The sequence below is a fragment of the Typopeltis vanoorti genome, chromosome 8 (assembly GCF_054136105.1).
Source record: "Typopeltis vanoorti isolate ZY-2024b chromosome 8, IOZ_Tvanoo_1.0, whole genome shotgun sequence".
Classification (NCBI taxonomy): Eukaryota; Metazoa; Arthropoda; class Arachnida; order Uropygi; family Thelyphonidae; genus Typopeltis; species Typopeltis vanoorti.
In genome coordinates this window covers 57,299,691-57,371,779 of record NC_143556.1, presented here as the reverse complement: position 1 = coordinate 57,371,779, position 72,089 = coordinate 57,299,691, and the positions used below count along the sequence as shown (strand labels likewise).

The 72,089-nt window shown below is 33.9% G+C and overlaps 1 protein-coding gene across 1 annotated transcript; it reads right to left on the bottom strand.

Annotated features, from left to right (window-relative positions):
* Nucleotides 1–28,531: 28,531 nt before the first annotated feature.
* LOC150104015 (uncharacterized) lies at nucleotides 28,532–69,460 on the bottom strand. Its single transcript, XM_090396381.1, has 11 exons — nucleotides 69,148–69,460; nucleotides 64,263–64,501; nucleotides 58,609–58,723; nucleotides 55,783–55,876; nucleotides 43,270–43,435; nucleotides 37,882–37,961; nucleotides 36,782–36,904; nucleotides 36,549–36,669; nucleotides 34,210–34,396; nucleotides 30,199–30,341; nucleotides 28,532–28,792 (listed from the first exon to the last, which is right to left on the bottom strand). Exons 1-11 carry the CDS (start codon nucleotides 69,458–69,460, stop codon nucleotides 28,532–28,534), a joined length of 1,842 nt encoding a protein of 613 aa, XP_090252507.1.
* Between the last annotated feature and the right edge of the window lie 2,629 nt (nucleotides 69,461–72,089).

Here is a 72,089-nt window from a genome sequence, read left to right as displayed (position 1 = left end):
AAAGTTCAACGGAAAATTTGGTGGACGTCTCCATGGTCCAGAAGAGATCTGTACGTTTTTCATACTGTGGTAGAACTGGATTATGATCTGATATGTTGATGTCAAGATGTTTTATCTGAATTATCCTATTTATAAGGGAAGAAGAGATATAAATTATCAATACGAGTACCAATACCTTGATTCATGTACGTGTAAGACAGGAGATTAGGATTGCGAATCGTCCATATGTCTACTAGTTGAGCTTTGTCGAGACATATTTTGAACTGTGCATATCCCACTTTTCCACTCCTGGATGTCCTCCTATTTTGTCTAATGTGGGTCAATACGATTCCAGTATCCAGTTGCTATGAATTAGTGGGCACTGTATAAATATGGCTCCAATTCCTGGAAGAAGTTTCGTTCCATGGGATGGAACATAAACATTTATAAATCTAATCTTATTACACATCCACAGTATTTACAGTCTATTGTGAAGATTCTCCCTTTTGCATCCTTTTGGATATTACAGAATGATCCCAGGAGGGGGCCATTAATAAGAGCTACTACTTCAGTCCTGTTAAATCTTCCAAAGCTCCAATAAAAAAGACGTGGATATCTATCTGTTAAAGTTTTCATATATTTATATCTGCAGAAGTATGTTAAAGATACCAAGCTATTTTAAACCGGGATTTTACTCCATTTCCCAAGTAAGCAAACAGACAAATAAGTCAAGTTTGCGCCTGCACATAATGCAAATCTAAGTGACTCGTATTAGACCTCAATAAAGGTGGAAATCGGTCTGGGTAGTGGCCCCTTGTCTTTATTGCATAGCATCATACATCCCCTCAAGGAGATGGGCTTTACATTAAGGGTAAATATTAAGAATAGTGATCAGAGCTTATTGCGACTTTACCACGAGTTGCCTCGACTTGTACTACTTTACGGGTCACTTAGACTTGCATTACGTGCAGGCGCAAACTTGACTTATTTGTCTGTTCGCTTACTTGGGAAATGGAGTAAAATCCAGGTTTAAAATAGCTTTAACATATATTATACCCAAGGTCAACTACTTTCTACATCTGCAGAAGTATGTTTCTTTGAGAAATAAAATCCTGATATTATGGCGTAGCATAAGTTTCCATATAGTTTCTTGTTTAATTTGCTTGTAGAATCCTCGTACATTTAATAAGGCAATGCAGAAAGGAGATACTATGATTAATTAAGCGACACTGGTAAGACTTTAAATTCTAAATTTTGGATGAACCCGATGAGCTCTTCAATCTGTGGAGGAGCAATTGTGTAGTCTGCTTCTTGTAAACTGTTTCCCAGCTTTTTACTTTCCATTATTTCAATTTCATCCCTATCGTTTTTGATTTGAAAGCTAGTTATTTTCTTTTTGTGTAGGTGATAATCATAGAGAGAAAACTTTGAATCAGTAAACTTCATTATATTTTCTTTAATTGTATCTCTTGCGTTTCCTTTATAAGCATGATAAGATCAGTCCATAAATTCTTCTGAACCTGAAGAGTTTTCATCTGATGATCCACAGCCTTCTCCGTGTTTACATTTTTCATTACCTCTTTTTCTTTTAGATGTAGTTGCTTTTTTTAATTTTTTGTGTTTATCCTTTTTTTTAATGAATTCATCTTTATTTTGATGATCTTGTCTGCATATTAAGTTCTTTTAGTTGTCTTATTTCTTTCCTGTTTCTTCTCCAGTTTCTTATTTAGAACAGTTTCATGTTTTTGCATTTCGTTTTGCACCTGTTCAGTTGCTGTACTAGGTTCATTATTGGTAATTTCAACTGATGTTCCATCAACATTTGACTGGGAAAATGGTTTCTGCTGATCTGGAGTTTTTTCTAGTAATTTCTAGTTAATTTGGTCGCGCACGTTTTGTGATTATACCAAGTGTAGTTTGTTTAAAAACGCTGTCTTTACTAGATTGAATTGGAAGATCCGGGAACTCTTCATTGTGCCTCTCTGATATATACAGTGTTCTAATTGACTCTACTGGCGCTGCCACAGCGAAAATTCTAAAAGGACAGGGTATTAACACGTTGTTCAGAACTTTCGCATTTCTGACACGGTTTGAGACACTGGTTAGCGATATGTCCGATCTTCATGCAGTTCAAACAATTAGATTTGAGGCAGTTTCCACCCAAGTGATCATATGAACCACAAAGCAGGCACTACTTTTGTATTCCGTAATATATTACCATGACTCAGGTTGTACTGATGTTGACAAAATTAGGTACGGGTGTCTTCATATCCATCGTGAAGGTAACTTCACCAGAAATCAATTTAGATCTTTGCCTGATAAACCCTTTCTTACATTAATAATCTTACGCCATTTTGAAAATGTCTGTATAAGAATTGCATTACTGTTCTCTATATATTCCATCGGAAATATTTCGATTTTTATTGTTTTTATCTGGCTCCCGACCATGACAGTAATAACTGTGCTACCTTCGAAAGTAAAACCCTGTAATTGTTTGTCTCTCGTTTCCACATCTTTCACTACAATTAAATATTTCCCTTCGCCGTTAGAGAGTGAAAGAATAAATCTTATTTGCTCCGACTATCGCTTTTAAAATCTTAGTTACCAGTTTTGTTTCTTCACATCTGGGAATTTCAGTTCCTAGAGTTCTCACACTTAGGAATTGTACCACTCTCTCAGGTGGGGAAAAAGACTATAACCTCTGCGTTTGTAAGAGAGACAGAAAAAAAAAACTTTCAGTCGCAAGATCAAGAATCAAATAATCCAAACAATCCTACAGAAATAATTCTACACCACCAGCAAACGCTTTATTTGAACTACTGTCAAATGGCAACCGTGATATCGCCAAAAATAATCCGTAATGCAGATATTAATTGCACTACCATCAATTTTAATATTTATTTTAATAAAGCTCTCTGGGTACCCTGTAACCACTAAAAACCGCGTCCCCTGGGTGGCGGATAGGGGAGCCAACCATGTGTGTGTGTGTGTGTGTGTGTGTGTGTGTGTGTGTGTGTGTGTGTGTGTGTGTGTGTGTGTGTGTGTGTGTGTGTGCGCGCACGCGCGCGCGTGCGTGCGTGCGTGTGTGTATATGGTGGGATGGTCCGAATATACTGAATAAGGACTCGTGGACCAACAGGACCATAAGGGGCAATCATCCTGATTGTAAGGGAAGTGGCACTCCCATGGACCCCCTAGTTGGATCTATCCTCTCCTTCTACTACTTTGAGGAAGATACATTTACTTTAATCTTTCTTATAAGGCCTTATCAGCCAACTCTTCTTATTTTATGACCCCTCGAGGGCCATGGGGACTTTTAATTTCTGGGCATCCAACTATGCCCTCTCTATAAACCTTACTTAATTCTTCTATAATCTACTCTTTTCCCCTTCAATATACCCTATTCCTCCTATTTGTTTAAATTCGGAAGAGGGCTAGTTCAGAAGCCTTAAGGTAGCAGCCCTACCACTGAACTATTCCATCGTCAGGCTAGTCCCCTGACAGGAAGAACATAATTCTACTAGTGAGCTGACACAAAAAGATAATAGGATTGAATCTATAGGAAACGACCCTGGAATGGAAAAGGTAAAACAAAAATGGAAACGACAAAATACAATACACATAGCAAACTGAAATGTAAGAGGAATAGCATATAAAGAAATAGAATTAGACCAATTATTAAATGAAAGAAATTTTAAAATAGCAGTAATCACTGAAACAAAAAAGAAATTAAAAGGAACTATAACAACCGAAACTTTTAATGGAATATACTATGGAGTCGACAGAGACCAAAGAGCACAAACAGGAGTTATGATATGGATTCATAACTCCCTTTCAAAACAGTTAAAACATTATAAATTATGGAATGAAAGAATAATAGAAGCTAGAATAAAAATAGATATAAGCTATTTAACGAAATTGGTTTATATGCCCCAGAGGAAGGAAGATAACAAGATAATATTGATTTTTATAATCAGCTACAAGACATATAATAAAATAAATAAAAATGATTGCGTAATTTTAGCACGAGACTTAAATGCACGAATTGGAAACACTAAAAGTAATAATAATATAGGAATACATGGAGAACATACTCTAAACAGAAATGGTAAAAAATGGATTGACTTTGTAGTTTATAATAACCTAAAAATAATGACTTCCTTCTATAAACATAAACACATATAGAAATATACTTGGGCAGCAAGAAGATGGAAATCAATATTATATTAGTGTATATTAAATGAAAAGACATCAAAAATTTCGCTAGATATTAGAGTTCACAGAGGATATGAAATAAGCAGTGACCATTTGATAACATTTGATAACATTTAGAAGTGGTAACAACAGCTCACAAATTGACTACATTTTGACTAGAAGAAAACATCTTAAGGTTGTGACAAATTGTAAGGTAATTCCAACAGATCAAGTAGCACAACAACACCGACTGCTGTGCGCAGACTTTAAATTAAGATCGAAGATAAGAACTTCTGGTTGCCATGGGATGAAGACAATTAAGTGGTTTCGCTTAAAAGAAGAGAGTGTGAGGAATCGTTTTAGGGAGAGAGTGTTAGAGAGGATTTCGGATGGACTGGAAAGTGTACAAGATTGGTGGAAACATAATTCAAAAGTAATCCTGAGCTGTGCAATCGAGGTGCTTGGTGAGACATCTGGAAAGATTAGAGAGCAGAAGGAGGGTTGGTGGTGGAATAATGATGTACAAGTGGCAGTGACAGCTAAGAGGAAGGCAAAGCAGAAGTGGGATGAGTCAAGAGTGGAAGAGAACAGAGAGGTGAACAGAGAGAGAAAGCAAGAAGCCAAGAGAGTTGTGGCACAGGCGAAGACCATGGCATATCAAGATCTGTATGATCAATTAGAAACAAAGGAAGGACAGAGAAAAATTTACCAACTAGCGAAATGTAGAAATAAAGCAGCTAAGGACATCTTACATGTGAGGCAGATCAAAGATGCTGAAGGAAGAGAATTATGGAGGGATGTGGACATAAGAAACAGATGGAAAATATACTTTGAGGGACTTCTGAATGAGGAAAATGCAAGGACTCACAGAGGAGATGGGCAGCCTTCTGAGGGGATGGTGCAGAACATCAGTAGAATGGAAGTGACGGAGGCCATGAAGAGGATGAAGAATGGAAAAGCGGTGGGCCCCGACAGAATTCCAGTGGAGGCATGGAAGGCACTGGGGGAAGAGGGAATTGACCTGCTGTGGGACCGGTTCATGAAAGTTTGCCAACAGGAAAATATACCCGAGGAATGGAGGGAGAGTACTCTTGTTCCCATCTACAAGGGTAAAGGGGATGCACAAGACTGTAAAAATTACAGAGGAATAAAGTTGATGTCCCACACAATGAAGATCCTAGAAAGGGTTCTTGATGGTAGATTGAGGGAGGAGGTGGAGATTGCAAAGGAAAATTTGGCTTCATGCCTGGTAGATCAACAACAGATGCTATCTTTGGGTTACGACAGATGATGGAAAAATATCGAGAGAAACAAAGGGAGCTACATCTGGTATTTATTGATCTGGAGAAAGCATACGATAGAGTGCCAAGGCAAGAAGTCTGGAGGTGTCTGAGGGAGAAGAAGGTGCCAGAGAAATATGTCAGGTTGGTGCAGCAAATGTACAGAAATGTGAAGACAAGTGTTCGGACCTGTTTGGGACAGACAGAAAGTTTTCAAGTAACAGTTGGCTTGCATCAAGGGTCAGCATTAAGTCCGTTTCTGTTTAATATTGTGATGGAGGTGGTAACAGAGGAGGTGAGAGAAGATGCACCTTGGACAATGTTGTATGCAGATGACATCTTGCTGTGTGTAGATTCAAGAGAAGAAGCGGAAACTAAACTGGAAAGATGGAGAAAAGTACTGGAAGAGAGAGGTATGAGACTGAGCAGAAGTAAGACAGAGTATATGTGTTGCGCAGTGGGCGGTGGCCAGGAGACAGACCTGGAGCTGGAAGGAAATGTCATCAGGAAGGTGAGAGACTTTAGATACTTAGGTTCGACAGTGGAAGAAGATGGAGGAGGTGAGAAGGAAGTGGGATGCAGGATACAAGCAGGTTGGAGGAACTGGAGGGAGATGGCTGGAGTGTTATGTGATAAGAGGGTGCCGATCAATCTGAAAGGCAAAATTTATAGGACAGTAGTGAGGCCAGCTATGACATATGCTATAGAAACTGTGGCCCTGAGGAAAAATAACATTAGCAGGATGGAAGTAGCAGAGATGAGAATGCTTAGGTGGATGTGCGGTGTGACCAGAAAGGATCATCTGAGAAATGACTATGTCAGGGGAACAGTGAAAGTTACGAACTTAGGAGCGAAAATACAGGAGGCAAGGTTGAGATGGTTTGGTCATGTGATGAGGAGGGAGGACGAATATGTGGGAAGAAGGGTCATGCAGATGGATGTGCAAGGAAGGCGGAAGCGTGGGCGGCCAAAGAAGAGATGGAGGGAGCTGGTAGAAGAGGACTTGAAGATGAAGAACTTGGATGTGGTGACAGCCCAAGACAGGAAGGTGTGGAGGAGACTCATAAGAAACAGAGACCCCACTTAAGTGGGAGAAGCTGCAGAAGAAGAAGAAGAAGAAGAGGAGTGACCACTTCATTGTTAAAATAAAATTAAGATTACCTAAATGGCTACAAGTAACAAGAACAGAAAGAAAAATTGAAACATTTGTTTATAAAACTAGACTATTGAATGACACAAATGTACAATGGCTATATGAACAAAGAATTAACCAATATATAGATAAAATAAAACAAAATGAAGAAACAGAAATGGAATGGTTTAATATAAAAACGATACTAAATGCAGCAGCAAACGAAAGCTTAGGAAAGACCAAAAAATTCAATAAAAGGAAAAAAAATGACGATCTGGGATGATACAATCAAAGAAATAATCAAAAAGAAAAAAGAAGCCTGTCACAAATGGATAAGCAGTAAAATATTAGAAGATGAAATAGAATATAAAAGAATAAGAGCCATAGCTAAAAGAGAAGTCAGAAAAAGACATAGCAAATCAAGGAACACATTTGTTTCTAATTTAGAACATGATTTATATAAAATAAAACTCAATGTATATAAGATTTTGAAACACTTAAATGCAGATACCAAAGAAAACATAAAATTAAACACTAAATTGAAATTAGAAGAATTTCTAAATCACTACACAGAATCGTGGACAGACAAATATTTTAATAAAGACAACTAGCAAACAATTAACGAAAATGAAAAGGAAATAAATAAAATACTTATTTTTAAACATTAAATTCATAATATAAAAACTAGAGGCCGCTGAAAATTTTGTGAGGCTTCCCGCTTCCATTTGAAATACATTGTTCTTTCCTTAGAATATAAAACTAACAAGAACTCCTGCATTCCATAAAATTCACGTATGTAAGAGTACCATTTCTTTGCTTGACGTATATACACACCTAACAAACCTGGATAATATTCTGTCCACCTGCTGAAGGAACATGGATAAGAAGTGTAGTTTGACCGTCATGTCAATTAGAAGGGGTAATAATCCTTCGCGCTGAAAAGAACACTTAACTACATTACTTGGATTACTTAACTAGATAACGTAATAGCTACGTTCAGTTGTAATTGTACTGTTCAGTTTTAAGCAAAAGACAAAGGCGAAGAATCGTTGATAAAATACCATTGGATATGAATTTTTGATATTAAAATCTCACAATCGGAAACCTCGAGTAATGCAGTTGCAATTAACATCATCTGTTTTTCACAAAAAAAAAAAAAAATCGTTCCTAAATTTGAAATGTGCGACCCATATGATTTTATTTTGCAAGGAAAGAAAGCAAAATGTCATATTTATTTGAATAAATGTTATTTAAAAAATAATAATATTTGATATAATATATTCAATGCAAACGAATGTTTTGATTATTTATTTTTGCACATATGAAATTCGTTTTTATTTGGGAAGAGACAAATAAAAACGCAGAATGTAGAATTCTACATTTTTATTAGGTCAAAGGAATCAACATAACTTAGCGAGTTTTGTTGTAAAAAGTGCCGCATTTGAAGAAATATTAGCGGCATAATAATAAAATAACAAAATTCATAATGCTTCAGAATAACTTGATAAATTTGATAATATCAAAACAAGATGAGACACATCTGTAGAAATCTATTATTATTATTATTATTATTAGGGTCCTTTTAATTATGAACTATATAATGATATATTAAATAAATTTATATTTTTGTGTTTTTAAATAAATAAACTAGTTTCATTTTGTCACAGGTGGTTTTCGCTTCTGAACTACCTGGACTAATGTTCTTATCAATATTACTAATTTCCAATCTTCTTCTCTGGGAATTTTCTCTTACTAAATGTTTGACTTGTGTTGACCAATCACTCACTTAGCAGTTTAATCCAGAGATTAAATATATGGTCAGTTTAATCCATAACGTTCTCAAGAATATTTCACCCTGTGATTTCTCAGAATCCTGTTAGGAAAGAACAGATCACTGAGTATTGAACGTGCTATCATTCTGAAACACGTTTCTGAAACAACAGAAGATTTTTTTGGTGTGCTGCCGCAATTTCTATTAATTAGTGGGTAACAGCAGTTTCTAAGTCACATAAACAGAGCATCTGATTTTCAAGTTTAGTATTATTTATAAATTAAACTGATTTTTCAGTTCATTTTTTGTGCATCAAGATTCTAGTTATATTAGGGTAAAATGTCGAGTAAAAAAGTCGCTGTTAGCGAGCATAGCAAGTTATCGTTACTATTGATTGCCTCTACGTTTTAACTAAAGCTGGAATTATTAAGCTTATTACTGCAACTTAAAAAATCCAAATCTGGAGTTGAATAAATCTTAATAATTGTGCGATAAAGTTGGAACTGATTTAATCCTATATATATATATATTATGTTTTTTATGTGACTCTCAGGCCTGACCTGAGATTCACATAAGTAAGTAAGTTGGTCTCTCACAAGGCGACAAAATTTACCTTTCACCTAAAGTTGGATGGTTGTAAAGCAGATAGGTTAACAATTCTGTCAACCAGGGAGGCATACTATACATGTTACCGTTTTAAATATAAAACGTTTCAGTCACATGTTACTAATACATGTGACTGAAACGTTTTATATTTATATTTAGATCCATGTTTTAATTACATAAATATGACGATTGTTGTTACAATTTTTATTACCGTAAATTCAAAATTTTTATTTTTCGTGAGAATATCTGAAATTTACAGTTCATGAAGTTCCTATTATTACCTTGGTTAGCAAACTTAAATTGATTGCATTTGAATTCTTTTCTTTTCTTTCTTTAAAAAAAATTATCCTTATACTAAATTATTATCATCATCATAGTTATCAAGGATTTAGGCCTAGCATGGCCTGTTCCGGCCATAGAAGTCATCGTTGAAACGTTTAAGAGGACGTCCTGGTTTTCGTTTTCCTAATCGTTTGTACTTTAAGGCTTGTTTTGGTAATCTTTCTGTTTTCATTCTTTGAACGTGTTCCATCCATTTATGTTTATATTTTTTAATTTTTTCTATTACTGATTCTTGGTTTAATTCTTTCATTATTTCTTCGTTTCTTTTGTGATCAAATAGGGTATACTTTGCAGTTTTTCTCATAAACTTCATTTCTGCTGTTGATAATCTTTGTTAGTCTTTTTGTTTTATTGTCCAGATTTCGTTTCCATATATTAAGACCGGTAGGGCTAATGTATTGTATACTTTTAGCCTGGTTTGTTTTTGAACTAGATTTGGTTTAAATATAGAGTTAATTACACCTGTTATTTTTAAATATTTTGCAATTTTTACGTTTATATCTTTTTCATTTTCATATGTGATCATACATCCTAGGTAGTTAAAAGAATTCACTTGTTCTAAGATCTTGTTATCTATTACTATTTTAGTTCTTGCTGGATCATATCCTTTAAAGTCCATAGATTTTGATTTTTCTGTTGATATTATAATACCATAATCTTTGGATATCTCATTTAGATCTAAAATAGCTTTCTGTAAGTTATCAAGTTATCTTCAGAATTTGTAATTATTATTTGGTCGTCGGCAAAAAGGAAAGTGTTTGAGTTGACTGTAGGAGAAAGTTTAATTCCTTGATGTAAATTTTTATTCCATTTTATTATGATTTCATTTAAGTAAATATTAAAAAAGAGTTGAGAGGGAACATTCCTATCGGACCCCTTCGGTTATCTCTCTTTTATATAATAGCTCGTGATTTAATCTTATTTGTATTTGATTATTGTCTTTCTTTTAATATGTTAAATAATATGTTTCGTTTAACTTTGCCAAATGCTTTTTCAAAGTCAATAAAAATAAATGCAATATGTGTGTCTAAATTGTATTTTCTTCTTTCCTCTATTATTAATTTTAGGCAAAAGCCCTGGTCTATACATGATCGTCCTTTTATAAATCCATTCTATACTTCTAAAATAAAGTTTTCGGAATATTTCGTTAGTTTGCTATTTAAGATTCTGCTATATATTTTGTAACAGGAATTCAGTATACTGATACCTCTATAGTTTTTAGCCATCTCTATTACCATTTTTAAAGATAGGAATCACAATTGCTTTTTTTCCATTCTACTGGGGGGAGGGGATACCAGTTCAATAAATTTTATTTAAAAATAACAAGAGTCTTTCTTTGAATCTAGTTCCTGCGTATTTATATAGTTCTGAACCCAGCTTATCTTCTCCAGGTGATTTTCCGTTTCTTGTTTCTTTCAGGCTGATTTCTAATTCTTCTTTATTTATTTCCTTCTCATTTTAGTTAAATGTTTGCTAGTTGTCTTTTTTAAAATATTTTCTGTACACAGTTCCGTGTAGTAATTTAGAAATTCTTCTAATTTCAATTCGGTGTTTAATTTTATGTTTTCTTTGGTATATGCATTTAGGTGTTTCAAAATCTTATATACATTGAGTCTTATTTTTTATAAATCATGTTCTAAATTAGAAACAAACTTGTTCCATTATTCTCTATGTCTTTTTCTGACTTCTCTTTTATGTATGGCTCTTATTCTTTTATATTCTATTTAATCTTCTAATCTTTTACTTCTTAACCATTTGTGATAGGCGTCTTTTTTCTTTTTGATTATTTCTTTGTGTGTATCATCCCAGAACTTCAGTTTTTTCCTTTTATTGAATTTTTTGGTCTTTCCTAAGCTTTCATTTGCTGCTGCAGTTAGTATTCTTTTTATATTAAGCCATTCCATTTCTATTTCTTCATTTTGTTTTCTTTTATCTAGATATTGGTTAATTCTTTGTTCCTATAGCCATTGTACATTTATGTCATTCAATAGTCTAGTTTTATAAACAAATGTTTCAATTTTTCTTTTTGTTCTTGTTATTTGTAGCCATTTAGGTGGTAATCTTAATTTTCTTTTAACAACGAAGTGGTCACTGCTTATTTCATATCCTTCGTGAACTCTAACATCTAGTGCAAATTTTGAGGTCTTTTCATTTATTATAAAGTAATCTAATATTGATTTCCATCCTCTTGCTGCCCAAATATATTTCTGTATGTGTCTATGTTTATAGAAGGAATTCATTATTTTTAGAGTATTATAAACTAAAAGTCAATCCATTTTTTACCATTTCTGTTTAGAGTATGTTCTCCATGTATTTTCCTATATTGTTATTACTTTTAGTGTTTCCAATTCTTGTATTTAAGTCTTGTGCTAAAATTACGTAATCATTTTTATTTATTTTATTATATATGTCTTGTAGCTGATTATAAAAATCAATATTATCTTGTTCTCTTCCTTCTTCTGGGGCATATAAACCAATTATCGTTAAATAGCTTCTATCTATTTTTATTCTAGCTTCTATTATTCTTTCATTCCATTCATTTCATTCTTTCATTCCAATGTTTTAACTGTTTTGAAAGGGAGTTATGAATCCAAATGATGACTCCTGCTTGTGCTCTTTGGTCTCTGTCGACTCCACAGTATATCCCATTAAAAGTTTCGGTTGTTATAGTTCCTTTTAATTTCTTTTTTGTTTCAGTGATTACTGCTATTTTAAAATTTCTTTCATTTAATAACTGGTCTAATTGTATTTCTTTATATGCTATTCCTCTTACATTTCAGTTTGCTATGTGTATTATATTTTGTCGTTTCCATTTTTGTTTTACCTTTTCCATTCCAGGGTCGTTTTCCATAGATTCAATGCGATTATCTTTTTCTGTAAGCTAACAAATGGAATTATGTTTTCAATTATAAATTATTTCCATACCTTTTAATATTTTTTCGGTATTCAGAATTTTTGTAGCAACTATGATGTTTGTCAACGAAGCTTGTGAAACAAAATCAATGTTCTCAAAATCAGCAATCAATACTGCAATTGAAATCTTTCGCAGAAGGATTTTGGATATATTTGGATATAAAGAAATTAAAGACGAATTATTTGAACTATCCATTTCTTCTCATGAAAAACGTATTTCTAAATTAGAGAGTTCATCATTAGCTGAACATTTTGAGAAACCAGAAACAGCAATTTTAACAGTTGTGTGGGACAAAAGTTTACAACAAATAAATGCTAGTAGTAAATCACTACAAGATCCCGATATGGATTTGTTTTTAGCTAATCATTTGTTATAGTATTTAGTTGGTTTTATTTTAGATATAAGAAATAGTTTTGCCGCTGTAAATGAAGAAGCGAATTTATTAACAGATGATATAAAATTTAAAGATGAAAAGGAAAGAGTTAAAAAAAACGAAAAAAAATGGGTGAAGAAGGTTCACAATCTAACAATGAGATTATATTACATGGGAAAGAAAATTTCGCTGTGAACACTTTTAATGTCATTTGTGATAAGCTAATTTTGGAAATTAATGAAAGAACAAAAAGGTATTTCGGCATATTAGATATGTTTGAAATTTTCTGAAGAAAGGTATAGATCGAGACAAGTACAAGACTAGCTATTATAGCTATTATTAATAAAAATTTTACAAACTTATCTGAGTGATATTAATCCAGAAAAATTTACTAATGAAGTTAAGCAATTTTTTAATAATGATAAAGGAAGGAAATTCTTCAATTAAAATTATGTACAAATTTATAAACGATGGGTTAACGTCTACTTTTCCGAACGTAGAAACAATTTTAAAAATGTTTTTGACGATTCCTATTTCAAATGCAAGCTGAACGCTCATTCCCAGTGTTGAAACGAATAAAAATATTATTTAAGAAGCAACTTGCACCAAAATAAAACAAGTTACCTCTCATTATGCATTGAATCAGATATAATGGACTCCATTAATTACGATGACATTACATATATATTTGCGAACAGAAGCCAGAAAAAAAATATTAGTTATTAATTTTTTTTATTTAAATTTGAACTGATTTAATTTTATACTTTTTTAAAATGCAAATATATGTATACCATTGTATTGTGTTATTAAAAATAGTTATTACGGAAATGTTGACTTTTATTTTCAATAAACTAAAAAAAATATTTTTTTTAGTTTATTGAAATTTTTTAGCTTATTTTTTAGCTTATGAGGCCTCAAAAATAAGCTAAAATTATTTAGCTTATTTTTGAGGCCTCATAATGATGTTGCGCCTCGGGCCTCCAAAAGTATAAATGCAGCGCTGATCTCCACACATGGTTCGGCGTGGCCACTGATTCTCAAGTAGGGTAGGAAATGTCCTATGAAATATATAATTAGATTGCCAGGTGTGTGGTTTGATGCCAATGCTCTCCGTATAGTTTGAGCGGTGTTGGTGAGGTAGCAGTATTTGAGGCAGGGCAAGCCCTCCTTGCGTGGGGGCAGATGGAGAAAAACCCCGCGTACCTCATGTTTCTTGTGGTTCCAGAAAAAGTCGATGAGTTGTCTGTAAATAGCGTTGTCTTGTGTGTCTGTGATGTTTGTTAGGTTGATTGTGTGTAGCAGCATGGGTTTTAGAATTGTTTTTATGGCTGTTGCTCTACCGTTGAAAATGATAAGTAGTTCGGTTTAAAGTGGGTGAGCTTCTCGCGACATGAATCTATTATTTTTTGCGTTGGTAGCGAGGAAGGGAATCCGTAATATCATTAATGGAGGTTAATGATTAACGAATTTTCCGAAAATTTTGATTTTTGTTTTGTCGGGATTTGTGGGAAAGTTGTAGGGTTGCCACTTCTGACCAGATCAAGATCAAAATAAGATAAGGAATCGTGACGTGATTGGTTGTTCATTTGATGACGTCATTCTGAGCTTGACGTCATGAGATTGGAATGTTAGGAATTTCCCTGGGGATATATGTGTTAGTGACGTCAGTTCTTGTGTTTTGGTTCGCGTATGGAATTATGGGTGATGGTAGAGATAAGGATTCGTGTCGAGATTGGTGGGACGCTTCTGACCAGATCAAGATCAAGATAAGATAAGATAAGGAATCATGACGTGGGTGTATGTTGTTATGAGATGTAGATAAGTGATGTCATTTGTTAGTTGTAAATAAGTGACGTTATTGTTTTGAATGGAAAGGATGATATTAGTGGATAAGGAATCGTGTCGTGATTGGTGGGACACTTCTGACAAGGTCAAGATCAAGGTAAGATAAGGAATCGTGACATGAATGTTTGTTGTTATGAGATGTAAATAAGTGACGTTATTGTTTTGAATGGAAAAGAGAGATATATTAGTGCATAAGGAATCGTGTCGTGATTGATGGAACACTTCTGACAAGATCAAGATCAAGATAAGATAAGGAATCATGACGTAAATGTTTGTTGTTATCCGATGAAGCTAACGGACGTCATTTGTTATTTGTAAATAAGTGAGTGGGTGATAGTTAGAGATAAGAATCGTGATGTAATGTGTTTGGAAATTTCTGGGGAACATATGTCTCTCTGTGATATCACATGGTGTTTTGGTTTGGCTATGGAATTGTGGGAGATGTTTTTGAGATAAGATATCTTGGAATTTTTCCAGGTTGACACATATCCGTCATTGTCGTCATGTTTGTTTGTCTATAGATGGGTGTACTAATTTCAAATACATTATGGGGTATTTCTTTCCTGTTAAAGGGTAGGAATTCTTAGAGTAGAGTAGAGTCGTGATGGCGGCCATGTTTAGGATTTTCTGAATAATTTAATTATATGCTAATGTCATTCAAATATACAGTTTTTTTTCTTCTATAAATGGCTGTACTAATTTTCCAATACATTTTGGGGTATTTCTTTCCTGTTAAAGGGCGGGAATTCTTAGAGAAAGTCGTGATGGCGGCGGTGTTTCGAGGTTTTCTGAATAATTTAATTATATGCTAATATCACTCAAACACAAACTTTTATTCCTTCTATAGATGGCTGTACTAATTTTCCAATACATTTAGGGGTATTTCTTTCCTGTTAAAGGGTGGGAATTCTTAGAATAGAGTAGAGTCTAGTGGCGGCTGTGTTTCGAGCTTTTCTGAATAATTTAATTATATGCTGGTGTCTCTACGGTATTTTAAAATAAATAAATCAAAATAAACGGACAGTTAAATGGATTAAAAAACCTTTTGTGTGTATTCTAGAAATTCTAGTGATAATTTAAAATTACTTACAGCTTTCCAGAATGGGCTCTTCTTCTTCTTCTTCTTCTTCTTCGTCTATGATCTCTTATGCTTTTAAGCGTCGAGATTTTGCCAAAGAGATTTCCATGCCGTCCTGTCGAAGGTTTGTTGTTTTGCTTCTTTCCAATTAATTCCCTTCTTTTCCAATTTTTCTTTAATTTCCTTTTGCCAACCTTTCCTGTGTCTGCCTATGTTTCTTTTTTCTATTTTCTGGCTTTCGTATACAGTTTTTGCTATTCTTCCATTCGATTGAGATGTCCAAACCATCTCATTTGGGCTTGTGTTATGAATTGATTCAGAGGCAGCTTGAAGGATGTCTCTTATGGTTTGATTTCTTATTCGGTCTAGTCTTGTTTTTTGTGCCAGTTTCCTGAGATATTTCATTTCAATTGTTTGTAGTTTATTTGTGTTTCCTGTTGTTAAACACCAAGACTCACATCTGTATGTTAATGTTGGTAGAAACACTGAACGGTACACTGCCATTTTGGTATTTTGGCTGAATTCTTTCTTATCTAGGAGTGGGCCTTTCATTGCATAGAATAGCTTTGTTCCCCCTCTTATCCTGTTGTTAATTTCTGTGTCTAGTCTACCATCTTCTTGTATATATGATCCAAGTATTTAAAGGAGTGGATTTATTCCAGTTGGTGATTCTCTATTTTTATTGTGTGTTTTTGTTGATTTCTAGATATGATCATTGTTTTAGTTTTATTTATATTTATGATCATATTCCTTTTCTTTGTTTCTTCATGCCAAATGTTGATATTGTACTGCAGATCTTCAGCTGTATTTGCTAGAATACTACATCATCTGCAAAAGCGATATGTGAAATCCTAGTTTCTTTCAGTTTCCTGTATCCTAAGTGGAACTTTTTTGTTTTTGTTTGGCATGCCTTTAAAATTTCATCCATTACTACGATGAAGAGAAGAGGGCTGAGGATACAGCCTTGCCTCACTCCTACATTTGTTTCAAATTCTTTTGATCTATTATTACAAGTTCTTACATAATTTCTATTACTTTTGTAGAGGCTTTGTATGGCTGCTATTAAGTTATCTTGTATCTTGTTTTTCTTTAATGTTTGCCATATTAAGTGTCTGGGAACTCGGTCAAAGGCCTTTTCAAAATCTATAAAAACATGAATGTAGTTCTTTTCCATATTCCAATGTTTTCTCTGATATTTGTCTAAGACTGAAGATAAGATCCTGTGTGCTTCTATTTTTTAGAAAGCCATATCGCATTTCATCCAGCATGTCTTCTATTTGATTCCTAAGCCTTGCTTCTAAAATGTGGGTATATAATTTTCCTGGAACGCTTAAAAGCGAAATTCCTCTATGGTTTTTCACATTTGCGGTTGTCTCCTTTCTTAAATATGGGGATTATTATAGCTACTTCTCAGTCTTTGGGAATAATTTTCTTTTTCCATACAACATTGAATAGGTGTAAAAGCCATTTATGGCTTTCATTCCTAAATTCTTTACCATTTCTGGTGTTATTTGGTCATGGCCTGCTGATTTGCCTAGTTTTATTCTATTTATTTGCTGCTAACAGTTCATTTGCATGAATTTCTTCACTCTGATCTTCTATTTTGCTTGTGTGTCTTGCGCTTTTTCCATGTCCTGCATCTTCCAATAATTCTTTAAAGTACTGTTTCCATCTTTCCATGATGTCTTCGGAATTTGTGAGTAACTTTCCATCCTTATTTTTGATAAACTTTATGGGACATTCTTTCCCTGACCTCATTCTTCTTAAAACATTATAGAAGAGTTTTTGGTTTCCTTTAAACTTTTGTTCTAAAGTATGTCCGAAGCCTTCCCAGCATTTTATTTTCTCTGCTTTCACTAAGGTTTTAACTTTATTTCTTTGGTTGTTGTATAGTTCTCTATCAACCTGCAGCTTTGATATTATATATCTCTTCCATAATTGCTTTTTCTTTTTAATTTCTTCTTTTCGTTCTTCAGTCCACCAGGGTGTTTTATGTTTCTTCTGTTTATTATTTAATGATACACCACAAATTTCTTTACTTGTTTCTAGAAGAAGTGTTTTGAACCTGTACCATAGGTTTCCTACATCTTGGTCTTCATATATCTCTTTTTCTACTTCTTTCATTTTCTCTTCTATTTTATTTTTATACTCAATGGCTGTTTCTTCTTTCTTTAGTTTCTAGTTCTTTATCTTAACATTTATTTCCTTGCTACTTTTTCTATATTTTTCAACATTTATTTTATGGATTGTTTCCAATACTAATAAGTAGTGGTCACTGCCTATTTCAGGACCTCTGTAGACTCTTACATTTTTTGTATACTTCCAGTACGATCTGCTTATGATGGCGTAGTCGATTATAGATTTTTCTTTTCTATTGGGCTCTTCCCTGGTAAACTTATGGATTTCTTTATGCTTGAACATAGTATTCGCTATCACTAAATTATTTGTAAGGCAAAGATTTATTATTCTTTCTCCATTATTATTCCGGGTTATTTCTCCTTGTGATCCCAACACTTGTTTCGTTTCTTCATCTACTTGATTCCCTACCCAGCCATTAAGGTCTTCTAGAAGTATGATATGCCCTTGAACTTCTTCAATTGTTTTTTGTAAGAGTTCGAAGAATTCATCTTTAATTTCTTTATTGGCATTATCGTTTGGGCCATATACAACAATTACAGTGAATACTTGGTTGTCTGATTTAAAATCTATAGTGATTGTCAACAACCTTTCGTTTATTAGTTGCCATTTAGTAATATATTCTTTGAGATCTGGTTTAATTATGCAAGCTACCCCTTGTTTTCCCCATTCTCTTGGGTTTACTCCTGAATAGAAAAGTATATAATATTCTATACCCTATATACCCATCTTTCATTTTCTGGCAACCTTGACCTTTCTTTTTTGTTTCTGTGACTGCTAGCAAATCCAATCTTGATTTTTTAAATTCATCAATTAATTTGTTTTCTTTTCCATGTAGACTTTTAATGTTCCATGTTCCATATCTCATGTACCTTTTTCCACGCTTTGTCGTTAACCATTTAGGCAGTTCGGCTATCTCTTTGTTATTTCTTTTAATGAGTGAAATTTTAAGGTGTGCAGGGGATTAGCCTTCAGCACCCGAGTCTGGTGGTGGGGCTGCCACCTTCGAGGCCCCCAGACCGGCCTATGAGGGAAGTGCTATCCTGTTGGTCTGCGGGAGGTATTTTATTTCCCTCCTATCCTTCATAGTAACCTATGACGAGCATTCCCCGATCCGCCACCAGGGGACGCGCCCGTTGGGGGTTACAGGTGTCCCCACACGGGATGGGCTCTTCTAAATACGAATATTCCAAAATAGTTGAATTTTATATCCACACCACAACACAAACACAAAAACCACAAATAACGAAATTTCTGTAAATACTGTAACCTGAAAGAGTTGAGCACTTTGTCCTTTAGATTTCAGCCCATAGATGCTATCCCCCCAGAGAAGGTAACTACAAATCGCGGTTTTCTTTAAATGGGTATTTCATGAAGATGACATGAGTCACATTTGTAAATTGAGGTATTGTTCAAAAGGTATCATTTTCCCAAGTTTGAATATTTCTTAAATACTTACATATGACTAATTGATTAGCATTCACATGATTGTGATGACACATATCCTAAAATTATTCGTTCTTCATTCCCGTGGAAAATTATTGCTGTAGTAAATTATTTATTTTTTTAAAACCAATATTGACTATTAACTTTACCTGAGATTCCTTGTGCTCTTAACCTATTCCTGTAACTGAAATTTATTTATTTTATTTATTTTTTTCTTTAGCATTAGTAATTTTAAGTAACGGATATGCGATAAACAAGGTTTTGAACTCACCGTTGCATTTTTTTTAGAAATTTCTTTTGCCACCACAACAAATAAATAGTTATTTCTCATTATTTCAAACGAATATTAGGTCTGTAATATATACTTTATTAATTTCTATGTTACCTTTTATTTGACTGTAATATTATTAAAAATGGCTCTGTAAAATAGCCAAATTCTTACAGTATTGTAACTTTTCAGGTGAAATCTTCTTCACTAAAATTTTGGCTATTAATTTAATACCCGATTATTCCTCTTGCTTCCAAGAGTTGAATATTTCAAATGAATATTAGCTCTGTAATATATACTTTGTTAATTTCTATGTTACCGTTTATTTGACTGCAATATTATTAACAAATGGCCAAATTTGTTAATAATATTACAGTTAATATTTTAAAAGTAAAATAGCCAAATTCTTACAGTATTGTAACTTTTCAGGTGAAATCTTCTCCACTAAAATTCTGGCTATTAATTTAATACCTGATTATTCCTTTTGGTTCCAAGAGTTGACAGTTTCATGAAATATTTGAAGGGTTGCATAAAGAAATAAGTCTTTTAATTCACTGAGTCAAAAAAAAAGTCTCTGGTTACTTTGTGGCATGAAATTTCACAAGGAAAAAAACGTTATGGTCTTACTTAAATTTGTATAACACATCAATGACACCCAATTCGTTCATTTAAATTTACACATTTTATTTGAATGAAATATTATTTACAAATTGTATTTACTGAATCTAACATACAGAAAATAAATAATTTGAAAATTACATCAAAGATTCTTTCCTATGCTTGTGGAATTGCCATCATGTGGTTTTTGACAATGTGATTCTCATCTGAAAGTTAATTTTTCATTTGGTGATCGTTGGGAATTTATTACTGTAGTAAAATTAAAGGTTGCATATTTATTTTTCTATGTTACCTTTTTTTTTGTCTGCGCGGTTAGCCTAGTGGCTGTGCGCTTCACAACCATATGCCTGGGGAAGGAGTGTCTTAGGTTTGATTCCCGTCAGTGACGTGAGGAGCTGAAGGATCTTCCTCAGCCATAGCCAAGTTAGCCAGTCTTGGGCATGGACAGCAGGGTTTTTCCTCAATTTATTCTGGGGTTTTTCATCCCACAAAGCAGGCAAACTGGCCTTGAGAACTTAACACTACAGGCCATAGGATATACCGGGGCATAGGGCTGACCACCTTCTCCTGTAAATGGATTGAAGTCTGATGATTGATCAATGAACCCGCAACACCGCAAGGTAAAAGAGGGTATAAAGAAGATGATGAATATTTATTTTTTTGAAACCAATACATATACTTCTGAGAATTATTAAAAGCACAGAATCTTTCATTATGTTTCCAAAAGCATTTAAAAGCACACGTTATGTTTTCACGTTTTGGGCATCCAATTTCATTTAAATCAAGAACAGGCCTCCCTATTAACCTCGTTAATGTTTTTGATTTTTCTCTTCCTTTGGCGAGTAATATTTGATATTTGCTTGTTGATTCTATCATCCAATTGCTTAGTTTGTCCAGAGATAGTGGACCAATTTCCCACTTCAGCTGATGGTTATATTTTATTAACCAAGAATTCTATTTTTTAACTCTTTCAGGTAATTCTTTCTAACTACAAGGTGATTTTGTCAATGCATATCTTAAAATAATTCCATCAGAAATACAAATTTCTTTAGGAAATAAATTTGAACTCTTATTCAAATCAAATTGGCAATCAATTATCCTAATGATAACTGAAAATTCGTATTTTTCACCCACTGTCGATTTTTCATAATCGTTTTCCTTCATTCTTCTTCTTCTTCTTAGATTACTTCATATGACACCACAAATAAATATTTATTATTATTATTATTATTTCACTGATTATTAGCTCTGATCGTATATTTTATGTTAACTTTCTGTTACAAAATTCTAAACAATTAGAACTTTTCACAAAGAAACTTTCAAAGAATTTGTGGCTCACCCATTATTTTTAAATTACCAAACACAAAACAGCAGCTGCAGTGGATGAACCATTACCTGAAATCCAAAGTCACTCGACTCTATGGTATTTTCTTATAGTACTCTTTACACTTACCATGCCCTACCATTCGTTCAAAAATCAACCTTTTGTGCAGATGACTCAACGACATGTTTTCACATGCTGCTGGATATACTGTTGGTGTGTTTTTATCTTACTTTGTGTGGGAAAAGGTAAAATTTGTATATGTGTTATGTGGAGAGTACAATCATTTTTTCTATACCAAACTTTAGGAGTTTAAGTCACGTTTTTGGATTAATTATTTACTATATCTCTGTAAAACAGCCAAACTCTAACAGTTCGGATTTTCGATTATGAGAACGAATTGTTTTCAGATAACTCAAACAAAAGCAGACAATTCTAACAAGAGCCTGTGAGAGTCAGAAGTGACGTCCTTATAAGGACTGGCTTAAAGGGGCGAAGCAAGAATGCTTTTTATCTTCCCCGTTATCTGTAGAGGACAGTGTATGGATAAGGTGTTATTGAGCTATTAAAGCTCTGATCATGGCAGGAGGGTAACAGCAATAGCCGAGCCTCAGTTAGAACTTCATTGGCTACAGGCAATGCTGTAGTCATATTGATATATACAGAAGTCATATTGATATATACAAGTAACAAAAATGTGTTTTAATGTATTGTTAATATACTTTGGATTACGATTAGATATGGAGGTATTTTTCATTAAGTTATATTAAACATTAAAGATACTAAGAACTTATATATTTGGTTTAATCCTCTATCTGGTCTCCAGCCCTTAAAATAGTTAAGGCGCAAACTTTGTTGCTTACACTTGGGTAAAGGATTAAACGAAGTACTGTATACAATTTCTTAGTATCTTTAATTTATAGTATAACCAAATGGAAAAACTTCCAACAAAATTATCACCTTACTGGAGGCCTCATGGAATGTAGATACTAAATCTCGTGGACAACATTGCCCAAACAAAAAATTATTTTATAGTTTCCAAGTTTTTTTTATTATCCTGAAGTAAACGTTACTAAGTTTATTTGTAAATGAGATGACATAGATGGTCAAAATATTATCGATGCCTCTAGCGGATGTAGCAGTATGCATATTCCTTAAACTTGGAAGAAATTAAGTTTGGATCCAGTCAAAGATGGAGAAAAATTTTCGGTTCCTTTTTCTGCAAGACATTCATTCTGTTTCAGTTGATCTGGGCTCTCTCTCTCTCTCTCTCTCTCTCTCTCTCTCTCTCACACACACACACACACACACACACACACACACACACACACACACACACACACACACACACACACACACACACACACACACACACACACACACACACACACACACTAGGTAATAAACTGAACATCAAGGCGAAAATAGAGAAAGACATTATATACGTTTAGTGACCATAACTGACTTTCTTTACCTAGCCTCAATGCACACTATATGATATATTATCACTTAGCTATAAAACATAGTTGTGTTGGAAACAATCGCATTATGGAATTGTCACAGTAGAAAACTAAGGCGTAATTGTTCCACCATCTGTACGCAAATAATTATGCCAATTGAAAAGAATAATAATAAAAAGCTTTGTTATTCCACTAATTTCTTGGAAATTGCAGGCTTCTTGGTTCCCCATCCTTTAGTATATAGATAGTTTGATACAACCCGATCTCTAGCGCCATGCGCAAGGATGACAAGAATTCAGCAGACATCCTAATATGTAATATATGTCTGCAATATTGTTGATATCTTTCTGAGTTTCATTGCTGGATATTCGGGTTTTTCCTTCGAGGAAAAAAAAAAGAAGCTATTCGCCGCTGACTAAGATCAACTAATGGGTGACAGGGATTCACTCCTGTAAATATTCTGTGTTATGGAACTTTTCCCGACCTTGGGCAGGTATATTCCTGTTGACAGCATACACTTGAAATGTTTAATCTGGAAGCAAGCTGTAGCCCGTAATAAACGGAATCGAAGAAGATGGTTATGGAAGATGCATTCTTTCAATTTAGAAATGATGAAAATTGAAACAAAAGAGATCATATTTGGCTAATACTTAAGGCATGAAAGTAATTTGAACTGGACCTACCTTTCTGCACCGTAGTCTTAAGAGAAGTTATCTCCGAAGATCAACTTTCGCCTTCATATGACTTCTCCTTATAGGTTTAGGAGAGTACATAGTAAACACGCTCATAAATGATATCCGTAATAGATTTATCTACACTAAGAATAAATTGTTATCACGTTGCATATCAGAGCAATGCAAGGCAGCATTCATATTCATTAGACAAAACCCACCAAATATTGGTTCACCCATAAAATAACTTATATTTACTAAAGTTAAATATGCATCTGTTATATGGAAAAGGAATGTCTCAAAATCAGTAACGCGCCTCGTCCCGACACTCCAGTCAAGTATTAGGGAATTAGTATACTTTCGTTTCCCAACTATATTTGTGTTTCATCATAACTTTGACATACATTAAATGCTTCAGTTTTAAAAGTATGTCATGTTACCTAACAAATATCTAATTAAGTGACCTTTACTTGTAATGAAGTTGATTCAGAAACATGATGCGAAACAAGAAACCGATTCCTATTTTAGTAACATGAAAGCATTATTTATTCAAGATGATCCTCTAAGTTTTTTTAATCTTCACGAGAAATTGCAACTTCAAAAATTACAAAAATGGATTTGGAATAAAGTACTTACATTTCAAATATATACAATTCTAATCCTATATCCACGTAGATGAATGTTTTCTTGATTTTTATCTACAGTACGTAAGTAGTAATTACTATTATTTGATTTCCTCCATAAAAATAAAATCGCCTTCCGCTGTATAAGTTCTTGCAAAAGTTGAATATACTCAATAGGACTTATGAAACTGTTCTTTAAATATATGCTTAACTAACCTATCGATCTTACAAACAGATTTCTGAAGGAATACTGAATAAAATAAAAGAAAACGTTTAAAAGAATTTTATAGTTAAGTAATTTATATGAAATAAGTACAAGGTTTGTATGGGATTTACTACGAGTAGTTTAGTTGAATAATAAATAACCAGACTTTAACTTGTATACGTTTTTTTATTCATACTAGATGCATTTCCTTGACACGTATATGTTATCACGGGATGAACCTCTTCTATGCTAGCAATCGCCTACATGGCTAACAGAATCCTCAGGACGTTGCTTAACATAAGTAATAAAACAGAGAAAAATATATTCGTTTTCCAACAGCCGGTATCTATAAATTAACAATACTGGAATGATAGTTTAATCACAAATATCAAATATCTCTACACATTTGTGAAAACTGTGTAGGCGATTGCTAGCATAGAAGAGGTTCATCCCGTGATAACATATACTTATGAAAGCAGAAATTAATTATAAAGGCAAGGATCTGTCATACGTTTGCAATGCGCCAGAAAAATAGCCAAATATTAAAGACAATCAACCTTTCTCTAAAAACGTTCCATTTTATAAACATCTGGGTGTATACAAGATTCCGTGGAAAGATGTACGTAGAGCAAACTAGGAGAAATTTCGAAATCTGCAACAAAGAACATATAAGCGAAGTTGAAAACAAAAGGGGAGAAAAAACTCGGACTTGCAGAGCACATATGATGTATACATCCCCAAAGAACATCCCAAGGGCGAATTGTCAAGCATCATACATACCCTACTTAGAAGAGCATTCCTTTCACAGGTTGTTCAAGGAGTCATCCGAGGGTTATTCGCTCAAACGACACACTAAATATAAATCAAGGAATGATCCTTCACGACATCTCAAGTCATTAATTAATATGCGTAACATTAAAGACCTCTCGTATGCCAGCAATCGCATACTGAGTTTACACAACAATGTAGGGAGACTGTACGTAACATGCCTAATGATACACGTGATTAAACTAGAAAGGAAATAATAAATAATTTCTATCAAAAATAGTGGAAAATTATTTTTTGATAGAAAAGGTTTAAATTCACATAACCGAAGCAGTTGTTAGTTTATGAATTAGTTATGCGTCTGCTTTGCATGTTGTAGGAACCTAGCACTGCCATCTACTGGTTAAATGTTAGTCTTGTCATATGACTTACTGCTTGACAGCCATGTTTCTTAGATCTCTGCCTTATTAAAATGTATAATGGTGGATATGAGGATCTTGTCTTATGTCAAAGGAAGCAAAGCAGAAAATTATTGTGAATCTCGTTTTAACGTGCAGCGGAAAAGGGTTCACAGCAAGCGATATTCATAATGAATTATTTATTTCACCACATAAATTAATTGAATATAGAAAATGTTTTTGTTTATTTTCATGTTATAATAAAGAATCGAGTTCGAAATGTTGTAAGTGAAAAATTCAAAAATTATATTAGTAAAACGAAGTTGTTTAAAACACAAAAATACATAATAGTTTTCCTCTACTCCTTGAAAATAACAGAAAACTAAATTCGGTATTATATATGTTAATTTAGTATACTAATATATTTTAGTGCAAAAGTGATCTTACAAATAATAATTAAAATAATTTATTTTATGATATATATTCAAATAACTGTTCTTATTATATTAATATTAACATCAGAGCTTTCTTAAGACATCTGGCTTATATATTTTATAGTGACATAATTTCCCTTACTTCTTATTTATATTTTGGTCTTATTAATACTTGCGGGATGCTAAGCAGTACCAACAGAGTTGTCCTCGTACCATAACTTGTAATGATTATTTTTGGTTAAATACGGCCAATCTTAGACTTACGACCATTTGTACTTTCCATTCCACCAACACGCCAACAGAATACTACCTCACTCTTACAGCCTGTCGACTAGAGCTGTATTCAAATCATTATTTAAGAAATACTTTACCCAGGCTATTGCTGTTTCCGTCAAAATCAAAATTGATTCGCATGGACACCTTGTGAATTCTTATTCAGCTAGAGAGGTACTACTTATTTATTTTATAAATCCCATATACAAGAGGTAAGAGATAAGAGAACCTACAGCACATCAGCGCCATGTGCGAAGGGGAGGATAAGGTTCAGAAAAAAATACATTTGTTGATATTTTTTTGAAGAGTTGGAGGTTGAATTTCGTGGGGAACACATCATAGTAAAGGCCTTTATAAAGAGCAGAAGTTGATAGTGTGATAGAGGAAGAAACAAAGTATGTTCGGGGTATTTTGCAAGTGTACAGAAAGAGGATTCTGAGTAGGTAATGGACCTAACAGAATGAAGAAATGATATTTGCCAGTTTAGTGGTGCAATAGTCATGAAGTAATGCGTCTATGAGGGAAAAAGTTATATTTAAAGGTCATATTTAACTTTACGTGCTATAACAGTGGTGCTTCTTGGGATGTGTGTGTGTGTGTGTGTGTGTGTGTGTGTGTGTGTGTGTGTGTGTGTGTGTGTGTGTGTGTGTGTGTGTGTGTGTGTGTGTGTGTGTGTGTCCGGTGGCCTTTGCAAAGGACCAGAAGTCATGAATTCCATTCCATTATTCATTTATTATTTTGATTAATTATTATATTGTTTACTTATTAGTATTAATTACTACTAATTACTAGTTATATTTGATTAATGCAGTTGGTCAATTTCATAAAATACTGAAGTTAGTAATACACAATGTTATTGTGTATGATTGCACATCCTACACATCATTTAGGAAATGGTTCGTCAAATACGTGAGGAGATTCTGAAATATCGCCATGAATATACAGTAAATGTCGATCCTATACAACAAAATTTCGAACGACAACATCATCAGTTAGACAGTGAAGTGGAACAGCTTAAGAAATTCTTTGAGCAAAATATCCGTCCCCTGTTGGAATAATATCTCATTTTCTAAAACTTTTCTCCAATAATCATGGTGTCTTTATGTTACTTGACCAAATGCAATTCCTGTAACGACCTTCGGGAAAGATTTTACTCAACTACTGTTACAAATACTAAATGCTTTTCAAAAATCATTTAATTTTTTCCCCATTTGTAGGTGAAAGAACCATTTTGGAATCAAATTTTGGAAAGAAATTTTAGAATAAATAATTTTTGGAGAATATCGAATTAAAAAAGTTAAAATAAACAGGGCAAAAAAACGATGCCTAACTTTCTTTCATAGTTATAATTAATTTAAAAAGTATTTCTAATAAATAAAATTATGTAAAATTATAAAAGTAATAACTTTATAAATTATATCTGAATAGCTCTTACTAACAAAATAATAATTTATTTTTCTAAACACATCTGTTAAAATTAATAATTATTTGAAATATAATGTTTACAGGAAGGCGGTTATACGTTCAACCGGTGTGGTGGCCGGGATAAGAATAGCCCCAAAATGTATCTCACGCATGTTGTACGAGGCGACTAAAATGGGTTCTTTGGGAGGGTTACCCTTCCAAAGTACCCATTTTAACGGATGACAATGCTGTAGCCAGTGAAGTTCTGACTGAGGCGCGGCTATTGCTGTTCCCTTCCTGCCATGATCGGGATCTTCAATAGCTCAATAACACCTTATCCCTACACTGTCCTCTACAGATAACGGGGAAGATGAAAAACATTCTTGCTTCGCCCCTTTAAGGCAGTCCTGATAAGTTTGTACGTTCATGAATATTATTGTTGAAAAGTCACGAATATTAAATCCCTGAAAATACTGCTGATCTTATTTTTTTTTTCAAGGGCATGCATGTTCACTGGATATCTTTTTGGTTGGAAATTTTGGCAGCCATAGCAATTAGATAAGAATTTATTTAACTATTTCAGTAGTTTTCGGTAATTTAATCAACAACGTTATTTCAAATTTAATATCCGTTTAAATAAAGGAGACATTCAAAAGATGAGCAGAGCTATAGATTTGACTTCCCTCTTCACATATATTTCACAATTAAAATAAGATAATTATTTTTATTCAAAAATAAAAAAAGAGAAGAAAACAGGTCACTGATCTGTATCTTTTCAAATCTAGTATAGTGAGAAACTGACAAAAATTCACTAATGCATTATTTTGTACAATAATATAAATAGTTTCAGACCCGGTTATTATTGTATTTTCGAAGGCACTATGAATTCTTTTCACCTCTTTGAGTAGCGCGAAGCTTATTTACAAGAATATTTCATAGGTATTATAAAAACGCATCAAATTACTGCAGCAATGTTCTCTTAGGTCATTACGTTACTACGAGTTTAACTTAGTTTCAGTTGTATCGACGCACACTGTATAAGGCTCAACATTTTTGCTGCTAGTAATATCTTTAAATGTTCCATTCATTTGCTCGAATCCGTTTTCTTCACATTTCTTCATAGATTCTAATCCAGCTATTTTCTTTGAAGGAGTGAACATGACCTTTTCTAAGGCCATAAATGGTGATTCAAATGAAAGGGTTCCCAGATATGATATCCCTAAAGAGACCATAAGATGACCGAAAAACAGATATATCTAGGAGGGAAAAAAATGAGACAAATGTGAAAACGTTATAAGGAATCAATCATCTTTATAAAATGAAATTTATTTAACAAATTTTTTTCAGAGCATTATTTATTTTTTTATTTTTGAAAAAAAAAAAAAATTCTCATTAAGAATTAACAGTATTTTAAACAGAAAGCGATAAAAATGGATGGATGACAAAAATTCAGTTTCCCAAAATGTCCTATAGTATTAAAAGATACTGCAAAAAATCCTCTAAATGCGTAAGGCATATATTCATCTCTAAGCATGTAGTTGAAATACATCGTGGACTGTAGCAATTTTATGTCGGAATTAAATTAAATGTGTTAGTTTAATCCAATAACTGATTACTTTTTCACTAAAATTATATTTCGTTACGGCCAGTCTGCAGTGGCCTAAATGTATCCTAAAAATGCTTCCCGGAAAATATGTATTATAATTCATTTTAACTTAGTCCTTGATCAGCTTTATGTTAGTCATTCAAGTACTTGTCCTCGTAATTCACCATCAGTGGTGGCAATTTATTATTTATTAAACATAATTTTGTCATGCTGTGTCATCAGATTAAGATAAATAAAACGTGAAAACAGCATATTTATGTAATTATGATGCAAAACATTTAAAAATTATATATATAAAAAAGAAACAAATGAAACAAACAGTTCAAAGAATATTTATCTCAGAAAAATCTATCTTAAATATTTAGCAACACAAGATATAAATAAAAAAATAATCCCTTAAAACATATTTTTTTATTTTTTTATTAATGTCTTCATTAATTCAACCCACGAAAAGTGTTTCGTAAACCCATAGTACACACATTCCGATGGGAAGGGCGCTTTCACATTCATTACTCATCTAAAAATAATCACAAACAACACAAGGTGGGATTGGAACTTGTACTGCGTTATTTGGATAGCAGATACGCTAACGACTTAGTCAATCAAGGCAACCAAACAGGATTAACTGTTAAACAAAATATTTTAACTGGTTTGTTAAAAAAAAAAAAACGATCATTCAATACTTCCTTCACTAAAACGAGTTCTAAAGTTAGTATGAAATACTCCTGGTTCAACAGACGGTTGTGGAATGGTTTTCAGTGCACTAAATAAATTCACTTCGCGATATTTGAACTTCCATTCTCTAACATCTCGAATAATAAGTACTTTTTATTATAATTGCATTTTATGTTTACGTTGTTTACAATTTGTACCCACCCTTCCACAAAAACATAATTTTTACCCTATAATGGTTTCATCTCTCTCTCTCTCTCTCTCTCTCTCTCTCTCTCTCTCTCTCTCTCTCTCTCTCTCTCTCTCTCTCTCTCTCTCTCTAAGATCAGTTAGTGGATATTTAATTATATTTTCTTTAAAAAAATCACCACACCCAATACTTACGTAGATGAAGTGATGAGTATAAAGTTTCTCATGGGTGAATGCCGCTCTCGTAAATTGCACTGGCAGAGAAAATAAATAAATTAAAAAGGTCAGACGTCCCAAAGGAATAAAAACTTTCCAACTCAGAAGAGAATTTACAACTCCTGAAAGAGAAACATACAATAGATAATATTCTAATAATATTATAATATTATAATTATCAAAGTTAATTCTGTTTATTCTTATAAAAAGAACTAGTGGAAAATATAATCTAAGTAGTATGAAGTGATCTTTCTTTTATCGTTCGATAATTTAAATTAGGGTGATCACTATTAAGAATGTTTATTTGCTGATAATATCCAATTTGTTTTCTCTTTCTGATGTATTATATTATAAACTATTTATTTAACTACAAAATTCATATAAATAGAAAATCATACATGATATTTTTATCGTAATTCTACACACGAGAGATTGCTAAGTGTATTATCCTTGTGCAACGGATGGGGTTGAAAAGTAGAGATGTAAAAAAGAAACTTGTTACAACTGAATTTAGAGAAACAAACAATTGTTTTATTATTGAAAGTACCGCAAATTATCAGTGGTTAGTTGCTATGAATGTTTTTAACAAATTTAGAGGTGTGTAGGGAGAAATATTATCAATAGCAAATTGTGATGATCTGGAAACACATTTGTAAGAAAGTCAACAGAAACTGAGCACAACAGCAAAACCCTTCATCAACCTAACCATTTAGATGCACATAGTTGCAATAACTAAATGTCAGAACAGTGTTGAATAGCTAAAGAGGCTGGCTTGTGATTTGTTTAGGACTACCTGTTGTTCCAGGAAAAAACGTAGGGCCCTCAAACGAAAGAGAAAAACACGCTAATTTCTGGGTTGCTGAGGAAGTGCAAGTGGTTGACGAATGGTTTGGAGAATAATAATACACAATTAGGATTTTAAAAGTAGATATTTCAAGAGATGTCTTTCTTTGATAACAGAACAAGGTATGTAAAATGATAAAGAGAAGCGTAATGAAATTTCATTAGACTAAACATCATCTGAGAATGATCATGACCATAAAGAGTGAAAAGAACAGATAAAACAGAACTCATCATCGAACTATAGCTTACATAAGAAAACTAACTGCACACTTTAGGTTGACTCTGAAGGGGGGAAAAAGGGGTCGTCCTGCGGCGGCAACCTGTGAAGTGGTCTTAATCATCCCTGCAAATTACCCTGTCACAAGGCCTAATAATTAGACTGTCATTAGACATTTCCGTACTGCATGGCAATCGGGCTAAAGTAAACAGGACCCATTGACGGCTTTTTTTAAGCGCATCCATAGCACAATTGGAAGAACGACGGTACTTTGGGCCCTTCGATTGGAAAAGGCCTGAGTTCGATTTCCGTCGTGACGGGAGGAATCTTTATATGGACTTTTTCAATTGAAGGTGAGTTAGCCGAAGAAAAAAACCTGCTACCTCCGTATCAGGTAGCAGGTTTATTTCTCCTGGAAACTCTGATTTTTCATCCGCACATAGATAAATAAGCCCTTCAGAACATACGCAATTTACAGACAAAAGAGACTTGTTGTGGTGGTGGGCTGTAAATGGTGCTGATGTAGTTAATTGGTAGTAGAGGTTCGGTAGTGGTGGAGACGGAGAGTTGTACATTAGGTGTCCTCCCGCGATGAGTCTTCGGACTCCTTGGAGGTGTCAAGAATAATAATAATAAGAAGAAGAAGAATAAGAAAGATGGGTCACGTAGCGATTTACAATGACGGAATCCATACCGATGATTAGTTTTAGTTTAGATGGTATAGGTAGCGTAGAATTTCATTGTTAATGAATATTACTTTGCAAGTAGTTGAAGTAAAGCAACAGTACTGCAAAGATGGTGAAGATTTCCAGCATTCTAAGAACTTCACTGATTCATTGAATTCTACTGGATTTTTCCTACATAAAGACATTGGCTATTATGGAGTAGGCAAATTGGTAGAAAACGGGATTCAATAATTCTAGTACATCAAAAACAAGAGGATGAGTTCCATATGATTCACGGGAGACGTTTTGTTATCTCCATTGAAGAATATTCTTTTGATCTCTTTCTGGCAACAAGTCAAAAACAGATAACAAGATCGAGCGTTTCGAGTTTAGAATGTTTGGAATATACTTGACAGGGTCATTAATGTTTTGATTCTTAAACGTTTCCGTAATGAGGTGAGTGCTAATTTTAGACCACGAGACTGAAAACAACAATCTCAAAAAAGGAAATGATACCTAGAAATGAGGAAGTTGGCGATCATTATAATATCAGGAGCAAGGGGACATGGCGACAATTGATTGTGATCTAAATGGCTCTGGGAGAGCAACTCTCTTTCTCTCCAATATAGTAACTATATTTGGGACAAAGTCACTCATATAGTCACTAGGATTATGTTGCAGCCTATATTGGCTGCAAGGTATAAGATCACTGATGATAGCAAATACTCAGTAACCCTTCCTGAGAAATCATGTGTCAGAAAAGTAAAGTAAATTTGCTATTAGAAAATTTAAATGGTTAAAATCATTTTAAAGAAAATAGTCAAAAAGTTAAAAATGGTGTGCGCATTAAAAGTAATAAAGAAAACAAAAGAGCTTAACAGAATAAAAAAAAAAAAAATCAGCTAACGCCTTTTTATTCCCGTATATACGGGAGTAGGCGAGGCCATTTAGCCCTATCTAACTTTTGGAGACTGAGTGGGCAGTTCAATATCCACTGGTACCCAATCAGAGACAGATGGCCCAAGGCTATCACTAATTAAGTGATAGCTTAACAGAATAAAGCTAATCAAAATTAGATGATTATAGCTTGTACATGAACTGAAGGGGATATCTGTAGGATTCAAAAATTCGAATTTTGAAAAGAATAAAGTAAAAGAAGGTATAATTAGGAAAAGCGATATAAATAATGATTAAAGAAGGTAGTATTTCAGTTTCTGTTAAGAAAATACTTAATTTTATTTCGTTTTACATCCTGGAGAGAAAGAGATATCACTAATGATTTAACTAAAGCCATGCATTCTGAAATGGGTCTGGACGTATATGGAAGTTTTCAGTTTGGTATATAAAATCTAAATCATTTTGTTTGCTCCATGATATAAAAAGTAATCGACAGAAGGAAAAATTTCCTTTAATGGTTTTTTGTAAATTTTTTGGGAAAGGAGCAATACTAGCTATTGCATTATTACTCATGCCCATACCACATTATACGAACAAAATCGTGTGGAAGATGCAACTCGAAGCAATATCAAAGATATTGCTGATCTGATTTCTTCTATAATCATTTACAATATCATTCATGTCTGTATTTCAGGAAAGTATCTTTGTGACAACATGACATTATATTTTTCTGAAAATAAATGATAGATATTTTGGTAAACAATTGCGATATCCCAAACTCGTTCAGAATGCTCTTCAAAAATTGGCTGGCAGATTCTATTTTCATTTCACAAGAAAATCACAATCCATAAATTGGCTTAATCTCCACGTTTTCTAAAGAATCATATTTTGAGTTCTTATCAAATGTGTTGGCGACTTAGAAATCAATAATATTTGGTTAAGGACTCTGAATATTTTTAGCACAGATAAAGATAAGCTTCTCCTTTGGAAGAATGAAACTTTTTTTGAGAAAGAAGGAAATAAGGAATGTTATACGAGTTTTCCCTTTCATCAATTCTGTTCCATTCTTTCAAAGGAAAGAAACATTATTTTTCCTAATATTTCGTTTCCTTCTTTAAAATAGAAATTTTATATGAAACGTAACATAACATGTTGATAATCGAACTGATTTTCCATATGATGTGATATTATATGCATTACGTAAGTGTCCAAGAAAGAAATTCGGTGTAATTCTAGAAAATATTACACATAATGTTATAATCTAGACGATAAAACAGAGTAATAAAACAAAAGCATCATTAATGCAGTTATTTTATTACTCTGTTTAAATTAAAACGGAGAACTGTTTAGATTAAAAGCACTTCTAACCTCCATATCCAGTTTGACAAGCAATGATCACCCAGGCCATACAAGCTGTCCAAACAAGCTTGTATGTAGCTGCATAGAGGGAAGCGACTTCTAGGGATGGAAGATTTCCTCTGTTCCATTCCAGGATTCCCAACACTATAGTGACACCCATAGTGATACTTGCAATCCAGGCAACGAGGACAGTTAACTAGAAGAGCAGATTTTCATTAATTTGACACATATTTAGTAATTTATTTCAAGTTTCATTAATTACTATGTAACTAGAAAAAACTATTGATATCTCATGCTCGCGAATCTTATGATTTTCCTGATTACAGCCAAGCTGGATTGTCTTTATTCAGAAGAAGTAAGCACCATGAAAAAATGATGTCGTTTTGCCTCTTTACAGACCTTTGATAAGACCACACTTGGACTATTTTGCGCAGATCTGGTCTTCTTTTTCCGTTGTGATTTTGATAATGGAGAGAGTGCAAAGGAGACTGATTCCTTTTCAATCTCCACTATATCAAATGATATATCAAATTATATCACTATATCAAATGATATAAGTATTGTGGAATACTGATTACGAAGACAGATTGAAAATTTATAGACTGCAGACACTAGCAAACAGCAGAAAGAGGGGTGATATAACTGAGACTTACCAACTTTTGAAAAGATAATACAGGATTCCAGTCGATGGAATTTTTTAATTTATGGAGGGTGGGGAAAGGACAAAAGGGTATCCTTGGAAGTTTTGAATGAATACCGCTAAGAAGGTGATGAGGACTAGATTTTTTTCACATAGGGCGGTGCGTGAATGGAATGGATTGCCATTGAATGTTTTAAATGCAAGCATGAATGGATTCAAGAATAAGTATGATATCTGGTGCGTGTAGTATGTGGTCTCCCTCGATGAGTTCCTGACTCCCTGAAGGTCTCTTTTAATAATAATAATAATAATAATAATAATAATAATAATAATAATAATAATAATAATAATAATAATAATAATAATATAGAGATACTGAGGACAAAATTAACTTGAACAAGACGTGGCAATGGCTACAATATGGATATATTAAAAACGAAAACAGGATTTATTCTAGCAGCTCAAGAACAGGCATTACAAACTAATGCAACGAAAGCAAAAATTTTGAACATCAATAATAACAGAAAATGCAGATTATGAGATCAGAAAGATGAACATCTAATCAATGCCTGCAGTAAGATAGCTCAAACTGACTATAAATACCGCCATGATCAAGTGGCTAAAATAATTCATTGCCATGTAGCAAAAAATATGGCTTTCTTACATCTGATGACTGGTGGCAACCTAAAATAGAGACAGTATTAGAAAATGAAACAGCAAAAAAAAGTCACGAAACAGCATTTGGAACAAAATAGACCCTGACATCACAATTATCGAACATCGACAGGTTCGGATTATCGATGTCGCAGTGATAATATTAACAACAAAGAACTGGAACAAAATACTAAATATCGAGATCCGGCAATAGAAGTTGGCAGGCTGTGGCTTAAACACGCCAAAGTCATCCCAATAGTTATCGGTGCACTTGGTGCAATTTCAAAGAAGCTATCCAACTATTTACAGCAATTAAACATCAACGAAGTGACTCCCATATGACCTAGAAAAACAGCATTACTTGGAACAGTCCATATTTTACGACGCTACCTGACGAACTATTCTTAGATTCTTGGGTAGATTCTGAATTTTTCTATATCACCAGTCAAATTGTTGTTTAAATAATATTTGTTGTTTATATAATGTTGTTTAAATCTGTTTTGACTGTGTATCAGTTATGTGAATAAATAATAATAATCATAATAATAATAATAATAATATTTTAGTATGCCACGTAATCGATCGAATTGGACTATAACAAGGAAACAAAGTCCTCTCTAACCTTCCAACACAGTTAGAGAAAGTCCATTCCTTAGAAAATAACGACTTAATCAAGAAGAACATGCTTGCCTGGAGAGGCTAAAAATCAAATCTAAAAGTCTGTTTCCACTACTTCGATTTCACCAAATTATAAAGTAGAGAAATTTTGGTACCCAATTAGAAGCAAGCAGTTGATGGAAAGGAAATTATTTGTTTCAAAAAAATAAATAAATAAATAAATAATAATAATAATAATAATAATAAATAATAATAAATAAAATAAAATAAAATAAATAATATAAAATAAAAATAAATAAATAATTAAATAAAAGTTCTATATTTTATCTTAATAATCTTAAACATATATGTGATATGTGTAAACATATTTATTAATATATTAACATAGGAACATTGTTTAAGGATTTGAAATGCTGACTGCAAAATTTAAACTAACTTTACTAAAGGTGGCTTTCGATCGTGTGGCGAGAAAATAGCCAGTAGCTATACCCACGCAGTAAGAGGCGATATGAGTGTAGGGCATGAAATGCATATGAGTGAGGATGTATTCCATGCTTCTGAAAAACAAACAAAAAAAAACACTTGAAATTTAGACAACCCTAATTAACATCCATCAAGTATTATATAAATATATATTTTTTATTTATATGCACCAGAAATAATACTTACATGGGATCAGGAAACACTGTTAATCCTGTAGGAGGAAGTCTATACACGTAATTCTGGACGTATGTTCCGATGACAGATAACACCATGAATAAGAAGTTCACAAAAAGGGTGATTTTTGGCCATCTGGAAACAGAATTTTTATTAGAGTTATTTAATTCCAATGTGGGGGTGACCTAATTGCCAGCTACGTTGCATTTTAAAATATATGAAATATTAGCTTACATTGTTGATTTTCAAATTTCTTATACAGAGATAATTCCACACTCCTGTCATAAACTTTAAACGTATTCTGCATCTCAAAGCTAACTAAAATACCCAAATAAACATACCACTGGAACCCTAATATTTCTGACATTTAGTCATACGTCACACTGACGTATGACTTTAGATGAGACATCTCAAGGGAGTCAGTTAGAGAATTGGGTGGTAGGCACTATTAATTTGGATCTAATATTAAAATGCACACAGTATTTTATCAAGGGATCTTCTATGATTGTCGAATCCCTTGCTATGAACGTTCACTTGTCTTCATCTCCATCCTTGTGAGCATGGTAGTTTATTCACCACGAAATGACGGTGGGAGGGTCAAGATCCTTCATAAAAAGTGGCTCCACCCTTATATAGTGTCTAACGATATAAGGGTGGAGCGGATTTAAGCACATGACATAATCATTGTTGATTAGTAGCTTCGATAATGATGCTCTCGAGACCAACCGTTTCTCCCATTGTATGCTTTTCACAGACGAAGTAATGTTCACTCGAGGTGATATTTTCAATTATCGCAACCACACGGGCAATTAAAATCTGCATGCAGTTATTCAGTGAAGATACCAGAGCAATTCTCCATCAATGTATGGTCAAGTATCTTGGAACACAGACTGATAGAGCCTTTTCGTGTTACAAATTTTCGCCATGAAATTATTTTATCTTTATTACAGGCACTCGAAAAATATATTTAAGCGATAATCATTGCTGTAAAGCATATCATGTATGAACCTGTATTCAATTACAAAAATCGAAGACATTTAGAGCATCAATGCCTATTAATCATTATAGTATAGCATATGAGTTATGTACTATTAATGGAGTAAACTACTCACCTAGGAAGAGGGATTAGGGCAACTAGAAATAAGATGTATAATTGCATATCTACAGCCAAGTACCAAGTATGGAGTAAGCACTAGAAAACAAAAAAGAAAATAATAAAATATGTATCAACAACTAAACATGTGATGGGCAAAGGAGAAGTATTTATTTCAATGCTATTATTCAATATTTCCAGAAAACCAATCTAACACCAAAGTCATCTGTCACACAAAAGGGAAGAAGTGGACAGTCAAAATCTACTGTGGATGGGACTCGCTGGATGGTAATCCTCGCTCTCGTTGTTTGTTTTGTTTCCATGAAGATTCGGTTTAATTTAACCATGCAATTGAAACATCGAAATACATGAACTTGGTATATTTCAAATAAGATGACAACAAACTGCATATACAGAGTTAAAAAAACTATAGGATTCTCCACTGAAAATATGGGGAATCATATTTAAGATAATCCAGAATGTCACTATTTAATATCAGAATGTTAAATACGTGTAAAAGAATTTAAATGTCTTTGAATTAGTTAGCTCAAACCATATTTACTGAGCTCTGCTTCACCTAGGATTGATAACTTTGTTAACCAAAGAGACACAATAGAATTGTATATAAAATCTCTCATCAAAGTAAACGCTTTGGATTGCATTCCTTAGAATTGTTACTAATTCTAAGGAATTCAATCACCATTCCAAGATAAAATATATTATGTATAGGTCAATTTCATCTATTTACCAGTCAGTTTGTATTTCGTGGGAGGAAACACTCTGGATTAAGGGGAAAAAATAAAGAAACGAATACCTAATCTTTCCTTTATCTTCTAAAAACATTTAGCGAACCTTACTGAGCTCTGCTTCACCTAGGGTTGATAGCTTTGTTAATCAAAGAGACACAATAGAATTAGTTTAAATTACTATATACCGAGAATGAAAAAACAACAACGTTTAATATTAAGATAGAACTAGTTTCGTTGAATGATTCAACTTCTTCAGGTATTACAGGCAAAGAATTATACAAAACATGAGATAGACATGATAAAATTACATCAACAGATCTAGTATAAAACACAGTAGTAGTACATTTAAAAACAGGAATGCTACCTTGAGTTTCAAATAAAGTTGACTTTGTGCGTGAGCTGCCACGAGTGCGCCAATACTAAACAGTGGCAATGTGTGCGTCAGAGAGATTGAAACTAAGGCTGTTATTAATATGTGATGAATCTAGTGAAAATTCTCTGGATTCGATGATCTTTCTTTCGAGTTCATCATAACACACAGGGATATTAGAAGCTTGAGGCCAGTCTACGAGGTGTTGGCGGCCTTCATCTGAGTTAATAGAGAAGAGAACGTGGCTAAAGAGAGCTCTGGCTCTGGTCCTATTGTAGGAAATGTCTCTCAGGTTTTCTTTCTATACGTAAAAAAGGATGAATTTAGTTTGGCTTTCCACAATCACACAAAATCTTGTAGACTCTTGGATACTGAGTAGGGAGATGTTTCACTTATGTACTAGATCTTTCTTTTATACTAGATCTGTTGATGTATTTTATCATGTCTCTGTCATATATATCAAGGATTTACTCCTAGCGTAGATATAAATCAAGGATTTAGTCCTAGCGTAGCCTGTTCCGGCCTTAGAAGTCATCGTTGGATCGTTTAACAGGACGTCCTGGTTTTCTTTTTCCTAATGGCTCGTACTTTAAGGCTTGTTTTTGGTAATCTTTCTATTGTATATATTATATATATATATATATATATATATATATATGATTTTACAAATAATTGAACTAAGCATCAACATTTTAGTACACATATCGGCCACTGAATCAGAAATCTTCATATCGATGTACGTGAACGTCAGTTAGCTATACTTGATCACGTGGTGTCACTACGTGTTCTAGGCGATTATTTAAGACTGTTGCTGCTGGTGAGTAATCGTCAATCGGGCTGACCACAATGGAAAAACAAATGATCTGTGTTCGAAAAAGGCCTTGTTGTGGGTGCCCGTTTGGCTGGAACGAAGATTTTCAAAACAGCAGAGCTGAGTTTCTCAAAACGTGAGATATTCCACGTGTTTAATTAGAGGAAAAATAACCCGCATTTCTCCTCTAAGAGGAGTAACTGTGGTCCTAAGATAGTCTGTTAGGAACGAGATCACTGTCATCTGATAAGACTTGTACAGTAAAACAGAACTTCCTGTGTACCGCAATGACCGAAGCATTCAATGAAAGTTGTTCCCAACCCATATCTCACTGAACTATGTGCAGGGAATTGAAGACGATCGCTACTGGCAGTCGCATGGATATACGGAAAATAAAAGTTTCTAATTTAGTGGCCGCTATGTACAGTTCTCCAGCATTGCAAATTCCGTGATATTTTTTCCAAATTCATCACCTTCGAAACCATTAAAGCAGACGAGCTAAAATAATATATTACAAAACAAAAAAAATTCTTCTAAATATGAACGAATTTATAAGACTAAAACGTATCTTAGCACATCATTTGCACTCCTTTAAAACTTCTTTATGTTGTGCTAATTGAATAAACTTTAGATACTAATACTCAACTCAAAAGTATCTAATGTGTCCAGAACAAAGCTAAATTAATTAGAATATTTGGAGCATTAAAGTTAGAAGAGCAAAAATTATCCAAATGTAAATTTCACCTCTATCCTGATGAATTCAGAATAGAGGTAAAATTATAATGAATTCAGTTACCATCTTTTGAATGTTGAAAACGATATTCTTAGTAAAGATTTTAATTTTGTTGTATAAAAAATATTTATTCCAAAGGAAGTGTCACTTGCAAAAAAAAAAATCGCTATGATTACAAGAACTAGAACTCGTTATGAACAAAAGGGATATATTCAGTTATTTTGGTAAATGAGGGAGGAAAACTGAACTTTTTCTGGGGGAAAGAAGGTTATCGCACAAGTGATCAGCAGAATCAAGCAAATGTTTCTTAAATTCCTTAACCTTCGATGGGCTTCGAAGGTCATTTGAAATGAATGGTTTACGGACTCGTGGGTTTCATAGAAGAGGGATAAGTAAACGATAATTGAGAACTTAAGTGGGCTTAATAAGAAGATTTCCTTTCTTTTAAACGGAGTATTCTTCAAGGAAGACAAAAATCGAAGTTTAGCAAAACTTACTTTTTCCGTGAACACGATTCTAATAATGATTATAACATTTAATGCATTACATTAGATGATTATAAGGAAAAGAAAATCGAGAATAAATATACCGTGGAAATGAAGACTGTGCCGAGATTACAGAGGTCTCCTCTTTCGAAACAAAGAACTCTGGATGTTCACTGTAAGGAAGTCTTATTTCCAAGGATTTTCTTCTTATTTTTTTTATATAAATCAGGTTGATGGTACGTCAAGTAATTCGCAGAATCTCAGTTAATATGTTATTAACCTTCGGAATTAAGGGTTACTTTCTCTAATTCTATTCGAATGTATGGCATTATATACAAAACGACAAAGAATGTAAAATATCTAAGTACTGATTCCTTAAGATTAATAAAAGTAAGCGTATTGGTTAGTAATTTAAGCGTTATAATATTTCTTTTCCTCCACTAGTCTACCCACTTTAAATCCATTTTTTATTTGTTTTGTTTATTTAGTTAGTATTATCAATATTTATTTTGTATTCGTTTTTATCAATATTTCTGTAAGAATATTTATCACACAGAAGAAAGTTTAATTTTTCAGTGTGATAAAGTTTTTACTTTATTATTTTATTATTTTTTTACATAACAATGATGCCCTATTCTATGTTTTTATTTCCATTATTGTATCTTCTATTAGATTTCTAAACGTGATTTTTTTTTATTTATCAGCTTATCTAATTTTTAGAATTTTTAAACAGAACTTGTATGTAATATCATTTGCGATTCGCATATAGATTTATACTGGAATGGGCTTTGGAGGAAGTTTATATTTAAGGCGTCTGTTTAATGCAGAATATTCGAGAAGTAAAGGCGTATAATTGAAATGTTAGCAAAAAAATTCTTCTTTCAACATAGTATTTAGTTTAAAGTTGATATTTTATTATAAATCCTGTGGAATTATTTAGGATATTCTTACGTGGCAAGGTCTCATCGAGGCAGGGCAAACTACTTTACAACCTCCGGTCTCCATCTTGATCCACTAATTATACAGAACGCTACTATCGTTGTTTCTGTACATCTACATACAACTCCATCTATTGACCCAGCACCGCTCCTACAAATAGTATCATTTATCTGTACATTGCGTGTGTTTTCTTGGATGATTTGTCTATATGCGGGACGAAAAACCCGACTTTATGGGATGTAAAAAAAAAACCTTGCAGTCTCCGTATGGGATCGGCAAACTCACCTTCACTTGGAAAAGCCCATATATAGATTCCTCTCGTCTCGGCAAGAATCGAAGTCAAGTCTTTTCCAATCGAAGGTTGCAGTGCAATTGTCGTTTTTCCAACTGCGTTACAGAATCTCTTTCTTACAGTGCTAGAAACATGTAATATTAATTCAGACAATTCTACCTGTAAAGACACACCTGCATAAACTTAGTGAACGAAGTTGATGCCTTTGCTTGGTGATAAATGGATTTCGAATTCCAGTTATCTCCATCTCAAAGAACCTTCATAAGGGTTTACCATCTAAAGGTAAGGCATCCGGTCTCATATGGAGGTGGCAGAGTTTACTCTCCTGGAAATTTGTGCAACAATAGAAACTGTTCAGAAGGTTATACCAATTAACAGACGTGATGCACTGATCTCATACTTCAGTTGCTTCCGCAGTATGCCGAACATCCCCATCCACCAGCACAGAAAAACAGACAAATTGACCGCATAGAATATCCGAAATCTATTGTGGTCATGAATGTTTGTAAATGCCTTTGTGTGGTAAATGCATTTCATCGTCCTGTGTACTTAAAGGAGAGCTCATGCAGATCGAAAAGGTTCAATGTTTGGTGGCTAGGGCAAGATTTCTAGATTGTCAGTTCAATACTACACTTTTATATTTTGTGGTTCGAATTAACATCAAATGATAAAATAAAAATAAATTAACAGCTATGATACAATGGCCTCATGGTATGATTCCCTCTGCTGTAATTCTACCCAATTCATTAATTATACTAAAACTCGTATGTAATATGGGTATTCTAAATAAACGTTTTATTATTATCCTGCAAACTGAAGGGGGGGGGGAATACAATTGGGTGAGCGAGTGTATTGGATCTCTGTATACTCTACTACAACCTGCGGAAGATTTTTTTTTCAGTTTCTAGAAGAAGATTCTTAAATTCTTAAAACTTTAAATGTTGATTCAGTTGAACCACAATGGTACGTACGTATATTTGTTAAGGTAAAGGTCTTAATTAAATGAACTGTTTCTCTAGCAGGCTTACCATTTCCTCAGCTCTGAAAAAGTTGTGGATGAACAGAAGATTTCGCCACCAGTACTGCCGGCATTTGTTTATCTCTGGATCCAAAACCAGGTGCCAGGCTGGACCACTTCCAATTAAAGGAATTACGAATATTATGGCTATCACCATCATCAAAGACGGAGTTATTCTAAATAGGAAAAGGGAAAGATGACATTAATGTTATACTGAGTTATTTATATTTAAGATTTTATTAAAAGAATGTGAAATACCACGTGACAACTTACCTCCAGACTCTTCGGAAAATGAACAGTGGAATGTTGATCGACACTTCCTTATTCCGCATTCTCCAATAGGCCAGCAGCACACCACTGAATAAGAGAAGCGATGAAGAAATCAGAAGTGAAACAAATTACGTATAACAGTAATATTCTGTAAGTCATTAATTTGAAGCATGTAATGTTGTTTCACAGTGATATTTAAATTCGATAAAACTATTTCAGAGATATTCTGATATGTTACAAAAAAGCCATTTATGGATGAACTTCGTTTTCATCAATTCCAAAGAAAGTCAGGTAGGTACTTTTGAATATCAAGAAGCTTACTGATTGTTTACGTTTCATGTGAAGTTGTCGTGCATTAGGAATTCGTTGCTGAAGGCCAAAGCCAAATTGCCAACCAAAGTTTCATATGTAACCTTAGGCATTTATGATATTCTCCAAAAATTAGTTCACTCACATGTTTATTTCGATCTCATCTTAATGCATTAAACATAACGAAAATTCAGTTATTGGAGAATATAATTAACTATTACTCGACTAAGTAAATATTTTTCACACCATTTTAAATGTCAAGCTTAGTTAGAGATCATCCTGCACACAAACAGCACAGAAATGTTAATTAATTAATTATTATTATTCATATACAAAAATGGTCTTTCCACATTCGACCAAAACGGATTTCAGACCATCTGGAAAACGATGTGTATTTTGCCCAGGCTGATATGAAATAGCTTGACCATCAAGGCTTCTTGCCTTAATGGTCAAGACAAGCAGCATTTCTCCTTTAGCTCTCAAAACACCTTCTTATCTGGTTCGTTGAACACAAACTTCACGGAGCACCGGAAGCATTCCGCGATGGATGCTAACACAAAAAGATTCGACCATTTTGCAAATGCTTCAAATTAGACAGCGGGATGCAATCTAGACTATGACATCGCTGTCGCGAATAGTTCGTTTAACTTCTTGTAGTAGAATAAGTATGGGTGACGCATATTTAAATGGCCTGCTCAATCAACCGGTCTTAATCGAACTAGGATTGGTTGATTGCCAATCAGTATTGATGAGGCATACTATTTTAAGTAATCTTTATCAGATAGACAAATGAAAAACGAAAATCCACATTCGTAGCCAATAGTCGATAGCAATATTTAGTTAGGTGGTTGCATTTAGCACCATTACACAATAATAACAGAATATAAGATGTATCAGGATAACCCTCTCCATATCATCGCCTACAAGGGTTACCGACTGACACGATGATTCAGTCGATTGATTCATTCTGCTGTCCTGTACTCTAGACCTTGTGTTAACATAGATTAACTGAATTTGGAGAATGCCTAGACAGGATGGACTCATTTTCTCATCCGGTAAAATTCTTCCTTACAGAAAAGTGTTGTTTTGTTAGAGCAAAGTCATGCAATTTGGTGTGATTAGATATCCAATGTTGTATTATATTGGTGGAATTATGCTTGAAGAAACGGATGAGGTTATGGATATTGGAATTTTAGGAGACAGGAAATTGAAGTTCAAGGGTCATATAGCAAAATATTTTAAATACACTCACTTTAAATACACTTCACACATGTAAAGATAAGGAAGCCAATTTGCCTTTTTACAAGACCTTGATAAGACCTCACTTGAACTATTGCGTATAGATCTGGTCTCCTGGTGATTCTAATACAGTGGAGAGGGTGCAAAGGAGAGTGTAAAAAATGATATTAGGATTGTGGAGTACAGATTATGAAGACAAATTGAAAATTTGTGGACAGCAGACACTAGCAAACAAGATAAAGAGGAGGCGATATGATTGAGATGTACAAACTTCTGAAAGGTTTATAGAGAATTTCAGTAGACTGAGTTTTCCATTTCATGGAGTGATCGAGAAAGGACGCTAGCGTATCCATGGAAGTTGAGAAGGAATGCTATCAAGGAGGGTGTTAGAGCTAGAATTTTTTCTCATTGAGTGGTGCATGATTGGAATCGATTGTTGGATGCTGTGTGTGCAAGTAGTGTGACTGAATTCAAGAACAGGTATGACAGCTTGTGCGGGTGGTATGTGGCCTCCCTTGTTGGATTCCTAATTCCCTGGGAGTCTCTCTGAATAATAATAATAATAATAATAATAATAATAATAATAATAATAATAATAATAATAATAATAATAATAATAATAATAATATATCCGTTAGATTGCACGATGATTTAATCCCTTTCACGTTAATAATGCTTTCGTCCGTTACAAGACTGCCATTATCTAGATTTTTCGAGTGGCAATTGGACCAGATACTCTTATGCGTGAGTATCACAGAAAGCTGATCTTTTAACGATACCTTCATCTGCGTACCATCATTTTGATTTAATATCACGTTAAGTTACGTTATTGAGATTTGTGACGTTGTCATTGATAAAAATAGAGGATTAATAATAAGGATTTATCTAATAAACTAGCCTTTGATTGAATATATGAATAATTATAGTATTAGAATAAGAATGAATGTGATCATATAACGATTTACTTCTGCCATTGTAAATATTCTGAAATTTGTTACCTCATGAAGATGAAATTTTCCACAGCTACGAAGCTGTTATTGGGAATTTGGAATCCGATTTCCTTCACTATATGTTCGATATTTCTTCCTTGAGCTGTTTGGAAAATATAATTAATAATGTAATTTGATAGCATTGTAATTAACTTTTAAAAATTTCTGGTGTCAATAAGCTGTTTTGGCATAAAATTATAAATATTTTGAGTCAAAGGTTACAAAATCTTTTCATGTTAGGGAATCACTTGAGAGGATAGTAGGCTAGTCATTCTTAAGTGATAAATATAGTTTACCTACGCAGAACACTTCTCATCGCATTAAGAGACCGAAACATAGATAAGGAAGTCCTTTCATAATCGCTGAGATTACACGGACACATTACGAAGAAGCCTTTAAGCTGAATGTCCGTTCTACTGTCCAACAATTTATTCATGCTAAAACCATTCATTAAAATAAAAGCCGAAAAAATAAAATGTCGACTCAACATGATGAACGTTATATTGTTGGACCAGGTATAATGTAATAATAAACATTTTTTAAAATTATTAAGCCAATATTTCGCTTTGAATAACCACAGCATCTTATGGGGAAAAATAGTAAGAATATAATTTTTAACTTAATCTGTTATTTTTCTTTTTTCCTTCGTGACCGAAAAATTGGTATTGCTAATAAATAACAACTGCAGATCATCTATAAGTGATTAACCTCGCTCCATGACTGGCATTCAATGTTCGAAAAAATAATCACTCAAATATTTTTTTGCTAGATGGGTGACGCAAAAATGCTTTTCATATTCCCCGTTATCTGTAAAGAAAATGTATGCATAGGGTAATATAGTGCTATAAGCTCTGATCATGGCAGGAGGGTAAAAGCAATAGTCGAGCCTCAATTAAAATTTCATTGGCTACAGCATTACCCTCCATGGGTACCCATTCTAGTCGCCTCGTACGACGTGCATGAGCTACAGTAAGGCTATTCATATCCCGGCAACCACATGGGGGAACGTACGAATAACGAATAGCATTTCTGGCAAAATTGCTTTTCATATTCCCCTTTGTCTGTAATGGAAGAACTTTGAATGGAGTGTTTGTGAGCTATATGCTCGCACAATGAAGGCAGTGAAATTAGCTGTGTTTAGCTGAACTTGAGATAGACTTAGGCCTTTTGTATTTGTAGCTTTCCGCTTCATTATATTCTGAAGCTTCCTTGATCAACGGGTTTGGATGGTTGCTTGTCTTGGTAAAGAACTTCTCAGCTAGTTCTAGGAGAAGGGAGGAGATGTAAGGGATGTTGACTTCTCTATGGATCTGGGAGTTTCTAATAAACCAAGGGGAATCTAGAATCATCCTCGGGCACTTATTCTATAATCTCTGTAGTTCTCCAATAATTGTATTCGCGGTGTGGCTCCATGCGGGAGATGCTTCAGTGATGACGGGTCGTATTACCATCTTGTAAATTGGTAATTTTGTTTGTTTATCCAGTTCACTTTGTCTGTTGATCCTAGGGTAGAGCTGTGCTATGACTTTGGATGTCTTTGAGGCAATGTGTCTTATATGATTGCTGAATAGAAGTTTTCTACCAAGAATCACTCCGAGATATTTGACTTCAGTCTGCCATGGAATCTTAACTCCCAAAAGATGAATGCTGCCCTCCATATTATGGATTTTCTTTCTTGTAAACAGTATGGCTGAACTTTTCTGGTGATTTACTTGGATCCTCCAGTCTGCCAGCCACCTCTCTAATATATGTATACTGGTTTGAAGTCTTCTAGTTGCCAGTTTTGGGCTCAGAGATCTTGCCATTAATGCAGTATCATTTCTGCTACCGCTCCTGTTTTTCAATTTCCCTCTCGTGTTCTCAATCTACGTAGCAGATATCCTGCTACGTAGATTGAGAACAGGAGAGGGGTCAGAAGAGAGCCCTGAGGTGCGCCTGCCAAGACCTGCGTCTGGACGAAATCGTTTTGCCGACCCTGACCTGCATATATCTGTCTTTCAGGTATGAGTGGAACACGGAGAACGTCCTTATAAGGACTGGCTTAAAGGGGCGAAGCAAGAATGCTTTTCATCTACCCCGTTATCTGTAGAGGACAGTGTAGGGATAAGGTGTTATTGAGCTATTGAAGCTCTGATCATGGCAGGAGGTAACAGTAATAGTCGAGCCTCAGTGAGAACTTCATTGGCTACAACAGTGCCATCCATTACCCTCCAAGGGTATTAATCACCGCATCTCATGGTGGTTTGGCGTCCACGGGGAACGTAATTACAATGAATACTTAATCTATGAACTTGATCTTTATAATAAAATGGTGCATTAATATTTATGGACAAAATTCATTATATGTAGGACTACGAAAAAAAAAAATTAAAATTTGAGAGAGTAATATAAATTATTTACATAAATAAATAATTTGTATAATTTTAATCCAAAAAATTATTTATTAATCAAAATAATATTATATGAAATCTCTTTCTAAAGTATGGAGACTGGCTTTCTTTATTCATTAAATGCATATTCCAATAATGTGCAACCTGCAACATGATACATCAGGACTCCTATAAATGCAAAAAGGTTGTTCTTTACTGTACCGAAAACTATAGCAGGAATATTGGAAAAAGACTGATGAAGAATGTGCCTGCTGTGAAGTAGCATTTATTCGCAGGCTTCATACAACTGCACAGTTTCGGCTTTGATCATTTTCGTTCAATCCTGTACTGAAACGTCACTTGGATACTGTGCGCGTGATCTTTAAATTAATATATCGCAAAAAAAAAAAACAATAACAGGTTAAAATTATATTAGCCTCATTATTCTAATGAATATTCATAAACCTAGAATTATTTCAGTTAGTAGAACGACCACGGAAAAAACATAATTAGAAAGCTTTAGAAATATGCAGCAGACAGGAGAATATCCTCATATTGCTAAAATTAAAAGCGCGCATTACTTTTTAAGTTTAGATTTTGAACTTCAAATTATACCCTATTTTATTCTTTCACGAATAATTTAAATGACAATCTAGTTTATAAAGCCTGATTCTTCTGCTACCAAAAACAACATTGAGCTCATGCAGATAATTTCTAAATCTGCTATAGAATGGATAGATCAAGTCTGATGAATGACCTATTAATTTATCGCAAAATGAATTGCTCAACGTTCAAACTAGCAGGGAATGTATTGAACAGACACGTTTGTGGCCACTTCGCTAAATTATATTTGTAAAGAGCGAGCAATAAAGTACTACAGACCGGTGTCCTAAATTTAAAAACGGAAGGTCACTAGAAATAGTGCTGTTCTGTATAACCGAGAATAAATAGGTGAGGGTTGCGCTGGCATACTGAAAAGCAAACGAAGAAAGCATTTCATAGAAACTTTTAGAGCAATGCATTAAATTAGAACACTTCATACATATGTTCATTCTCTCATAGCAATACTACAAACCAAAAAGAAACACATGATGCAGGCTGATACCATCATTGCAATTTCACCTAGACAAACCTTACAAAACTGCACTCACTGTGAAATAATATTGGATTGAAGGCACCTTCCAATCATCCTTATGACTTATAAGGACTGGCCTAAAGGGGCGAAGCAAGAATGCTTTTCAACTTCCCCGTTATCTATAGAGCACAGTGTAGGGATAAGTTGTTATTGAGCTATTAAAGCTCTGATCATGGCAAGAGGGTAACAGCAATTTTCATCTTCCCCGTTATCTGTAGAGGGCAGTGTAGGGATAAGTTGTTATTGAGCTATTAAGCTCTGACCATGGCAAGAGGGTAACAGCAATAGCCGCGCCTCAGAACTTCATTAGCTACAGCAATACCATCCGTTACCCTCCAAGGGGTATTAATCACCGCATCTCACGGTTCATCCCAACTCAAAGCCACCTTCCAATTAACACTCCTTATAAGGACTGGCTTAAACGGGCGAAGCAAAAATGCTTTTCATCTATCCCGTTATCTGTAGAGGACGGTGTAGGGATGGGTGCTAGTGAGCAATTAAAGCTCTGATCATGACAGGAGGGTAACAGCAATAGCCGAGCCTCAGTTAGAACTTCATTGGCTACAGCATTGCCATCCATTACCCTCCAAGGGTATTGGATTTAAGTCCTAATCCAAACAACAAAATTTAATTTCTGGATATGTATAAATTCGTATGGTGTATTAATAAACTTCAATATTTTCTAATATTTTGCTGGAATTTCAAATTTCAAATTTTTTATTTATTTTGAAATATAAAAATAAAACATATGCATTACTAAAATTGAAAATAAAATAAAATATGATGTTAAAATAACTCCTTCAACAAAGGCGAAAATGGAAACTCACTTTGAGCGTGCCAGTAAGTTAGAAGATACGTGTGGCTGATCATAATCCAGCTAACAGACAAAAATCTCACTCCATGAAAAGCAGTTAGAGTATGTTGAGAGACGTCTGTGTTGAAGAGTCTTGAAGAATTTCTATATATGGAAAAGCATACAAAAATTCGAACAACGATACCTAATTGGAAAAATAACAGATTGTTAAATGACATTGTAATTGTTATGTATTACAGTTATTTATAAAATTATGATTTTTAAAACTAGATGCACTCTAAGCAAAATTATAAATATTTATGATATTTATAAATTTGATTTTATAATATATAATTATAATATATAATTATGATTTTATAATATATTTATGATATATATTTAGTATGTATTTTTAACATTTATTATTAATTTTTATAAATAATAAATATTCATAACTTGTGGGAATAATGAACGTGTAGGAATAAGCACGTTTTTCTCCTAATTTACAGCGTTTTGATATGACCACATCTGCACTTCTGATCTGATTTAGTCATGCGGTTTTTATTGAGATAGAAACAGCCGAAAACGTCTAGTACTAGCAAACCAAAATCATATTCATCTTGTGGAACTTTTCATATGAAAAAAGACTGAAGGAGTGAAGCCTTCTAAATTTGAGAAATAAAAGAAAGAGATTCGATTATGACAGAAATATACAAGGTGATAAGGGAATCGTGCAGTATAAAGGTGAAATTTTGCAGCTACGGTAGACGGGGGGGAAAGTCACGTGGTCATTCCTGAAAGCTGAGTAAGAGTGTGCTTGGGCAGCACGTGAGGTACAGCATATGAATGCAATAAGCTGCTGGTGAGATGCATGCTTTCAAGAAGATGTATGATCGGTACCAAGCAATTACCTCTTTAAGGGCACTTTCTCAATGAGTTTTTGATCTCCTGGAAGTTCCTATATGATAATGATAATAATTGATAACAATAATAATTGACAATTGGACCATAAAACTCGAAAATTAATGACTGTGCATCATGCATTACATCTACGAAGTGACGTTGACATGTGTAACTACAAAGAAGAGTAAGTGGACGGGGGGGGCTACTGCAAGTGAGACAGACTGTAAGAAGAAATTAGTTTAAAAAATTACATCAACAATAGCACTGAGAAAATGCTTTAAGCCATTTCACAAGAAGCCCTTCTAATAGCAATAGGAAAAAAATCGATTACAAAAAAGAACAGCACGTTATGTGCATTGAAAAACAAACCGTACATGGCCAATTTCTTCGAGGCACCGAGGAAAAATTGACATCACCAAGACGTGGCAACGACTAAAATTTAGATATATTAAAAAAAGAAACAGGAGGATTTATTCGAGCCGCTCAAGAAAGGCGTTACAAACTAATGCAATCAAAGTAAAAAAAATTGAACATCAATAATAACAGCAAAAATGCAGATTATGCGATCAGAAAGATGAGACTGTAGAACATCTAATCAGTGCCTACAGCAAGATAGCTAAAACTGATTATAAATACCGCCATGATCAAGCGACCAAATTAATTTATTGGCATGTATGCAAACAATACTTCTGATAACTGGTGGCAGCATAAAATAGAGACTGTACTGGAAAACGAAAAGCAAAAATTCTCTGGGACTTCAGAATACAAACTGATCTGCATTTGGAACACAATAGACCTGGCATCACAATTATTGAACATCAACAAGTTTGGATTGTTGATACTGCAGTACCCACCGATAACAACATCAACTACAACAAAAATAAACCCTAAATATTGAGATCTGGTAATCGAAGTTGGCCGGCTGTGGCTTAAACACACCAAAGTCATCCCAATAGTTGTCGGTGCACCTGGGGCAAATTCAAAGATGTTCAACTATTTATAAGAATTAAACATCAACCAATTGACCTCATATGATTTACAAAAAACAGTATTAATTGGAACAGTCCATATTTTAAGATATGGATAGATACATGTATGGATATGAATAGGATAGATGCTACTGACAGACTAATTCTTTGATTCTTGGGTAGAATCCAATTGCTCTATATTGCCCGTCAAATTGTTTTTGAATTATATCTTGTTTTGATTATATTTCAATTGTGTGAATAAATTCATACTACTACTATTACTACTACTACTAATAATAATAATAATGAGGTTTAAATAACCATAATCTGAAAACAATAATTTCATTTGCACTCATAGATCACAGCTAAAATTTATCACGTGATGCAATTATGCATTTTATTTTAATTATAAACAACGAACTATCATTAATTTTTCTTGCAGCGATAATGTAAATGTGCAAACGTTTTATGGTAATTAAAAATGCATGCTATCTTTAATATTAACATTTTAAGTTAATTATTGCACCGATTGCGTTCTTTACATTTCATTTTATAAATTCAGGAAAATGCTTTATAGAAAGCATGAAAATTGCATATAAATCCTTACCTTCTCTACTAATGAAACTTGATCCTGGAAGGAACATAAACATTACTTCAAGGACTGTTCCAATAATTATTAGCAAACCAAGGACAGCCATTAAACATCTATTTGGCAAAAAACAATAAAATAAAATAAATCAAATATTTTATTTCCAACCTTAGCAGTTCAATAGTTATTGGCAATTATCTTAGGTTGGTTGGAACTACTTAGATTTAAATTCTGTCTGGAACGAAAAAAAAAAACAAAAAAAACATTAAGTGAAAGTGAGTTAGTCGGCATCATACGGGAACTTGATGGTTGTGTGAAACATAAAAATACCGGTCAGAATACATCCTTTAATAGGTACATTTAGAGAGGGTTAACATCAGTACGATATGATCACTCCATTAATGCATTTCGAGAAATTCTCTATACTGATAATCGAATCAGATTGAGATTCGATTTACATAAAAACTGAGTGATGGTCTCACACCATTTGATGAAAGATACGTACCACCAAAAGAGATTCCCAAACATCACTCTACTTACAATGGGATTCTAACCTACGATCTGTAGGTTGAAGAGCGAGTTGTCTATCCACTTATCCAACAGGCTTTCAGTATTACATGAACTTGAAAGTTTCTTGGCTGTATCAGACTGTTGATATATGATGTCTTTACTGCATTTAAAGGAAAACTTAAATACTGCTTTCGGTATTGTGACCACATGTTTATTAAGATAAATAAAGATAAACAAACCCTTAGCTCTGTCCGAGGTCTGACTTAGGTATATTTTTTACGAATGCTGACCAAACTTGGTGTAGAATTAAGCCCTGGTTTTTGTTGCATTGCGTTGGGATTCTAAGCATATTTGCAGCTTCCTTGAATTTTCTTGTGAAACAGTTTTTTCAATATAAGACATTTTCGTTTTATGCTAAAGTACATTATGGCGAGTGGAAGTTGTGTTGGATGCCAGGCCTGATTTGTGTTCTCTTCTTTTTTGCTCGTCTTTTTGGTGTTCGTTCATGCGAATTTCCCCTGATCTTCCTGTCTGGCCTACATAGCAGATACCACAGGAACAGTGAATTTTATATACACCTGGTCTTTTTAAAGGGTGATGTGGAGGTTTTAGGGGATGTAGAAATTTTGATATTTTTTCTACCGGTAGAAAAGCTATTTTAATGTTATGATTGTATAGTAATTTGGCCAATTTCTCCGTAACATTCTTGATATATGGAAGCGTGATAGCGTTTTTGAAATCTTGTTTCTGTGAGATACTTATAGGAGGTGTGTGCGTGGAGGAGTTTCTTGATTATCTTAGGTTTAAAACTATTTTTTTGAGGATCTGTGTTAAATAATGTAATTCTTCATTCCGCTTTTCTTCTGTGCTGGAAATATTGTAGCTCTATCCCTCAAAGATTTTACAGACCAGGTGTCTATAAAATTTATTGTTCCTGTGGCATCTGTAACGTAGGCCAGACGGAAGATCAGGGAAATTCGTATGAACGAACATCAAAAAGACGTACAAAAAAGGAGAGAACACAAATCAGGCCTAGCATCGCACACAACTTCCACCGGCCATAATGTACTTTGTCATAAAACGAGCATGTCTTATATTGAAAAAAAAATTGTTTCACAAGAAAATTCAAGGAAGCTGCAAATATCCTTAGAATCCCAATGCAATGCAACAAAAACCAGGGCCTAATTCTTCAACAAGTTTAGTCAGCATTCATAACAAATATACCTAAGTCAGACCTCGGACAGAGTGAACGTGAACCACAGAACCTGACAACATCCGGCATTGCTCAAGCATAGCATGCATTAACGTATGTACCGATTCTGCATTCAGATTTTTTAATTTGATGAACAGTTAGACTGCCCTAACAACATCTAATGAACTATTTTGAGTAATTTCTCATATCTTGTGTTTAAACTTTTAGCTACCTGTAACCCCTGAAGATGTAAGTCAAACGACATACGAAACTTGTCGGGTTTGTTTATCTTTATTTATCTTAAAATACTGCTATCCGTTGCTGGGTAATAAATTATTTATTTTCCATCGGATACGCACGTTTCCTCTCAAAAATAGTGTTGCCCGTGTGTTTAGCTAGAAACGCAGAAATTCGGTCGTAGAATTCATTCCTTTCCTATCCTAGTGTTATGTAGGTTCTTATAAAGATTACGTAGAAAAAATGAAAAAAGGTCAATTTCATTTAAAATTGGCAAAAATAGAAAAACATCTTACATCGAAAAATATCGGAAAGATAAAAAAGAAGACGATAGAAGAATAAAAAATATTCTTCAATCATTGTTAGTCTATTTCTCTCACAGATAGCGATAATCTTCTCCAGATATAACTATGATATAACAATTTTACTTTAAAAATCGTGTTTTTATTTTCGTTTTCGTTTAGAAAATAATCCTTCTTGTACTTGTAAGAAAGAAAACCTTCTTCTAATGGAAAGTCCTTTTCTAAATAGAAAGACCTTCGCCCACTCATTGTTTGCTTTCACGTCATAGTAGAGGTCAGCTTTCAAGAAATCAGGAAGTTCATTTGGTTATTTATTTATGCCCTAATTTGAAAAATGCGTTCAAGGAAATCAAAATATTGTCATCGGTTTAAAACTAACAGTACTTAACCTGCTGAAAGTCCGAGCTTCAGAATCGATCCTTAATTAAAACCAAAATTCATATATATACGTAATACTGAAATAAGAAGTTTTGTCTGAAAGGCAATTAATCGATATATTTAATACAAAATAAGTTTCTCTCAATTATAGCAATCAATTCATTACAACTGTCATACAGGTGAATAAAATACAGTGACTATAGTAAGTGTGTGAATAGTAATAAAAATGAAATCCTAAACTACTTAAATTAAATTGATTTTTTAAATAAAAATATGTTAGAGATGGTAATATCAGAATATTTCAGAATCAAGCAAGGAAAAACAAAACGGACTGACTTACATCACTGCTATTTGTTCATTGGTAAATCGTAACGGCTGCTTCGTCTCACATCTCGCTATGGACGTTTTTACGACCCAACCCAAAAGTTTAGGAACTGAAAAAGAAAATTTATATTAATTCATAAGCAGATGCTAAAATTTATTAAAAATTAGAACATATAAAACAATCTTAATTCACGCGATATGAAAGGCAATGTGAACTTTTATTTTAGTACAAATAATAATCCCCCCCTCTCACACACACACACACACACACAAAGAGAGAGAGAGATGACAAAAACATAGATTATCTCTTTGTTCGTTCAATTTGTTTCTTACTATTTGATTTCAATTAAGGCAATCCAGTCGGCTAGATGCTTGTAATAAACTGATGTAGTGGATAGGTGGAAAGGTTAGGAGTAATACGAAACATATTAAAATCGGATTTGAAAACAACATGCTAATGTTCTTCAAAAGATGCGTAAGATGGACTTCATGATGAGAAGAAATTTCTTCTTCACTTTGGAGTTGAATGCCTAAACATTAGCAACTAATTGCTACGTTTGTCCTAAAAATTTAAGGGCAAGTGAAGGATTACTTTTGATAATTTTAGTAAACAGCTGCTCACCGAAAGATCTCTAGAAAGTTTATTATTATTTCAGGGTGCCTTTAGTGCAAATATCAGGAACACAAGTGTTGAAAACAATAAACAAACCAAGGAAACGAAGCATAGATTTCATCAAATAGATTATCAAACAACATGTTATCGAAGTGATTTTATGAGCGCTGCTCTCTGAGAAGAAATCAATACGTTGTGATATGAATTTGTCGAGATGAACACAACCATGGTAGACTCAGCAGGACCAGATTTGTAACGAACAAAAATATAATTTAAAAAAAAAGCAGATCGAGAATGGATGGTAGATGAATGGTTAGAACTGAGATTTTAAGGATATCTATGGCTAACTGCGCAAGGAACACAGTTATTTACAATGACTTATATACGGCAAACTGATAACTTGGTAAAATGTTTATCGTTACATCATTATTATTACATGACACCTCCAGGGAGTTCAAAGACTCATCGAAGAAGAACACCCACTCCACCACTAAAGGCAACTACACCAACGCCATCTACCACCAACCACCACCGCCACCACTAGTATTTCTACAGACAATCACAAACATCCATTCCCAGGGCGGAATTGAACCCGCAGCCTTAGTGGGGGGGGGAATAGAGCGGATACGCTAAACCTCTCGGCCAACCAAGCTGGCAATTACAGCGCTTATATTAGTAGGCAACTATTCTTTAAATCATGAAATCCAATTTTTTTTAATGCAAAAAGCAAATGTTGAATATGATAACAAAATTCAAATAGAAGATAGAAAACTTTGTTGTCTTTGAACAGAACTTTGTTATTATGAGAAATTTAAAGAATGATTTCTCAAAATTTATCATTTTAAATTACTTTATTAAGAAAATAAACGTATCTGAAATGCCATGCTAAAATCTTTGATTTATTATTCTGTTATTTAATTTATCCATTATTTTGAATATGAAACCTAAGAAACCAAAATATTTTAAATATATATTAGTTATTTTAAAATTAATATTTGCAATTCATTAAAGGTATATGTTTCGTTGTTTGCAACAGAAATCTTGACATGAAAGTTTATGTTATCTGGTATATTGTTATATGCATAAATGTAATGAAGATTTAATAAACAAATCTTGAGTGCAACGTATCAATAAATAAAGTTCGCTATTAACGATAGTGTAAAATACAAACTTAATTATAATTATATGATCAAATATGTGCGTCTACTAATTCTATTCTTATTTACGCTGAAGCATAGACCTACACTTCATCACGTTCGAAACTGAAATCCTAAGGAATAGGTTGGTTAATCCTTATTCCAGGAGTGTCTTATGTCTGTAGGTGAGTCGGTTAGCCTGTTTTGAAGGACGAAAAACCCGAATTTACGGGACGAAACAACCCTCCACTTCCGCATTAGACCCAAAAACTCACTACTTGATTGTGATTGAACTTCTGATAAAGGTTCCTTGCGTCATAGACGGGAGTCGAACCCGAGAATTTTCCAAACAAAGGGCTCGTCTAAACCAACTAAGCTGCGAAGCCTCTTCATCTACTAATACTTCCTTTATTTTAAGTTGCGGTTCTTAAATCCGTTCCTACACGGTACAGATTTACATTCGCTTTGTCCGTCCAACTGTAAGTATATAAACAACTTCGCTCTGGTTGAAGGGACTTTGTTGAAATGGAGTATGTTTGGAGTTTCTTCCGAAATAAATGTGCTCAATCATCTGAAGTTTGGTATAAGTCGAACGACATGAGCGGGAAAAATCAGAAAAAAAATATTCCAAACGATAAAAAACTATGTTACAAATCAGAATAAATAAACTCTGTACAGTGAAGGTGGTTTGGATTAAGGACTAAGCACTAAAGCGATGATATTAGGAGTAAAAGTGTGTAATTTGAAACTGCATATATCATTCAGCTAGTTTGCCTGCTTTGAGAAATTCTCAATAGTATATATGCCAACAAACACTCTGAATTAATCTGTTGTGATAATATAATATCACCACACAAGAATTCTCCAGTGAAAACATTAATTTCATGACTGTTTTTGATTACTTCGCTACTTGCTAGCGTACAACACTGAAAATACAGATTAATATATCGTAATTGCCTTGGGATGAGAGTAATTTAAATTACATTACTCTTCGCATCTTCACAGTTCTACTTTTCACCGTATATGAGTCATAGCAGCACATCAGAAATCATTCAGGTGATATACATAATGGTATAGGGAAAAAAGTACTCACTTTGCTGTCCTATTTTGGAGACATCGTCCAAATTACAGGTGTTTGGTAAACACATACCAAGACGAATCGTAAGATAGTGAAACATTTCAGCAGCTTGGATCATATTGTATCCAATCTATGAAAGTAAAAAAAATGAATTTTTAAGTCAGTGGAGATGAAATTAGGTTAAAATTATATATATTTTATAAAATTATAAAATAAAGAGACCTGGCTGACCAGTCCATTCATACTTTGCTCTCCTTCAAGATAGTGGTAAACCAGCTTCGTTCAATGAGGACGAGAATTATATGTGGGAACAATATCCACCCTATCTCACCCGCATACGCAGGAACATCGGATTCCAGGACTTTGTCTCTAAGTTGCAGCATTCATGGTTTTGCTAGGAAGTATACAGGTCGGTATTCTCACTCAACAAGATGACTCCCCAAACCATCAGAATATCTCCACTAAATGCCCCTATTCTAGGATACTAGAAGGTTGATAGGGTGTGCCTGGTTCTCTCCAGATTACAGCATACTTGTTATTGCTTTGCAGAGGCAAACTGGGACTCGTCTGGAAACAATCTCGACTTCTCCACGCTGGTCTTGGGTCCAGCTGACATAGAGCCTAGCCCATTTCAAATTCTATCCTGTGGCGTGAGAATGGGGACACGAAGTCTACCGGTTGGCTAGCATGCAAACTACTTCGTGAAGCCTTCTGAGCACGGTGGCAGCAGATAACAATCTCCTTGTAGCCGATGCGTGGTCAGATTGCATGATTTGCGGTAAGTCTCTGGTTTCGTCGAGCAGATATCTGGCACCCACTGCGGCTGTAGCCTGTTGACTTCCTCCAACGCTCGCAAGCATCTCCGAGATGCTTGTGAGCGTTGGAATTGGTTTCACAGTGGGTTAACCACGGAACAACTTACATGCAACCATATGACTACCTCCGCCTGACTTTGGCCGGCCTCTAGTCTTACGATTGCTCATCGGTTACATTATGTCTTGTTCTCACTCCAAGCACGAAATAGAAATCCACTCCAAAACGCCCGCTTTTATGTCGTAGCTCATTTGCGTTAAACTCCAGACAGCACCAATCATTTGTATACGATAACTAGATTCAGCGTCATATTTTTATGTAATGTACGTCGGTTCACGTTTTTTTTTTACCTCTTTTCTCCCTAGTTATCGCAATGTTCGTTTATGGAAACCAGTCTACACACAGATTCTACCTTCGTTTGTAAAACCGATATAGATTTTCCTCGCCTGCTTCGACGAGATTCTAACCTAGGTTACTTAACGAAATGGTTCAAATTTACTTCGTTCCCTTGACTGCTAGACGAAGGCATTCCAATGGCCTTCCATTCTGCCTGTCATCGGCATGAACGATTCCTTGAGAAATGCGCTTTGCTCATTGAAAATCTTAAGTTATTGACCTCAAGTCATCCATTTAAACACACTTGAATATTTTTATCGCCCTAAAACTTTAATTGGAGTTTCACTAAATATTTGACATTTAGGCTGTTTCAAATTTTTGCCACTTATATCTGCAATGAATACTCAATACTTTAATACAAATAATAAATAAAAACAGGTGGAACACGTAGAAAAGTATTTCACTCATTTGTCTAGGTCGATCAATTATACGTGCTACGTAACAAAATCAGTCTCATTGCTTAATTTCGGCATGGTTATCCTAGCCATAGCATCATTGCTTTTCACACTACTGACTGTGAGTTCGAATTCTACAGTTAGAATTTATTACCCCTAATTTTATTATCCAATCATGTACTACCTAAATGTCTTTAGGTGGTAAATGATTTCTATCGTTCGGGGATAGACACACCGTTCTCCTTATGGGAAGCCTAAAGTGGCTTGCAAAGTACCATGCTTTATCTGTATAGCAAAATTCCTGAATCATGTAGCCTTTAACCCATCCCCCAACACTTCGTAAATTTTTAACCTTTCGTGTATGACTGTCAATATAGAAACATTGGCCAAAAATGGGTTGTGACACAGCAGTCAGCTACTTTGTTCACTGCGAGAAAATAAAGTAATCCTGGCCCGACTTTTCGTAACTTGCGATTTTGCAAATGCTACTTTCACGCACAATCACAGCTGCGATTAAGTGTTTGCTTTTAATTTATTAAGAAAATAATACTGTAAGTCTTTAACTATTCGTGACTTGAAACTAACTAACTACTAAGACTCTTGGAGCAAAATGCTACATTGTGAAAAATGCAAACTGCTACTTTGAATCTTGCAGCACTACTAGAAACATAATTATAATTGTAGTCCTCCTCCCTCCGCGATTTACGCTCAAGCGTAGACCCATACTTTTTACCGTGTGGGCATTCGAAACCGAAATCCTATGGAATAGGTTGGTTACTCTTTATTCCTGAAGGTGTCCTATGCTGTAGAGGCGTGTGTTCACGGGGATGGTTTGCCTGTGCTGGGGCACGAAAAAAACACCAGTTTCCGGGGAAAAAAACACGAGTTTCCCTACCTCCGTATGAGACCGGCGGACTCATCTTTGGTCGAAAGAGACCAGATAAAGTTCCTCACGTCACTGACGGGAATCGAACCCAGGAATGGAATTACAATTTTTAAAAAGGTATGTGTCTTTAGCAATCAGAGTTGTTCTTGTAGTTTGTGTAGTTAGTTTTGAGTGAAAGCCATAGATGAGATGGATATTTTAAAGAAATAACTATAAATTGCTGTTCATTATCAGTTGCGCAATGTATTCAATTATGCAATTATTTTTATTTATGGATAAATAAATAATTGTTATTACCTTATCATTAATGAAATCCTATTTATCCGTTTATCATATGAATATGGTAAAAACAGAATAATATGCTGCTTTTAAACGAATATTTGTGTAGAAATATTATAATTAAATGGCATATATATTCAGAGAAAATATATCTCATTAGTTATTTCCTTATATGATTTTAATATGGTTCAGTATTTCATTGCTGATGAAATATATATGATTAGTAAGCAAGTCTTGAATAAACTAATTTAGTAAGAGCAAACGAATTTGTTTAATATGTTTATGTGAAAAGTTATCCGTTTCAATTGTTATTGCAAAATAGGAAATAAGAAAAAAAACAAAAACTTTCTAAATTTACATAATAATGAATTTGCATAAGTAATTCAACTAATCATTGAATATCAAATTTATTTGTAATGGCATTATGTCCATCTTAAGTTCTTAAAAGAACTGGGCGATGGACTGAGTCCTTGACTCTTTATCGCGTCATCTGAATGAAGGAAATCTGTGCGGATGGAGTGTTATTGAGCTAGAAAGCTCTAGTCATGGCTGGGTAACGGCAATAGCCGAGCCTCAGTTAAAACTTCATTGGCTACAGCATTGCCATTCGTTACCCTGGAAGTCCTGAAAAGGACTGGGAGATAAATCACTATCGTTTCTGTCCATCTAGAAACAGCAACAACTTTCCATATTTTCTTATACAAAAAATAAAAAGGTGTATCTGGATATTCCGATGAAATTATGGTCCAGGAGAATTTTTTCCCTTTAGGGACTTATATTTTTAAAGTTTTACAGAATATAAACTAAACGATAATTTATACTCAAAGCATTTTAATTTTTATTTATTTTAATAAATTAAAGTAGTTCATATTACGAATATTTTTTTCTTGCGATTTAGCATAATATTAATGTTCATTTTTTAATTATGATTTGTTAATTTTCTAAATATTAATGAATAAAAATGTGCTTAAAAGGAAGAAATAGGGCAGTACGCAAAATGTCCATGAAGCCAATGCCGTAAACAGTTACGAGGAAAAATACCATACAAAAAGGCTGTCCTAAAAACGTTTTCCTCCCTCTGGCTATGCTACTTTATTAAGCATTAAGACAGTCTTTTATAGACAGTAGCCAGAAAAATGTCAAGTGGGGAATTAGCAATCACACATCTCTTAACTAATTACAATGGACTACAAATAATAACCTTGATATGTCATGTTCATTTATATAGGAAAGAGCACTTACATCTACTTTTCTAATAATCATAAAGTGAGCTATTTCGCTTGACCAAAATAGCAGAAACGTCATCAGTCTTCTCTGAAATAACTTCCTGTTTAATAAATTTCATGCATGTGTGTGATTCATTTATTTCGTGGAAATAAAAATACGACACTAATGACATATTTGAAGGCTACGGGATTAGGCGTGCAGATACATGAGTGTACGTTTTTCATTGACTGTAGATTCGTGCGTGTTCATGGGGCCGGTTTGCTTGTTCTTGTGTGTGTGGGGGGGGGGAAGGAAACCCCAGTTTCCGAGTGAAAAAAACCTCCACTTCCGTATGAGACCGGCTAACTCGCCTTTCGTCAAAAGAAACCAGATAAAGGTTCCTATCTTCAAGGACGGCAATCGAAACCAGCGCCTTCCAATAGAAAGGCTCAATAACGTCAATAACGACTGAGCTACGGTGTCCCTGATCCAGAGTTGATGAATGGTTATGCAGAGTCTAGCATCAATGCCGTTATCTTGAAAAGAATATAAAACTCATTATTGCTATTAACATAAAATCAATGTTAATAGCAATAATGACCTCAATGCTAGCTATAATTTCCTATTAATTTGAGAGAGAGATTTCACGAAGCAGATCTTTTTGAAAAATCATTCGAACTGACCACGCAGAAACTTAAGAAAATAGAAACTGGTTGAAAATATGACTGAAGAACCAACAAGCCTTCAAGATAAATCGTAAAGATTGTACACATCACAATCACAAGAAGAAAGTATCCGTTAGATTAGCATTTTCGATAATTCCCAATGCAGGGGATGTCGTATTGCATATAAATTATCAGAAATTTACATTTAATCATGTCAATTGCAAGCAGTTTCATCAAATGATGTGTTATGGATGGATTTAAAACACAATTGATCGAGGTTAAGACAAAAAAAGAGTAACACAGTGACAATGTAGTCGAAGGATTACAGCGAAGTGATGAAATCGACTTTAAGACCATCGTATTTCATTTCCCCAATAGCAATGAATAATAAAATAATTAATTATCATAATAATAAGTTCGTAAGTAAGCAAGAGTAATTTAAATGTTGATGGGAATAAGATATGATATGTCAAAATATCAGCAGTTAGAAAAATCATACGCGACTGTGAAAATCGCGATAATCAAATCGAATAAACTTGGATAGCTTATTCAGTTTCAGAGGAGCTCTGTTCTGAAAAAAGGAAGAAAAATCAAACGTATTTTACCGATAAGAAAAGGGGGAAAATATAATTTCGCATTTGTTTCAAACGATTTTCATCTCGCATAACATTTTTTTCTTTTTCTTGTCCCTTCCCTCTCTCTTTTTAATTTCGTATGGTTCTGAAATCTGGAGATAAACGCGGTTAGAAAGGTTATTCTGTTTAATCAGAGTTTAATCTCAGGGGAAGGCCTAGGGGAAGGTCGGAGGTCCTCCATTATTTTTCTTCCTTATAAACAATAGTCTGTTTATCTCAATATCTTTGCTTCTAGAGGAAAACCAATTCTTAAAATTATCTTTGAAACCACTAAGAACAAAGTCAAATTTTAGAATAAAATATGATTTCTAATTAAGATAATAAAGATAAGATATAATAAAGTTGATTTAATTAGGACCAGTTTTGCAATCTTTCCTTCGCCATGTCCACTTACCGTATCATTCTCGGCTATATTGCTTAGTTCTTTTGGAAACTCAAATAATGTTGAAAAAAGCTTTCTAGTAGGAGTATGAGGGTGGATATCAAGTGTGCAGTATTGTCCTCGGAAGTCTTCTTTTTCCCGTCCACCAACTTTATTTTTAAGCACAATGTTTATGCATTCTTCAAAGGTCCCTGGTGCACCGACAGTTGCGTAAAGAAATCCACTGGGTGGCTTTCCCCACGCATCTAACACTAAACCAAAGAGAAAAGAATATGAAACAACTAAGTAAAACAGAGAAACTTTAAACGTTATAAAATATCTTCGTCTTATTAATATTTTTTTATTATACAAAACCTTAACGTATGAAGGTTAGTCTTTTGTGTGTGTGTGTGTTCGCGCCCACGTGCCTGCGGCCGAGCTATGATTCGTAAAGATGAAAAATCTCCATATTTTAAATCAAAACAAATAAATTATCTTCATTAGATACTTTAGCTCCCAATTAGGATCTTCTCCCAGTATGAGGGAATGCGTACAAAATGACTTATATCAAACGTGACTCAAGAGTATTATATAATTTCAATAATATAGGTATCTTCATTTCCTTATCTATACTGGCCTAATGGCAAGCAAACAGCATTTCAGCTCTCTTCAATTTGTAGACCTCGGTTTTGATATATCGCTCAACACAGTCACAAATAAATTCACAAACATAGATGTTTGTATGCCCTCCGATAATATTCAAGGAATTAGAGTAGTGGCTCTCAGTCTTTTTTTTTAATCAAATCCTTTTTTATCCTTTATATTTACATGTGTTATTAAGTTAGTGGATGCATATTTTTCCACTTTTTCGCGATTATTGAAATGTATTATTACAGGATCCTCCATAGTTTTCGGTAGCATTTCCTTTGGTTGGAATGACTTGGGTTCAAATCCCGTCAGGTGCAATTTCAGATATAACAACCATTTATCACTGTGTTTTTGTGTCATTTATTATTGGATTCAATTCTTCTGAGCATCACTCACTTATTTTGAACTTATTTATTTTGAACCATTCTTTATTATTACAAACAGACTTGTCCCGTAATGTAACTATTATACATCCAAAATCTAATAATAATAATAATAATAATAATAATAATAATAATAATAATAATAATAATAATGGGGAAAATGGTACTAGATTAAGTCGATAGAGGAATTGGTCTTCCGATATTACACAATTCTAATAAAGTTCACTACTCAGGACTGCACAGGCCACAGAAAAGCATCTTTATTAACACACCACTAAATCAAAATATAAAGTATAATCGGAAATGTTCGTTTCTGAAAACATTATTAGATGTATATTAAAAATAAGTTAAAAATTGTTCACTTTACTAGTCAAATAGTTCTGAAAATATATATGGGGAAGTTTAAATATCATCTGTTAAAAATTAATTAAAAATAATTCTATTTCTTGTACGTAATTCCGCTACACCCTGGAAAGCATTTGAGAATTTCTAAGGATCCAAGAAACAGCGCTTCAAAAACAGAGGTAAGATTCTTAAACATAAATTTGTAAATAACGAATAAAAGAAATCTCAGTGAAAAAAAAAAAAAAAAAGATAAAGATAAAATTCACGCCTGTAAAAGGAAATATATATATATATATATATATATATATTTTATACATATATTCATATTTTTTATATTCATATTCATATTCATATACAGTATATATATTTTTTATTATGTGAAAATATTATGAAAAATATTCTGAAAATTAAGAAAACGTTTAATTTCGCAAGAAAAAAGTACAAAAATTAAACTCCAACTTTACCTAATAATTTATATGTACTCCTCTGTTCCTAATAGGTTCAATAATTCGCTTAGGAATGGATTCTACCAACGTAGAACACAATTTTCTTATTAAGTGTATTTTCTTATGGATTGTATTAAGTTATCCTTTGTGTCACAATTTAATTTTCCAAGTCTCTTTTTCGCTACGCTCACAAATTTTCTATTGAATTAATGTCAGTAGAATTACCTGACTAATGAAGCAATTGAAGCAAGTCCTCAGAAATCACATATATTGTGATTTCTGAGGACTCTTTCACTTTTTTTAAGTGTGGCATGGAGCGAGATCCTGTTGGAAAACAAATTCTACTTTCTGGATCTCTGGGACAAATCTTTTCTCCAATATTTTTATGTATTGATCACTTTTCATCATACCGTCAACAGGCACAAGTGATCCTGGATCATGATGTGAAAAACAACCCCAGAACATCTTTTTCTAATCGATAGTAATACATCGGTGCACAAAATCAACTTTATTCTTGTTAAAACGCTCCAATCAGTGTTCAGAGATTTTCATGGGAGTGCGTTTTTGGTCTGCTGTGTGCAAGAGTGGCACCCATCTTGCGCAAAGCTTTTCATTTTCAATTCTTCATTCAAAACATATCCTTCACTTTATTTTGAAATACCTATGGTCTGAGCAATTTCACGCACTTCGATTCGCCGGTCATCCAATATCATATCGTGCACTTGATCAATGATTTCTGGTGTTGTTAAACTTTTTGAACGTCTTTCACGTGGATCACCTTCAAGGCTTGTACGGCCAAGTTTAAACTCGGCAGCCCATTTCTTAAATGTCGACAATGGAGGAGAAGAGTTCCCACAAACTTTCATGAACTTCGAATGAATTTCTTCTTAAACCTTCTTTTACAAAGAATTTTATAACTGTGCGATACTCAATTTTATCCATTTCAAGGGATACAGACAACACTTTTGTTTCAGACAGCTGTATAAAACAAACTACTTGATAGAATGGCTTGCAATTTCACATGGATGCTTATGACAGATGTACCAACTTAGAAAAAAATCTTGCCGATAGTGTTGCCATCTATGGTCGAGGCCGAGAACTTTTCAGACCACCCTCGTATTGTCCAAGTCTTACATTTTATTGAGTTCCTTGTAATAAAAACGTAGGTATTGAAATATATAATTTTGATTTATTTTACATCTATGTGTCTCTGTAAATAGCCATTTAAAAAGGTTCAACTGACTAATTAGAAAGTGGAACAGTAGAAAAATTTTGTAAGAAATAAAAAAATAACAAATATGAGTCAAATTTCCGTGACCCGAATTTGGAATAATTTACGTACTGATGAACAAATGTCAGGTAGATGTGCCCTACACATTTTCCGAAATGTACTTTGATGGCCGCACGATGTCAGTAGATATCTTTTCTATTAATTGGATATTTATGCTAAGACTAGTTTTCCTATATCGTGGGACACAAAAAAATTCCAAAATTTTCAGAATGTAAATCAGAGCCAATCTCATCAGTTGAAGATAAGTTTCATCTTCGTATCTCCTAATGATCCTGTGGCTTCCTCACTTTGAGAGCGTTGCAGCCGTTGCCTTCCTTGCCTTAAGTATTTATGACTGTAGCCGTGTATGTTCACGAAAACCGTTTGCTGTTTTGAAGGATGAAAAGTTCGAGTTACCGGGAGAAAAAACTCTCCACCTCCGTATGAGACTGGATAACTCGCCTTTAGTCAAAATAGACAAGATAAAGTTCCTCACGTCATGGATGGGAATCAAATCCAGTTTTTTCGAACAAAGAGCTTCGTCTATACGACTGAGCTACGAAGCTCCATGTCCGTATGAAACTGGCTAATTCACCCTCAGCCGAAAAGCCGTTATAAAAGTGTTTCGCGTCCAAGACGAAATTCGAAGTAATTTTTCCTATGAAAAGTCATTGCTGAGCTACAAAGGATCAACAGATGTAGATAGATCATTTTCTAGTTCCCACCCCAACACTTCTCATAGAGGTTACCGGACCGTGCTCATTGACGATTAAGACAGGGTTCCTAGTAAGCGACATGTTTGAAACTGTGTCCTATGTTTTATGACAATCTTATCGATGTAACGTCAAATAATCATCGGTCTTTAAAGAAGTCAGCTCTACAGACGAAATATGGTGGATTCCATCTAGGATGCGTGGAATCATCCTAAAGACTTTTCAAAATGAATGTGAGTTAATATCTTTCACAAAGGCGAAATTTTACTCCGGCAAAACAGACAAACTGACCAGAGAACACCCTCACTGCGAACATTGGTCTCATAGCTTAGATTTTTACCTCAAACTGCAACAAGAAACCACAAAAATCACCACTGTTTGTTCTTTAAGATTTCCTTTCTATAACAGTTACACACAGGGAAATATTACATGCCTAATATTGTGAACTTAGCAGTAGAACGAGATGTTCGCAGATAAGGGAATCCAACGTTCTAAATTATTACCAAAATTCATTCAAGTGTGACTCCATACTATTTAAAAGTATTATGCTTAAAACCGAAGAGATGATTTCATTTATAGAATCCGAAGCAAATGATTTAGTTTGGTAATGAGTAAAATATCAATAATGGTATTCATTTTAAAACATGCCACAGACAGTGGATTCAACGCAAGGATGGTTTAAAATATTACAGAATGATCTACTGAGTCAACACAGTATAGAAGTGCATAAATATAGATATTTAATAACCGGGAAAAAGTTAACAACACAAGTTTTCCAGATTTTATACCAGATGGAATTATTAGAGGATTGTATGACCAGATTTATGAAACTGGTTATCATTTTGCGCCAATTAAAACGCAAATAAATAAATAAACACTACCAATGACGTTTAGTACATATTCATATAGCTAAATAGGTACACATTCAGTATTGCTAAATGCTCATTAAAAATCAATAATCTTAGTTAGTAATTAAAAAAAAGTCCTTAAAATGTTTACTTTCTCTACGAGATACCAGTTAACTTGATTTAATTTATATATTTCAGAACAGACATTGAATCTCCTTAAAGGAAAATGAAGTATTAATTGTTTTAAGGAAATAAAGCAACTTACTTTCATAAGCCCAAAGTTTCATTTTCCTCAAGTCATTTATTAATTTCATGAGACTTCCCATGCATTTCTCTGAGAGTTCCATCTCGTACGTAGCTCGAACTAATTGTGGAAGATACGACTTTAACATGCTTTTGATTCCCACGCGGGTGTTGTTTATCATCTGAATCCAAGCATTTCTCACTTCCATTATTTCAGGCGAATATTCCGTACTTGTAGGAACACTTCCAGTTCCATCGGTTCCATTGACATTATTATCATCGGCTAATACGCTGGGCAGCAAAAATCCCACGAAAAGTAAAAGTGCTAACTGCATTTTCTTTCTAACTGTTCATTTGGGTACTTATTCTGACGAATGTCGTTAGCTTTGTGATTTGAGTTTTCCTTTATATTAGACGAAGAAGCCAATCGAGTTCAAGGTAGCAACCCGTGATGCCCTTTCAGGTTTCTTGTCAGTGTCTTGCGGTGATTTCATTAACAGATTTCGTTTCCTGGTTTGTCTGGTGCGCTGATTTTGTATATCCCTCAACATTCAACGGCAATACTTCTTTTAAGTATATGAAAGAAACAGGCAGCTAACTAACAACTTTAAAGTATATGAAGAAAGAAAACAGGTAAAAATATTTCTAATATAACAAATATTTCCCGGTATTTTATGACAATTTAAGTATTTTTCCTTTTGAAAATGGGGAATAAAAGTATCTTAAATATTGAATTAAAATAATTACTTGTTTCAAAAAGCGAACAAACATTATTTTGATGTGAAATATTTATAGGCATTCACTGAAATGAAAGTTGGCCAACCAATTTTCCACGGAAAATTTCGAAACTAAAGAAAGTAACCAGGATTATCTTCTCCTTGCCTGTAGCACTTATCAAATGCAGTTTATTTTAAGTGAATTCCAATAAATAAATAGATCTGTTATACATCAAAACCGTAGATGAACTGAGCACCACATAATTCAGAATGTTTTTTCTAGCCATTACACTCGGAAAACTTTTTCAAACAACTTCATTCCTCCAGTGAGCAGTTCTCACATCGGGTTTCGATTCTCATTCACTGACATGATAAATATTTTTCTCGAATAAATTGGATTTTGAAACCGAAGATGAGTTAGCGTAGAAAAATTCATTGAGAAACATCAAGAAATGTAATGGGCCTCCAAAAGGCTTAAATGCAGCATGAAGGACAGGGGAACCTGGATAAAGCAGTAAATAGGTTGAACCTTTCTTAAGGATAGTAAAATATATCATAATCCTACATAGAAAGCGGTTCAGAAAGTGAATCTCAAATGGAGTTGAAATAAGGACTGGGCATTACGAACAGTAATCCCCGTATGAAAATCTAATCTCCATAACAACAATCCTTCGAGACTTTGGACGATGTAAGGGCCCTTTCGTGCTTGAAATTGAGCAACGACACCCATGGGCTTATACGACATTTTCGGTTTCGCGGTATGCTATTTAAACTCCTAATTCAAATATACTGATAATCCAAGAATGTTCAGTTGTTTGTCAACACACGTCAACTTTCCAAGTTTTGTCTTGTTAATTTCCTTGTGGATCCTGTTTTCAAACCACTTTGGGTATACGCTGCTAAATGATAAGGATGTGGAATGAAGCGAAACCGCTCCCACATAAGAATTAATGTAGCGCAGGGAAATATTACTATACAGGAAATGAAGGAAGCACAACACAAAAACAAGATGCTCAGTGTTGCAGAATTAAATTCACAACTGCATTTAATGCATAAAAGTAATGCATATATTCATAAAACGAATGGAATGGAATCCTACTGAATAAATCCTTTGATACAATAATTTTATCATATTTCTTTAATTTTCCTTTAACTTTATGTTTGAGTATATGCTATTCTTTCGCAAACGTTTATCCCTCGTTAGACGTTAAATGAAACATGTTCAATGGTCAGATGCACATTACTAAAAAAATCGAGAAGTCCGCGTTTAGCTCTGACTTACATGCAAGGATGATTTGACTGATAATTTACAGTTCTTGCATGTAAGTCAGAGCACCGGTTTCGGTGCTCTGACTTATGACTGTACATTGCTATCCAAACTTTACAGATGAACACTATGTCTGAAGATTACACTCGCAAATTCAGACCAATCATCGCGACAATTTATATAAATGACGATTTCCAGTAGAAAGAGGGAACATATTTAAATATTGGAATCGTGCGCAAAGGGGTCACGTGGTAGCACTCAATAGGATAAAAAGCAAATAAGCGAATTGCGTTTGAAGGAAGCTCTTTTCGTGAACGAATAAAGTTGAAAACGTTGATGTCTTGTAATGTCTCAAAGACATCATCTAGATGAATTCACGCGGGGAAGAATTATTGGAAAGATTGAAGAAGGCAGAATTAGTGATATCGCCAGAGAGTATGGAATCTCACATAGTGTTGTATCCAGCCTCTGGGTGGGGTTCAAAATCCTCGCTCTACCACGGGGCATGAGGACAGATTTTTGGATATAACAGCAAAACGTAATTCCTTCAAACGCAATTCGCTTATTTGCCTTTTATCGTATTGAGTGCTACCACGTGACCCCTTTGCGCACGATTCCAATATTTAAATATGTTCCCTCTTTCTACTGGAAATCGTCATTTATATAAATTGTCGCGATGATTGGTCTGAATTTGCGAGTGTAATCTTCAGACATAGTGTTCATCCGTAGAGTTTGGATAGCAATGTACAGTAACGAACGAATTAATTAGAATACTCACATTTAAAAAAAAAATTAATTTCGCAAAACAAAGCACAAAAATTAAACTCCTCTAATTATTTATACGTGCTACTCTCTTCTTAATAAGTTCATTAATTAGCTTAGGCATTCAGCCTACCAACGTAGAACTGATTTTCTTATGTATGCATCTCAAAACCATACTGTTATCATAAATTGTATTAAGTTATCCTTTGTAACACTATT

Excerpts from the sequence above, each read along its gene's own strand:
- LOC150104015 (XM_090396381.1), bottom strand. The coding sequence starts at position 69,460 with ATGCAGTTAGCACTTTTACTTTTCGTGGGATTTTTGCTGCCCAGCGTA. Across the intron at positions 55,877-58,608 it reads CTCCAAAATAGGACAGCAAA|TTCCTAAACTTTTGGGTTGG; the intron begins GTGAGTACTTTT and ends TTTCTTTTTCAG. Across the intron at positions 30,342-34,209 it reads TTGTCAAACTGGATATGGAG|GAGTTGTAAATTCTCTTCTG; the intron begins GTTAGAAGTGCT and ends TTTCTCTTTCAG.